Genomic DNA, 68510 nt, shown 5'->3' with positions numbered 1-68510 from the left:
TAAACTACACGCTGCCTTGACCGCAAGCTGGCTACGAGCGACTCAACATCTCGCAGAAGCCTTTCGATGAGCCGCGGCAACGAGAGAGTACGACGCGAAGCTGCGTGCATTGCACAGCACCTCAGAAGACGAACTCAGAGCAGTTCCTGACACGGTTGTTTCAGCATCCAGTTGACCTGCCTCGGACACGTCAGACCTTGCCTATGCGCAGGGTGCGCAGTGGAACGTGGTGCACGGCCACCGCGTGCAGAGAAGACAGAGCGAAAGGAGAGCCGAGTCCCGCGGAAGAGAAACAGCGAGAGCAGAGAATGACTTATTGAAGGTGGAAGGTAGCAGAAAAAGAGAGGAGCACGCGTTAGAAATGGTGATTTGTGTAGTGCGGTTGGAAGTGTTCTGCTCATGTGGCCTCTCACAAGGACGAATGTTATCGAACCGCGAGGACGACGCCTGCACGGCTTCTTCGAAACACAGAATGACACAAACACCAGTTGTTTCTCGTTCTCTACGAAGAAACCCGATGCGAGTACCTCCTACACCACACGATCTCTCGAAAAACAAAAACAACTCTCGGTACCTTCTCTTCGAATTAACCCGGCTCTGTAGCGCGCTTTGTCTCTGGTTCTCGGCGACGCTTTCCTCTCGAATAGAGGGCAACAAACGACAGAATAAAACGACTCTCTTCTGCATGCAGACACCATGTTGCCCACGCAGAGCCAGAAAAAGAACAGAAACATTGCTCTCTCTTCCTCTAGCTTTCTGACCCTTGCCATGTTCATACGCACACACAGGCAGCCGGAAAAGACGTGCACAACGGCGCCACACAAACGAAGCATACATAAGACACTACACAGGCGAGAACGAGAGCCACAGAGAAAACGATAATCGATCGAGAAACTGAGAAGTGTGACAAAAAGACATCTGCCGCGCACAATGCAGAGGAAACGAGCCAAAAAGGATATTTGTCCAGCGATGAAAGAAAAGACACTTTCTGCATTTCCACAATCACTGGCATCTCCTGACGCACGGCGAGGACGCTGTCGAGACAAGAAACGTATCAAGAAGACTGACACAGAGCAATGCAACTCAGGACGGGCTGAACAAGATGCAAATTCCTACGTATACACGCCCTCCCACAGGCACGACAGGGAACGAGGGACACAGAGACGCTCATGAGGAAAAGGCTTGCTTTTCCCGTCGAGACTCTTTCCTTCTTTCCCACGAAGGTGGACGCGACACTGGCGTTCTACACCTTCCTCAACCTGTTTCTTCTCTCGTTTTCATCACTCTCCGATTCAAAGATTGACGGGTGCACTGAGACAGAAAACCATACAGGCCTTTGCGTTACCTGCCTCATGCCAAAAGGCAAACACTGCAGGAATCAAAACGAGTCAAAGAAGCCTGAAACTGGACTTTGCCATTCGGTTGTTCTTCCTCCGGTCCTTCCAGGAACGGACCTTCTGCCATACGCCCACACACGCTCACTCTCGCCGAAGCGCACCGGACAGGGGGAAAGAAAAGGTAACACCCCCTGGAACTTCGAGACAGATGTGCACGTCGAGGCCGTATGAATGAAATCTCCACAACATCTATATATGTGCAGAAATAAATAGGAGGCGAGGAGCAGAAACGCGAGCGCGATGAACGACACTGACCAAGTGTCCAACGCAGAGCCGTACTCGGCAGCTTCTCGTCTTATTTCCCCGCTCTAGGAAATGGATACGCTGTAGTGTATATGAATCTCTAATTCGCTCTTGACAAAATAATCTGTGCGAGGCGGCTTCCACATGAACCACAACCCCGAACGCAGTGAGTCACTTGCACGAGATTTGCACTCGAAACTCAGAAAAAAAGGACTGCCCACAGATGTTGACTTCCACACGCTGATCCGGAGCCTTCCCGATGTCTTCTCTCGTTCGTGCCACGAAAAAACGAGTCCGTTCCTGGAAGGTCGTGCCTGTCTAGGTGAATGGACTGTCAGTGGAAAAGCAGTAGCATTCGCACGGGCACGTACTAGTCAAATATACCTGGTGTGCCAAGATGCGCATACACCTCAGAGGATGCTCCGCGACCCCGCTGCCAGAATCATAGATTGACCACCGAAGACCGGGAACCCCCCCCAAAGTACCCGTAAATATTCCAAGGTCCACACGCCGTGCGCAACAGTGTATTTTTGAACACAGACATACAACTCGAGATACTCAACATGCAGAGGAAACAAACGGACGCTTTCATCCTTGCCACCGCGCACGCCGCTCTCACCTTAAAACGTAAATACACAGGGACCGTGGGGAAGCGGGAACGCGATCTTCGCAGACACGGAGATGCCTCTGAGTGTACGCGGTTCAAAACTCGATCCACCGGCAGCACACCAACACACCCTCTTTCACCAGCCTCGCCACGAGACAGACCGTTCGTGAACGCATGCGTACATTGCTTTACGAAGACACAGCGCTCCAGAGTCCATTGTGCCCTGTGCACACTTTGCCCGAGACCGAGAGCCTCCGAGAGCGCACTGCGCGCTCCGCCGCTTCCTCGGCGCCGGCCAGACGGGAGATCAGGAAACGCACGAATCCAACCTTCACATCTGTCTACAGATTTTCGCTTGGATCGCGCCACAAGTGTCGAGAAGCACACGTCACAAGTGAGCGTGCAGCCTTCGGAGCACGGGTGTTTTCCACTCGTGGGAATCTCGAGGCCTGCCGCGCACACGGCGTGCGTCGACGCAACATGCACTTTCCCCGGGACGTATCGCCTGCGCATGCACACAGACGGAGACACACACCCGCCAAGCCTGAAGCGCGTCCCGAGCTGCGTTCGCCGCGACACAAACTGCCGCAAAAAGCGGTTGAAGCCGCGAACGAAAAAGACGAGAACGCGTCGCCGTCGCCAACCTGGAATGGGGAAAGGAGCTCCGCGTCGAGCAGCGCGCCGCATTCCACGTGGGTGCGTCCTCAGACGACCAAGTCAACTCTGAGCCTTACTGAAGAGACGCACCGCCACGGACGGTCTCGCCGGTCGGCACAGACTCCTGACGAGCGCAGTTCACATCAGAGTCTGCACCAACGGCAGACACGAGCGTCGCCCCCACCCAGCCATGACTTCTCTCACAAGCTTGCGTGCGAGTGCAGGCACACATGCCCCATGCGGCTGCGAAAGTCCTTCTCTTTGCACACATTCTCGGCCTTGTCCGGGAGACCAGTTGTCCTGCCATCGAAAGCGCGCCCCGAGTTGCGTCCGGCGCCTCGGCCGCCCGAGGGTCCCTTCCGTCCACCCTTTGCTGCTTCCTTGGAGATGCCGACCGCCGTGATTGCGCTCGAAGACGCCCCGTTGCCGTGTTTGGCCTGGACGTGGCGCTTCCCGTCGCAGCCAAAGTTCAGGGGCACGTCAGCCTCGACCTGGTTCGCTTGCCAGCTGACGCCTCTCTCAAAGCCGCCGCCTCCACGGGGCATGCCGCCCGCCCTCGGTGCATGCGCCGGGCCCTTTCCGTACGCGGGCGGCGGCCCAGCGTTTCCAGGCTGTCTCCGTTGAGGGGGGTACCCTTTGTGGGAGTTGTCGCTTCCCTGCCGCACGAACCCGCGCACGTTGACGTGCGCAGTTACGCCGTAGACGTCGTCCTCGCAACTCTCCTGGCCCCTGCCCGCCTTTCGCTTGGTCGTCCCGAATACCCCTTGCTTTTCACTTCTCTCGCCTCGCTCTCTGTCTGCAGGAGGCGGGGCAGTGCCGCGCTTCGAGCGCTTGCTGTTCGCAGCCCCGGCATTCCGGCCGTTCGGGAAGCCCCCGGGCACAGCCTCCTTCTGGCCCTCGCCGGGAAAAGGAGTGTGCACCAGCGACGCGAACTCGTCGCCGCGTTCCTTCGCCCCGGGAGCACACCCAACGGCTCCAACTGCGCGCTTGAGCAATCTGATGATGGCGTCCACGGTCGTCTTAGCCTCATCCGCGGGGGACAGGCTGCGCCCAAAGAGACCAAGGGCCTTCCCAGTCGGCTCGCTGAGGCACAAGTTCTTGAGCAACGGCAAGTTGCGGAGACTCGAATTCATCGCTTCTCTCTCGGCGAGGTCGCGTTGCTGCTGGAGGTGATTCGCCAACCGCAACAACAGAGCCGGCGGCAACTCCTGGTTCTCCTGGGTAGCCTGCAGCGCCAGCGTGGCCGCCAAAAACGGCGCCCGGTTGTGAGTGCATGCAGCGATCAACGCCGTGTACACGTAGCTGTCCATGGCGAAGTTGAAGCGGCGCGGAAGCTCCAGCGCCAGCTCGAGGGCCCGAGCGAGGTCGCCACACTTGCCTGGAAAAGAAGACACGATTCGGCGCACACCTGTTTAGATCGCCAAGTGGGGATGGACATCCTACACACGTTTGCATGCGCGTGTCTCAGCACCTCCCGCGATCTGCAATCGATACGGCACGTTTGCGCCCACTTCACTGAGAGAGCCTCTCTGGGGTTGTAATGAGCGGTGCGTCCCACCGTGTCAAAAGACATGAGCGAGAGTCCTGCGGTTGGACTTGGGGTAGACTGGGAGAACTTGCACAAAAAGCACAGATCATGGGAATATACATATAGATAAATAGATATATGCATTGACCATTTGACTGACTTACCATAGAGCTTCACGCATTGGCACAGGGTGTAGCTGCTCGGTTTGACGTTGTTTTGGAGCATGTGGAGAAGGAGTGACTCGACGAGGGTGACGTTTCGTCGGGTGGCGGCGCCCTGGATGAGGGTGTTGTACACGATCGCGTCGGGAGAGATCTTTGCGTCTTTTTGCATTTGCTCAAAGAGCCCGAGGGCGGCGTCGAGCGCGTGCTCCTTGGACGAACAGCAAAGGCCTTTGATGACTGTGCTGTAGGTGATCAGGTCCGGCTGCGCATGCGGGTGGGATTGCATGTCTTTGAAGAGTTCGAGGGCGTCGGCGAGCCGCCCCGACCTCACGCATAGGTGAAGGAGCGAATTGAACGAGATGGTGTTCAGTGCCTTCATGTAGCAGGTCTGGTCCTCGTCGGCCGGGGCGCGCACAGCCCCGCCCTTCTCGTTTCCCAGTCGCTTGTCGCCGCGCCTGCGACTCTCGCGCGCCTCCGCGACGCCACCGAGCCGACTCGGGGACGGGTTCCCCCTGGCCTTTGCGGCGCCGGGGACCGCGTCGCTCTCCTTCAGGCGGCGGTACGCGCCGAGGGCGACTTCCACACCGCGGTTCCGGAACCGGGCCAAGCCCTTGACCAAGATGGAGAAGAGGACGGCGTCGGCAGAGCCTGCCGCGACGCTCTTGTCGAAGAGGTCGACGGCCTCGGCCATCAGCCCGTTGCTCGCGAGACAGTCGATCATGCAGCCGAGCGTGTAGTTGGAAGCCTCCACGCCGCTGCGCTGCTGCTCCGTCCACAACTCCCAGACCCGTGCCACGTTCCCGAGTTTCCCGTACGCCTTGATGAGCGTGCCGTACGCGTGGGCGTTCGGCTGCAGGTCGGACTTCTCAAAGCGCGAGAGCAGCGCGCCAAGTCGGTCGAGGTCACCGAGTCGCGCGCACGCGTCGATGCAGGTGCTCAACAGGACGAGGTCTTCACACGCGTCAATCTGGTCCATCAACTCGAACGCGCGGCGCGTGTGCTGCTGGTTCTGGGCCGGCTGGAGAGACTTGATGATGGAGCTGATGGTGAACTTGTCCGGGCGGAGGTTCGCCTTCTTGATCCGGTCAATGTACTCCCACGCCTTGTCGGGGTCTCCGGCGCTGACAGCTGCGTTGACCAGGAGGTTGAACGTGACTTCGTCCGGCGATATCCTCGGCCTGTTCTTCAGCACGCCCTTCTCCGACTGGCTCTCGATTCCGAGACTCACGTACGCCGCCGACAGCTCGTCCTCCAGAGTGTTCTCTCGCCCCTCCATGCGCGCAAGCACCTGTTCCGCCGCGTGCAGTTCGCCGTTCCCAGTGAAACTCTTCACGAGGGTGTTGTACGTCACCAAGTCCGCACATCCCGTCGTCTCCATGAACGTGAACAGTTGACCTGTCGAGGCCACACACACACACGCACCGCAAACACAAAGAACTGCGTCGCGCGGTCTGCCTCTCCTGGTCTGGAACCCGACGGCGCCTCGTCGCCTCCCACGCCCCCTTCGCGTCAGGCGCCGCGCCGTACCTGTCATCACGCGGTCGTTGGCGGACACGCAGACCATGAGGACGTAGTTCAGCAGCTGCGTGTCCGCGGCCACGCGACCTTCCGCCTGGAGACGCTCGAGAACTCGAATCGCCCCGCGACTGTCCCTGGTTCGATGGCACTCGCGAACGAGGGCCATGTAGTGCTGCAGAGCCACGCGCTGCTTTGCGTTGTTGGCGGGCGCCGCAGAGACCGGCACGGGCGCCGTCTCCTCGTCCTGCTGGGCAGAGGGACAGGGCGATCGCGCTGGCGACACGGGAGGCGGCGGAGGCCGAGGCGGACTCGAAGAAGGCCGCTGCGAGGCGAGGCGGAGGTTGCCGTTCTCCGCTGGAGAAACGTGCATGGGCCCGAACGGCGGCGGACCTGCCGGCCGCGACTCGGGGAAGAAAGGGGCGCCGCGGACGAACACCGAGTCGGTCTCGCTGCACTCCTCTTCCGAGAGAGCCTTCTTACACTCTCGGGGTTCCTCGCGCACGCTCCGTCGCGGATTCGCCTCGACGCCGTCCAGGTCGAGGAGCGTCTCGACGCTGATGCCTGCGGGGCTTCGAGAGGGCTCGAACGCGCCGAGGGCAACTGCGGCCGCGAGCGAGGCCGCCGGCGACAACGCGAGCGACTCGGGAAGATTTCCAAATGGGAAGTTCGGGTCACTCGACGCCTCGGACTGCCAAGAAGGGAAGCCCCAGATGCCCGGAGAGCCGGCCGAACATCTGTCTCCCACCTGGCCCTCGAGGCGCGGCACTCGCTCGATCGGCTCCACACCGAACGCGAGACCAGGCTCTCGCGAGGCGGTCGAAGCGCCGGCGAAAGGAAAAGGCGACTCGGCGATCAGGGGGAAGGACGCGCGCGGGCCGGAAAAGCCCGGGGCGACCATCGAGGGGACAACTCCGTGAGTACACGGGGACTGAGAACGCAGGAGAGACGTGTCGGAGGAAACGGACGAGAAGGCACACACGCCGTCTGCGGTCGTGTTTCGGGTGTCTTCAGCCTTCCACGTGAGCAGCTTGTCGCCATCTTCGCCCTCTTGGTTCAGGAACTCGGCGTCCTCGGCCAAGGCAGCGAGCGGCAGGTGTAAACGGCCCACCAAACTGTGGATCTGCGGGCGGTCCTCGCCCGTCTCCAGTTTCTCCGGACACACTCCCGACGCGGCGTCGCTGCGCTCGTCTTCGCTCTCCAACAGGAAGGAGGTGGAGAGAGACGCGTGGCTGCGAAACGACTTCACATTCGCCGCGATCCCGCCCTCGTCGACGTCAACGCCAATGTGCATCGGCGTGGCCATCGCCTTAGCGGCAATCTCGTCCTCGTCGGTTTCATCTTCTTGTTCGCGCGGCGCCTCTCTCAGATCTTCCGCGATAAATGCCTGGCCGCGAGGGGGGAAATCCAGAGAAGTCGCGAGCGGACGGGACCGCTCGCAACCCACGGCACACGGCGGGGGCGAAGGCAGCGACAAGATTTCCTCCGAGACGGATACCGCATCGTCATCGTATAAAAGCGCCAAGGCGGGCGAGAGAGCTGCACGGTGGGAGCGCTGCAACCCATCTCCAAAGTCGGGCTCGTGTGCCGCCTCTCCTGACACATTTCCCGTCTGCTCGGAAATTTGCGGAGTCCCTGGTTGCTCTGTCTCGCCCGTCTGCTCCGCGACTTGCGCTTTCGAAACGTCTTCCGTTAGCAGTGCGGAAAAGGACACCGCCTTCTTCCCGCCGCCACGAGTGTTCGACGCACGCGACAGAGGAGACCCCCAGAAAGAAGACGCCAAGTCGCTGATGAGCTTCGTCTCACGCTCCTCCGCAACCGGCTCGTCCTCACGCTGCTCGGCTTCGTCTTCCATCTCTTTTCCCGACTCGCCTTTCGCCTCCGAGTCTTGTGACTGAGGGGACGGTCCAGAGACCAGAAGAGCGGCATCGACCTCGCGGCTGACAGAAGGCGACACAGAAATCGGAGACGAAGGAGCACAAGCGACTGGAGCCGCAAATTCGACAGAATCCGTCCGGTCAACGGACGCAGCGTCCGCCTCCAAAGTTTCCGCGTCCTCGTCTTCTGTTGGCGTCTCCGAGCGTTCGAAGATTGTCGGCAGGTGGTGTCCGGCTCCGCCTCCGTCCTCTTGTCCTTCCTCTTCCGACGAAACGAGCGCATGGCCCTGGGGGACTGCGAGTGTGTCAGCGTCAATCTCTGTTTTGCGGCAACTCTGTTCCACCGCACCGCCTTGTTCTTCCTCTTCCGGTTCGCCCAACGCGTTCGAACACCTTTCGACCTTCCCTGCGGCGCCGTCAGCCTCTTCTTGCTTTGAGAGAGAGCTAGATGCTTGGAAGTTGTCCACGCCATTCCCTTCTTTCAGCGTCGCCCTCGCCTCCGATTCTGCCTCGGCGCAAGCAGGCAAAGCGTCCGCGAGACTGCGGGTGGTGCATCCTTCCTCCGGGGCACACTGCGCGACCGAGACGTTTGAGGGAAGCGAGAGCGACAGGGCCCCGCCATTTTCTTCGCGTCTCTGTTTGCCGTCATTGCCGAGAATCGAAGTCGCTGCCGGCATCTGAAACAGCATGTCCTGCGGCATCAAGCGACTGAGGGAGTTGGCGAGAGTCTCGCCAGCCACGCCCTGTTTGCTCGGCTCTTGCGCTGTACCACACACATCGTCGCGCGCCGTGTCGCTCTCCAAACTTGCCTTTTTATCTTCCGGTTCTTTCGCTGGCTTGGCACGCACCACCGACGCACGCCTCGCTGATTCTCGCCCGGCAGATCCGCGACTCGCTGGCTTCGAGCCTTCCTCGTGCGACTTCAGGGCGACAAAGCCCTGGAGGCTGGCGAGGAAGAGAACAAGGAGACCGAAATCGATGTGGATGGGGGCTCTGTACTTGAGGCACGCCGGCAGGACGCAGGCGAAGATGAAGAGGACGAGGAAATTCGGAATAGACCATTGCAGCAGATACTGGACTCGTCGGGGGACCCGACTGTGAAACAAGTGACTCAAGCTGCGGGGACGGGCGCGGAGCGAGGGAGCGGACCCCCCCTTCGACGTCAGACAGTCGATCTCTCTGCACGCCCAAGAGGAGGAAAGTCGCAGGGCGGAGTCAACGGGACGCTCGCTGACGGGATCGGCTGACACCTGATTGCATGCGGAGGGAAACCCGCGACAGGAGCCTTCCTCCGCTGCGAGTGCAGACTCGCAGCTCGGCAGATCCGTTTCGGCGCCAAAAGCCGGTTTGTTCTCGCACCTGGAGGCGCGGATCTCGTTCTCGCGCCCTAGAATGACGCTGCGGCTCTCACTCCGCGTCGCTTCGGCCGGGCCGAGCGCCAAGTCAGCTCTTGACCGACACCTGCTCGAGACGACGTTTCGCCCGCTCTCGAACTGCATGGGGAGATCGTCCACCGCTTCAAAGGCCACACTCTGTTTGCGGGGGCTTGTGAGCGCCACCCTCGCACTCGGGCCTTCCACTGCACCGGGTTCGAAGGCGCCGTCGGAGTAGAACGACGACTTGGGGAAGTTCGGGAGGATGGGACAGATGTAGTACGGGATGAGGATGCCCGAGATGTGGAGGGAGGACCCGCCAAACACTGGCCAGAAGAAAGACTGGTCGCGGCCCCCGCTGGCGTTCAGAGTCTTCCCGTTCGAGTGGGGAGAGGACGCAGCCAAGGCACCGCTTTGGGACGCCTCGGCAGACCGTCTTCCCTGGTCACGGGTCAGGTACGCCGCCTTGTGCGACGGAGAAAGAGAAGTTTCCGGCGACGCCCGATCGCCGTGCAACGTCGCACTAGGCGAGCGATGGACAAGCATGGACCACAAATTCCCTCCGCAGCGCGCCATCCCCGGCATCTTGGTGAAGCGGGCAGTTGTGGTGTGTGTCACAGACGCAGCGGCCACGCCAATTCGCTACTCCAAACACGAGGTGTATAGACAGAACTCTCGCACGCCGGTGCGAGACGACAGAGTCTCATATATGCAGAAGAAAAAAGCGAGTGAAATCGCACGGAGCAAGCCGCTGGGCGCGGCATCGGAAAGGAAGAGACACGGGAACGCGGCCGGCGCCAGCAGGGCCGTGCGGGAGAAGCCAAAGAGTTGGACCTGGTCTTGGTAGGTATTTGGCAAAGCACAACGCCGCAGGGAGAGATTCGCCCTCGAGAGAGCCTCGTCGACAAACAGAGGGGAGAGGAGCGGGAGCCTTCAGAAGCACTGGAGGGGGGAGTCTGCGCACTCGGAGGAAACAAAGCTGTGTACAGACACTCTGCACGAGGTGTCTACACGCTGCACCCAATTCTGCGAGAGATTGCTGCTTTGGCTTTCTTGGGGAACGGTTTTCGTCCAGAGCTGGTGGCGACGATGAGACGACCTTGCTTTCCGTTCAGGCAGCATGCACAGATGGACACGACCAGAGAGGAGGCTGAGTCTGATTCCTGAAAATTTTTCCAGGACAGACCGTAAAACAGATTCGGAAGCGTGCGACAGGGGCGTGACCACAAAATCCCGTAGCATGGCGTGCGTGGCGCAGATACACCTGGTCCGCAAATGCGCTCTGTGGAACGTCTATCCGAGGGAATTCGAGGTGCCTCCGCAGCCGACACCGAAAACCCTACAGCGAGTGACGAGCACGACTGCACAAACACAGGGGACACGCCTCGTCGTCGGACGGTCGAAGGCAGGTGCTCCAGCGGCCGGGCGTAGCTGAGTTGAGGGGAACTCTTGTTTCACTCCTCGCTCCTCTCGGGGAGACCAGAAAGTCGACAAAAAAGCTGACGAAATGACGCAAGCACAAGCAATAGCCGGAGATGGAAAACCCCAGAACATGTTTGTCTCGAATCGCACAGCACAACGGCCTCGACGAAAGCCCACTGCACGAACTCCGTCGAAACGCTCTGTAGAGAAAAACTCTGGCCTTCCTGTTCTAAAGGGGTAGTCGTCACCAGGAAAAATCAGAACATCACGGGAAAAAAGACTGGTCCGTTGCTCCAGCGTAAAAAAAGGCCGAAACGCTCTGTAGAGAAAAACTCTGGCCTTCCTGTTCTACAGGGGTAGTCGTCACCAGGAAAAATCAGAACATCAAGGGAAAAAAGACTGGTCCGTTGCTCCGGCGTAAAAAAAGGTTCCCTGTTGTGCACACGCAGTGGGGGAACACAAAGAGCCGCACCCCAAAGTTCGATATGTGAGAGCAATAAGGGGTAGAGGGCTAGACGGGGGGAGGGGGGGGGGGGAAGAGTGGAGGGGGAGAAAACACGATGTCTACGCCCGGCGCCCACGTCACCGCCCCGCCACGAGTTGCTCTGTGCTCTTCCTGGCGCACACACGCCCTGCGTTCTTGTGCACCGCGTCCTTCGGAAAAATCAGCCGCACGGTTCTCTGGGTTTTGTGCACCCGGGGAAAGGATTTCGTATAAAATTACCAAGGCATCAACGCTGCCGCACAGAATCGTTCACGTCACGCGTACACACTAGGCCGTGTAGCGCGCTCGGGCACAACCCCCTGGAGGAGCAACGTCAGCAGCTTTTTAACTCCAGGGCGTCGAAGCACGTGCGGCACAATCCGCCCCCGTCCACTTTTGGGGCACACGTGTCGAGAGCACTGCGGCACATCCACTTTGGTTTCCGAGGAAAACACGAGTTCCTGCTGTACAGCCAGTGCTCGAGGAAGAAGCGTAGAGAAAGTGAAAGCACAGAACGGCACCCAGCGTTAGCCTCGAATTCTCTGACCGGGGGCCAGATTGCGTGTGGGGGACACACGGCAACGCAGCGGCTGGGGAACGGAGGCAGGAGGGCTCCGGAAAAGACACGGGCTGGACAACAAACCCGGAAGAGTGCTCTTGAAAAACGCCATGAACGGCCTTTTCCCAAAAAAGGGGCGACCTTCGCTCCTCAGTCTAGACCCATGCAGCACTACACGCGTGACACAATCGACACCAACGGGGAGGGCAAAACCGGAAGCGTGCACGATTCGCGGTCGCTCCCGCGGTGGACCATTGCCCACAATCAATTCCAACTTGAACCGAAGCGCCTCTCGAGTTTTCCGACAACGGTGCGGAGCTACTGAATAGCAGCCTCCGCTCTCGAGACCGCCGAAGGTGTTAAAAGCCGTCGAACCGGGATAACGGGTAAATGCAGGGACGCACCGTGAGCACGCACGACGGGAAAAAGGTCTCCGTACACAACAGTCCCGCGCATCGACAAGTTTTTGGTGACACGGAGACGTGTCGCTCCCCAGACAGACTGTATATGTGGGGCGCAGCTGCAACGTGTTCTGTAATAGATGCCTCGAAAAAGAGTCGACTGCGGCGCGGGATCGGGGAGGGGAGTTACAGTCGAGGAACAGGAGCGCGCAGGAACTAACTGCAGAGGCCATACTTGGCAGAAGGACAAGAAAAATGATATGGGGGAAAGCAGTGACATTGGTAACGCAGTCACCGACGCAAACGGTGCGGAGATCGGTTCTTGGGTCGCAGTCCCACCGCGACGGTAGTATACGGGGTGACGGTTTCGCTTTTGGGTTTTTCTGCGTCGCGTTTCAGAGAGCGGCGACAAATGCATTGTTCCGATACTGTGCGTCGCGCTCCCGTACCGGCCAAGGTAACCCGCCTCTACCGTGGGAACGAACGGAATTACAGGTACGTATCGCTTGGAAACAGCTGTTTCAACATGGATAGGTAACACATTAACGTGATTCTCGTACGAGCATTCAGACTGGTAATACCGTGACATGACTATCGTACCAGCGCTCAGCTAGTTGTTGAGAGACACTCACGCGCCTAAACCTACACTAGCGTCGAGGTCCGTCGGCAGATCTAGAGCAGAAGCCTTATCCTGGGCATGTACACCTCGCAGTTTTGAAGCGAGGGCCCCGCCCCGCCAAGGCAAGAGCTTCACAAATGGAAGGAAACGCATCGCCGACTGTACCGATCAGTTTTGTGTTGAACTCCGTTTTCCGCCTTACTCCTGTTTTTAAGACACTGCCCACGTAGCACCGAAAGTTGGATAGCCAAGACAGACGCGATACATACCAGGGCGGCCACACTCGATCGTTTTTAAACAGACCTTTTTTTCCGGCAGAAATCCTGGGAAAGGTTGAGAATCGTATTGCAGGATGGAAACGCATTCGCTTACCCTCAAAAAGTCCCAGTGTGGTAATGCGGCAACCCGTTGTGCCGCATCACGGTGTTTCTGAGTTCTGCGACTTGGAGTGCCGAGCTCGGTATCACAGTGGCGTGGCCTCGTTTACACGCGATTTCTCAGATATTTCTTCGATTCGCACACCTCGGGCCAGCCAGCGTCTGTCGTCATGTGCCCCAATCCTCCGGCACCGCGACTCGCCATTGACGTTTGCGTTCTCCAGTCGCTACACCACTCCTGTCTGAAGTATGCTGGCGCTGCCGGTGTCGCTTGCCCCGTGGCGGGAGTCGGTCTGTTGTATTCGTAGTCGGAGTTCTTCGTCTTGCTGCCGACACATAAAAACCTGGAAAGTTTAGCGTTGTTGAAGAATTGTGCGGCCTACGAAGGCGTCGCCTCGTTCTCGTACGCAACTTTTCGGAGACCTGCAGACGGACAACATGGAATCCCCGACCCCACACCGGTGGGATGCGGTGTTGACTTGGAGGCAACTCTCCAATGGAAGAAACGCAAGGAACAGAAAGACGAGGACATATGCAAGAAGGTGAAGGTATTGCGCTTATGAGGGGTGTGCTCCGGTAAACCCCCCCCCCCCCCCCAAGAACCAGCACGTCAGTATTCCTGCGCTGACAAGGCATTGTACAGGTTTCGTTGGTGTAAAAAACCCGGAAATTTCGTTTGCTCTGTCGACCCTCGCCAAAGCCTATCGGTCGGAAGGACCGAAGGCATTGTTCGGTAATGTCCTTCCGGTTTCATTCGTTCAACCAAGCTCAAAACCCAGGCACATGAGAGGGGATGAAGGATCTCTTGCACGATAATGCCAGCAGGTGTAGCCGTTCTGCTTTCTTTCGGAGGCGTTTTTGGCAAGGCGGCAGAACTCAAGCACGCGTAGGCACGAAGGCTAAGCTAGGGTAGCTGCCATGGCGTTCGCCCAATATAGTAAAGGGGAAAGCACACAGTGCGTTATCTCTTTGCTGACTTCACGTGCTGGCCATGTAAGGGTTAACCGGCGCCCTACTCGGATCTCTGTACCATATGTGCCTTCAAGGCCTCTTCTCACACGTTGCCACCTCGCTAGGCGCGTCTGACCGGCTTTTTGACTAGGCGATGCGCACCTGACCATGTGAACGCAGAGTTACCGCATCTTTCGCCTTCCGAGTCTATTCACGTTGCTTCGCTCTGGTCTTTAGGCAAAAGTGTTAAGGGTGCTTTCGATTCCCGCCCTGTCTATTCTCCAGCCCAAACACGCTCTGAAGCTTCCACGTGAGCGACTGCGTGCACGGGGTCAGCTGGACAGGACTCGGCGGTCTCGCATATCTCAAGCGTGACGGCTCTGCTGGTCTCAAGTCCGAGTCAACAGCCGGCAGGCGCACATGCAAAGCGCCTGAGACACTCCTCACAGCCAAAACGGAACTTACACATGCAGAGAGGAACGCCGATTCCCTTTTCTCCATTCTGTGTGTAGCCGTGGAACTGTTGTCCGATTGAGCGACAGAGCCAGCATGAGCGTCGTCCCAGTGACCAGTGCTCAGACTCCTATTTTAGCGGAGGGAGACGCGGCGTCTTCCTATGAGTGCTTTCCGCACAAAGATGCACAGACAACGGAAAAGAACCAGGTGTTCTGCTTCGCGTATTCTGAGCCTTTTCTGTGTAGTGTGTACGTATCAAGCACTCAGGTGCCGCACGAGGCATGTCGGGATCCTCGGGCGCGTAGCCGCTGCAGTTTTACCTGGAACGCTCCCCGCCTCTCGAACTAAAACGGAACCCCACTTTGTCTCCGCCTTTTTGTGACTCGCCTAATTTGTTGGGTCGGAGTAGAGGACCGCCGGACTGTGAGTGGAGAGGCCGAGAAGCGCGCATTTTCTCCATGAGAAAGGATTTTGGCGCATGCATTGTACACTGCTTTTTGTGCCGCAGGTCACACGCGCTGTCTCTAACAGACTGACTTCTCTAACAAATTTCACTTCTTCTGTAGACCTTTACCTTTTCTTCCTCCTGAGTAACGGAATTTCTGCATCCTCACTGTCTTGTGGAAACACTCTCAAAACCCCACTTTTTGCCGCCGCTGTTGCCCTTGCGCTTGACTGCCGCATGTACTCTCCGCTGTTGCTGACGGCAGGTCGCCGTCTCCTGCGGCAACCCAGAAAACTCCCTTTCTGTGTATTTTTCCTTGAGTTCCTCTCTTGGGCATTGCTCTTGCTTGTGGTGATGCCGTCTTTAAAAGGCGAACCGCGGATAAATAACTGCATGCGCGGGAGAAGAACCGCGGAGAGAAAGTGACAGCTCGTCGGCGTACTCCTCGCGTGTGCCGTCGGAGGAACTCGCGGGTCAAGCGGGAAACGCGTTCTGACCTACAGAGAGCGGTGACACATGAAAAATCAGACGAAACTCGACTTCCAACGATTAGGTCTTCCCCTTTGTACGCCTGCTTTGCTTGCTGGCACTTCCTGAAGGACTTTTTGTGTTAGACACATGTCTCGCCGCCGACGTTTGTGGTTTCTCGGTATCCCACCCGCGATGGGGCTCGTGTCTGTTGAGTTGCTCAACACAGTTGCTGAACAGTAAATTGGTGGTGTTTTCGCTTTTTTCGGGCCATCTCTTTTCTCGCCGCGTTTCCCCTGCAACTCCCTTACCCGGCCCCACTACCCGGCCCGTTCCTTTTTGAAGCGACGCATTCGCGTTCCAGTCCATGTCTTGACGCTTCCCAATCCCTCTTTGGGCCATCTTCTGGTTCCCTTTCTCTCTCCTTGGACGCATCCTTTTCTTTCAAACACCTCTACTCTCTCCGTCTGTCCCGTGATAGTCGTGATCCTCCTGGTCCGCGGTTTTCTGCGCTCCCGGTAGCGGCAAGATTTCCGCTCCGTTTCCTCTCGTGTCGCCCGGACTCGCTACACTTGCGAAGTTTAGCTTCGTTGTCGCCCGCCCACTGTCTCTCTTCATACAACTTCCGCTCTCTTTCTTCGGTCTGTCGCCTTCGTTTTTTCTCGTGCGTCTCCTCTCGTGAGCGATGGAGCCTAACCGGCAAGGAGAGGCTTCTGAGCCTCGTCGCTGTCACCTCGCTTGCCGAGCGTGGAGTGGTCTGAAGCAGGACAAGCTGTCGACTTGGATGGTAAGGGCGAAGTGCAGACACTCCGGCCGTCCTCCGTTTCTTCGCGTCTCGACCTCCTCTTCAAAACGGGAGCGTGGGGAGAACTGCACAGGAACTCCTTTGTCCCGTCCGCCTCTCTTGCGACTGCCACGCGATGCCTGTCGCGTTTTCCGGGTTCCTGCATTCTCGCGTTCCCTCTCTGCGGCAGCTAGCTTCACCTGGATTCTCACGTCTGTCCGTTGTTGCCGCGCTCGCTTCTTCGGTGTTCTTTGGGGCCGCTTCAGCGGACACGAATCGTCTACGCTTCTCTCTTCTCTGCTGTTCAGGCACAGGAAAATCTCCCCTTTCTTCGGCTCGACAAGAAACATCAAGCGGCTTGGGCCTTCATGTGAGCCAGGAGGCCCCAGGGGCTGTGGCCGATGTGCTTATCAGCACCACCACAGATATGATCCAGATGACACGAGAGAGAAAGGACGTCTGCACATTTTCTTTACATACATAAATATACATGCATGCCTGTCTAAATCTTCATATTTGTAAATACATATACTTGCGTGGACGGACATGCACCTGCAACAGTGTATATATATATATATGTATATATATATATATATATTTCTCTTTCTACATATATATTTATATAAATGCGTACGTGCCAAATTTTCTTCGTTTTCCTGGAAATTGAATCCGTCTTTTTCGGATTGTTAGTCTTCTTTCCCTGTTCCTCTGAGTCGTGTCGCGTTCCCGTCCTCGGTTGGTTCGTGTGCCTGCGCAGCGACTTCTCTTCCAAAGAGCAGGAAGACGCCTTTACGGCCCAGCTGGCGAATGTTTTCTTCAAAGGCGAGAGAATCCACGTCCACCCTGCGCACCCGCGTCCTTTCTCTTCGCCGTCGCTCCTCGGCGCCGCACTGTCTCCGGGAGGCCCGCCCCACACGTCTCCGCTCCCCACCCCGGTCGCAGGCGCCCCGTCTGTCTCCGATTCGCCTACGTCTCCCGCCTCCTCGCGGTGCCGCGAGGCGGAGAAGAGAAGAGGCCACGACATCGCCGACGAGGGCAGGAAGAAGACGAAGAGGAGACGAAGAGGACAAGCGTTTGCCGGTTCAGACGCGGAGGCGCGCGGGCCTCCGCAGTCGAGCACTCCCGCGCCTGTCGCCGAGAGTGGAGACGCCCGTCCCTCGGGCTCTGAGCCGCACGCGTGCGGGTGGAGACCAGGAAGCCTCAAGCCGCCTCTGCCCTCGTTGTTCGAAATTCAAAAGAAGCGCAACGCCACCAAACACTCGCCAGGCCCCCTCTACGGCGGAGGAGCTGACGACGACGGCGCAGACGGCACGGACGGTGTCGTCCACCGCACTGCGCCTCTCATGAGGTAATGCAACGCGAAAGGGGGAGACAGGAGACAGAGTGAGAGAGACAGGACGAGACAGAACGAGAGGTGTTGGAGACGGAGAGACGCGGGGACGCGGAGATTGAGAGAATGAGGTCTGAGGCGAGTTGCTCGGGAGATTGGTGTTTATTTCTCACGCCGTTTCTAGACTGTCAGGCGACTGTGTTTTTACCTGTGAGCAGATTTTGTTATCCAGATCAACTAGAGATGAAACGCACGTACCTTCGGGTAAGCAAGACGGAGTAGCTGGTACGCTCTTTGCCGTTTCCCGTCCTTGTCCTCGTCGACATTTGCTCTACCTTTCTTCCTTCTTTGCTGGCGTTCTCCCTTTGTCGCGGCTGTCTCTTCTCCGGTGCGTTCCTCCCCCGCGTATGCCTTTGCGTCGTGTCCTTTCCGTTTTCTGTCCGCGCTCGAGTCCTCTCCTGGCGCGACTTTTGCGTCGAGTCCCGTCCTGTGCTTTGCTTTTACACTTTTCCTCTCGGCTGTCTCTGTCTCCACGTCTGCCTCCGGGTGCCCGGGTTCGCGTTTGCTTGTCTCCGCGGCAACTGGCCTAACATGTCGCAGAAGACTAAGGTGCGTTCCAACCTTTCACTCTCGACGCGCACCCCTTTTTCTCGTGCAGACGAGCGTGCGTCAACTGACCAAAGCTGTCTATACAGCAGCCTTGCAGATGGGATTGCCGGGGCTTTCGGCACAGGCCAGCGGCGGCGCGGCGTCGGCCGCTCTCGACGCCGAGGAAGACGAGGCGCTTCGTGAGGAACAGAGCCGGGAAGCGCCGAAAGACGAGGACGAAACTCAAACGCATGCGGCGGCGACGGCTCAGCTGGATGCACAGACTCGCAAAGACGCGAAAGGAGCCGCGGGGTCCGACGAAGGCGGGCAAGCAGAAGCGAAGGAAGAACCGTTACCTTGGTTTCATCCTCAGGTGGCTAGACGCTGGAACGGCTGCGAGGTGAGGGGTTTCTCATTCTCTCAGGAGGAAGACATCCGCTGAATGGACGTTTCTCAGCGAATATTCTTCACTCCACGTGGCCGATTGCCTTCTTCCTGCCTTCGGCTGCCGCGATCTCTCGTGTGCCTTTTCGACTTTCTCCCGTTCTTCGCCTCCCGCTCTGCGTGAAAGAGAGTCTCCTTTTTCGAGTTCGCCCTTTCGCGAACCCGTGGGCGTTGTCCCTGGTCCGACGTCTGCGCCGCGTTTCTGTCGCTGACGTCGTCTCTCTGCCTCCACTCTCTCTATCCTCTTTGCTCGCTGTCTCTCAGGTGTTGCCGACAGTCCCTTCTCCGCCTTCAGGTCGTCTGGGGTATCGCAACAAGTGCGAGTTTACGATTGGATACACACACGAGGTGGCCGATTCGTACGATGAGAAGATGCACCAGTACATTCGTCTCCTTCACGAGAAACAGAACTTGACGTCTCTCGTTCCGCAGTTGCAGCTGCTGGACGTCGACGGCGACGAGCCGTGGTGCACTGTTTTGCAGCACGAGCCCCGGCACTGCCTCGTGGCTGTGGCCTCTCGAGCTCGCCCGCAGGGGGGCGGCCCGCGAGCTCCTTTTTTGAGCGCTGCTCGCGGAACGGCGGGTGCGCGAACGCGCGAACCCGACACGAGTGAAGGCCCCCACGGGGCGGACGAGGGCACGCGCGGAGAAGCGAGACCGGGAGGCGCCGGAGACCGCCGGAGCGCGACCGCGGTCGTGGAGCCCAACGCGAGGGCGTTGGAGACCGAGAGAGAGGCGAAAGGTCGGGGCGGAGAAGAGAGCGAAACGCCAGAGGTGGCTCCAGAAGGGAACAAGGGCGAAGAAGCGAAAAGGCAGGTGGGACGACTGCTTGTTAGTAAAGAAGAACACGAAAACTATCTGGAACATCGCGCACGCGTCTGCGTCGGCTTCGTTAAGCGTGTCCAGGACCAGCAGCCTCTCGTGGCGCCTGCCTCTGGAAGTCTCCTGGTCAGCCACGCCATGCAGGAGATATGCGTGGAGCTCCAGGTAGGATGAAGGAGGCCCGAGAGTGTCGCGCCAAGAAGGTAGCGGGCGATAGAGGGACAACTGAACAAAGAAAGGGAAAACAAGGGAGCGCCGATGGGGGATACACTGGGTTGAGTCGTCTTCAACACCGAGGCAACACCGCCACGCGAGGACGAAACACGTGTTTGCATTCAGAAGCCTCCCAGTCACCTGTGCGGCGGCAGTCTCTCCGCTCTCGTACCGGCTGCTTCGACAGACAGTTAGACGAAGACGGTCGGTTTTCCTTCGTTTCTCACATCCGCAGTTGACCCTTCCTGTCGGGATGTCTCGCGGGGCGCCCCGTCGCTCTGTGTTCACGTGCGTTGCCTGGGATTCTGGTCCTTCGCTCGGGCGGCTCTTGGCTCAGTGGGATTTCTTTTGCGTTGTCCTCTGCCGCTTGCAGGCGATCATCCACCGCTCCCCGTTCCCTGTGTACAACCGCCGGACGCAGAAAGGTGAGGCGCCTCCGCGAGGTGAACAGAGAAGAGAGACAAGGACGACAGAAAAAAAACAAGAGAGGAACAGAGCTGCGGAGCGGAACGCAGGCGGACCATTCCCCAAGCCACAGGAAGGACGACAGGGAAAAGGGGCGACACCAGCAGACTCGGGCGCCGGCATCGGCAGAGAAAGAGCGCTTCTGAAGTATATCCAAACGCTGGAGTGATACCTGTAATTAGTTGGAGGAGAGAGGTTACAGCACCGAAAAAACCAAAGAAGAATGCAGATTCAGAGCTCACCGGTGACAGACAAGGTGCGCCCACAAACCCTAACCTCGCTGGGGAGGAGAAACGAGGGATTCTCGCACAGGTCGCGGAAAGCGAGAAGCGCGAGACAGTAGAACAAGAAGGAAATGGGAAGATCGGAGTAAGGGAACGGCGAGGCACGCGAAGCACGACAAGACGCGAATCAGAAAACGGCGGCAGGAAACGGAGGAAGAAAACGGACGCGAAGACCTGTCGAGGCAAAAGCCAGACGGCTCTCTTTCTTCGCGAAAAAGGGACTGTCTTCTCTCTTCGGATCGATGTCGTTTCAGCGTTTAGGTCTCCACGTGTCGAAGGCCGTTGTGTTTTCTCCCTCTGTGGGTCGAAGTGAAGCGCTTGCCTGCTGGCCTCGCTCTCAGTTACTACTTTGAGCGTCGACGACGCATTCTTTAGTTTTGCTGTCCCTCCCCTCAGGTGTATGGCGCCTCCTCATGGTTCGGTCTTCTGAGGCGTACCGAGAACTTCTTGTCCTCGTCCAAATTAAATCGTTTTCTTCGCCGAACAACAAGCACCTGCGCTGCGGGCCGGCCTGTGCGCGAGACGAGCCCAAGGGCGACACGCCGGGTCAAGGACGAGGCGACTCTGTGGACGAGAGGAGAGGTTCCTCGCTCTTCTCGGATCCCTCGAGGGGCGAATCACTGAAGAAGGAAACGAACGGACTCCCAGATTCCAGCGGTGACGCAGCAGAAAGAGTCGAGACTAAGGAGAATGGCGAGCGGGGCGAGAAAGCTACAGAGAGCAAGGGCCGAGAAACAGAGGAGGATTCCTGCTGTCGGCGCGCATGCATAAAGGCTCTCATCGATGGCCTAGCCAACAAACAATTCGACGGGTATACTGTCCGGTCGATCTTCCTTGAAGAGGTAACTTCTCGGACGGGAGAAGTGGACAAATACAATGCCCAGCACTGCGCATTTATATATATCTATATATAGATTGGCCGGCACTTACGCTACGTGTCGTAAGCACCCTAGAACTTGGATCCGGTATATCTGTATATCGACCTATGCATCTATGTGTGCCTTGTTCACCCGAGCGAACGTGTCACGAAGAGGGTCGCATGCGCGCGTGAGAAGTTATCGTTGTGTGGATCCAGCGCTGTTGTTCTGTATGTACATGCAGATCGACGTCTCTCTCTCTTTCCTGTGTTATGTGGACAGGCGTCTTTGCACATGCAAAAACCTGCCACGTGCATGTCTGTTCTTTTCCGTACAGAGTGATGCTGCCTCAGACTGCATCGATCCTTCCCATCCCACCGAGAAGGTAAGGCGGCTGGGCGTGTATCCGGACCTGTGCGTGTATCGCTCTAGACGTATTTATATTCATGCATGCATACAGGTGAAGCAGCAGTGGATCCTTCTGAGCGAAGGGGAGTCGTTTTGTTGCCTTTCCTGCGACTTTCGGTGAGGGTTTCTCGGTGAACCTGTTCCGCCGAACTCGCTCTATTCCTCCATCTCAAACGTCCTTCGTTCATCGATTCTCGCGCACGTCGCTGACGAGAACACAGAGGCGGCGCTTCCGATTCTGTGTCGTGGGAGGCACACAACTCTGCGTTTCGTGGCTCGAGACCCATATCTGTTCCTCTGTCCTCCGTGTCTCTGGTGATGTGTGTATCCGTGTGTCCATGGTGCATTTCCGTGTTTGCATGCGTTGGAAATGAGGACGAATCTGCATAGAGGCTTCCCTATTTGGAAGGAAGCACGGGAGCGTGAACTTCGCGTAGATAACGGTTTTTCGAAGCAGAACGAAGGCAGGTGGTGGCGGACAGAGATGCACTCTGACGATCGTTCTCTCGTCTCGCTGTCTCCGTGCCGCTCGCTCGCCAGATTTGGGGCGCCGACTTCATCACGCAAAAAGTTGCTGACCTGGATTTTCGCGTGGGACCGCACAGCTTCTTTCAGGTGAGCCTTGACAGAGGGAAGCGAAAACAGTCCCAAATCGACTGAGAGACACGAACACACAGTATGTCGTGACCCGTGTCGAGTAGGGTCTGTGTATCAATCGCTGTGTCCCACTCCTCTGTTTACGCCTGCTGGTCCACGCGAAGGTGTGCATGCACACAAACATCCGCAGTTTCTTTCGTCCGCAGGTGCCGGGACGACAGTAGGAAAACCGCACCCTGTTTCATCTCTCACCAGCAGGCAGTGCATATGCCATCTCTTTCTCCTACGTGTATCTGTTCATGCAGATGTGGCAAACGTGTGACAGTATCCACACGCATGGATATTCATGAGTTTCCACAAAGGTGCGCGTTTACATGCCTGCCTGAACGCGCGTTTTTTGCGCGGGTTTTCTCAGACAAACTCGGTGACGTGCGCCCTACTGTATCAGACAGCGCTGAACTGTTTGATGCCTCTGCCGCCGCACACGCCCCTCGTCGATGTCTGCTCGGGAACCGGTACGATCGCTCTCTGCGCGGCTTCGGCGCTAAAGCGGGAGACAGCAGCGAAGGGTGAGGCGAAGGGCGATCTAAAGCAAAGCTCTGGAGCCCCAGAGGAAGCGAAGGACGCCTCGGAAACTCGCGGAGCGGCCGTGCCTCGAGTTGTCGGAGTGGAGATGGTTGAGGAGGCAGTGCGGAATGCGGAACAGAACGCAGAGCGAAACCAGCTAGCCCAAGACGTCGACTTCGTATGCGGTAGGCAAGACCTCGTCTCTCTGGTCATCGTCGTGGCTTCCTACATCTCTGTCTTCGTCTCCGTCTCTGTCTCCGTCCCTGACTGTCTCCTCTTTCGTGGTTCTCTGCTGCGTCTTCTGCCGTAGAGAGCATCTAGCGTCTGAAGGTCATAAATCGTCACCTGCCAAGTTAAGATGCGCGATTGACTCGGAGATGCTCGAGACTGTTCGTGTTTGCCGCGCCTCTCCGTTCTTCCGGCCGCGGGGTTCGGAAAAAACGACGGCTAAACATGGTGGATTTCCATATTCTACGAAAATACTGAGGCTAAAAAACACATCGGTTATGCTCTTTAGGCGTAAGATAGGGATGTCACCACTCGCAGGAAGAGGAGAAAACTACTCTCCGGGGTCTTCTCGCGTTCTTGACTCCTCGCCTCCGTCTTCGTCTCTGCATGCGCTTTCAGGCAAGGCCGAAGACGTCCTCCCGCGACTCCTCCAAGAGCGCTACCGCGGATGCACGGACTTGGCTGCAATTGTCGATCCTCCCCGTGCGGGCCTGCGTAAGAAAAAAACCGAGCAACGGTAGATCCGTCTTCTTCATTCTTTCCACAGCATGTGCTCTGACCCGGCGTCGCAGGATATATATATATATATATATATATATTTATGCGAGGTTGTAGGTGAGCGTGCACAGTATAGATGCGAAGCATATGTATATTACTGTATGTTAAAGGTTGTATATATATATATATATATATATATATATATATATAAGGATACAGGCGTTGAATGGTGTATGGGGCTACGCCCTCTTTTAAAGCAGCCGTGTTGTGGGGGACGCATGCGTGGCTGAGCAAATGACGTTCATACATACGTAGACATGCATGCAAAAAAAAATATGGCGATTGGAACGAACCATGCAGACTTATGGTCGAAGGGGGGGGGGGCGCTGCGAGCTTTTCTCGGGCTCTGGAAGTTCGCGGTCGTTATGGGCAGATGAAACACGACGAAGCTAGGAACGCGCGATGCCGTCGAAAGCGACATTTCCATCGCCAGAAAACGAATGCCTCACAGAGCAGCAGGGGAAGAACACGTCTTTATGCGTCGTTACCATCCACGCGTGTGCGTCGATAATGCATTCGCGCACGGGTGGTTAGTGTCTCCTCTCAAGTTGCAGCGTCTCCTTCGCCGTTTAGAATGTGGCCTACCTGCGCGTGTGGGGTGTGCAACATGCTTACAGATTCTCGCGTCCTGGAAGCCATCCTCGATTTCCAACCCATCAGTAGGTCTTGTTTTCTTTGCCACTCGTTCGCTGCACAAATTTCCGGAAATGCATGCCAGAACACTTATAGATATGCATGTGCATGCATGCGCGCATCCCTCCGCATTATTCTTTCCGCCGTACGTTTTTCCCCGCATCACTCCTCTCCGTTGGCCCAGACTTGCGCCTCTCCTCCGCTCTTTTTTGTGTGTCGCGCTTCTCTTTGTCTCACGCAGTTGTCTTTTGCTGGACCTGTGTCGGTTGCTGTCGCTTTTCCTGCTGGTCGGGAGACTTGATTCTGTCTTCCTCGCCTTCTCGCGCCTCATTCGGAGCTCGCCTCCATTCTTGCCGAGATCAAATGCCTTGTCTGAACTTCTCTCGTCTTCGGAGACGCCCGCGACTCGTCTCTTTTTTCGTATCGGACATTTTTTTTCCATCTCCGCGTTTCAGAGCGCCTCGTGTACATCTCCTGCAACCCCGCCTCGATGGTGGCCAACTGCGTCAAGTAGGTTTTTTCATCCCCGCCGCTTCAGCAGAAAGGAGCCGTGTGTTTTTCGAGAGTGGCGCTGCGCGTCTTCGTGCCTCACGTTTTTTCTGGACCGGAGAGCGCTCAGAGCCTCGCCTTTGCCGAGAAAGCACGGAAAAACGCATAGCCGTGTGGAGTCGAAGGCATGGAGGCTGCCGAGACAACGACGTGTATCTCCCGCATGCAGCGCCTGTTCTTCGATAGAAATAGGCCTCCGCGAGCAAATGGATACGACGTGTCACGGGTTGACTCTCTCCAGAACTGCTTTCGATATCCAGGTGTATGGAGGGAGGAGGCCGCGTGGGCCTTTTTGCTTTGGAGTGTGTTTTCGTGTGTCGCGTTCCGCGCGATCGCCCGATTTGCACGTCCCTCACGGGGACAGCTTTTTCTTTTGTCTGTGTCAAGAACGGACAACACACACGGGGGGGTCAGGTTGTGTAGCGGCGCATCCGATTGTTGGCGTGGCAAAAGCGTCTCCGGGTCCACCGAGGCGTTTCGCCCGGGACGCTCACCTTTTGGAGAAAGCGTGACGCGTCAGCTTCGCGGGCAGTGTTGGTCTGTTGCTCCCTTTTCCAGTCGAGGCCGCTCCAGCGAGAGACACGAGGGCTGTCTGCGGAGCGTGCATGCACAGCGGAGAACCGGATCCGTTCTGTGTGTGTTTGCGCGGCTCTTCGCAGGCTCTGCACGCCCTCGCCGTCTAACCGAGATCCCTTCGTCCCCGTTCAGGCTGTTCCGGTGGACATGTTTCCTCACACGCTCCACTGCGAGGCAGTGTTGCTGTTGTCTCGTCAGTCGGACTTGGAGAACTGCAAGCGCGCAGTGGCGCAGAAAGCGAGGGATTTGTCGGCGCCTGAAGAAGCGGCGGGGGCGGATCGCGGACGTCCAGAGAGACAGGGAGACCAGGCAGCCGAGAGAGAACCCGCGAGGAGCAGCGGGGCGAGCGGGGAGAGCGGGGCGAGGACGCGGCGGCGCTCGCGAACTGGCGCAGAGAGAGAAGCGCTTTTCCAGCTTGCGTCGGAAGGTCCGCGCGAGGCAGAAGGCGAGACAGGCGCGCGAGGACAGCGAGGAAGACGCGCGCGAGGCGGAGGCCGAGGCCGGCTGCAGGCGAAGGCAAGTTCCCCGGAAAAGGACACCCCGGGAAGGAGTGAGCGAGGTCTGGGCGCAGAGGGGACATCTCTGGCAGCGATTTCTTCGGAGGCGAGCAACCCTCTCATGCAGAGCTAGACACCCCTCTCTGGACGGGAGACAGGTTCGCAGGGGGAGGCCGAAAGGCGTCGCCGATTCCGAGAACGGAGGAGAAAGTCAGGCAGGAAGGTCGGGGAGACGAGGCGCGAGGGAGGGGGGCGGGCGTAGACATGCGTCTCGTGAGCGGTGCTTGTTGGCTGAGACGTTTTTGAGGTCTGGTCGAATGCAGCTTCGAACGCAAGGTGATCGGTACGGTTTGAAAGAAAAAGCGGGAGACAAAGTTGGAGGTACTCTCCCGGTTGACAGCGCGGCGTGGACGTGTCGGGTGGAAGCCCCGTTCGCGAGGCCTTTTCTTTTCCTTCTGTGCGAGTGTTTGGATGCACAGCGCTCTTTCGTTTTAGTGAGTGTCCGGGGTCCATGAAGCAACGCGTGTTGAACAGAAACAGCCAAACACACACCGCGAACAGCCGCAACAGCCAAGGGCTGCTCCTGCGCGTGTGCCGTGCACTTCGTTCGCCATCGAGCAAAGAGCAGGGAGTTTCTGTTGCTGGTTTCGGAAATGCGTGTGGATGCCTTCATGTTTAGATCTCCGGGGTTTAGTCGGTTCGCTTTCCACTCCGCGCGCGGTCGATGCTCTCACCAGCAGCGAAACTGGAGAAACCACAGCGCGTGAACGCTAAAAACTCTTTCGTTTCCACGCAGAGAGGCCACCATTCGTGTTTTGAGTTGTCCCTGCTCACTGCGGAGTGGAGGCCGGGTCCAGGACTCGAGGCGCTCGGACGCAGACCCCGCTGACGATTGGGGAGATGAGGCAAACGCGAAAATGACAAGCGCACGGTCTCAGCCCCGAGTAAGAGGCTTCTTTTTGAATCCCTCCCAAAACAGGCAGTCGTCTGCCGAATTTTGAAAAGGCGATGAAACCGAGGCGCGAGTCTGCGGCTGCTTCCCGGTCTCTCCGGCCACCGGTGAAAAGAAAAACGCCTCCGTTCTCCTGCCTCCAGAAGCAAACACAAAGGTGCTGTTTTTATCGTTCAGCCAGGAGAGGGTGGCCTTCTTCCATCGAAGGTTTCACTTTTGGAGGGCGTTCGAAGAGATTCGGCAGATCGAGGGAAACAGAGTGTCCCTCTCGCGGCTGTATTGGACGCGACCGCGTCTTGAAAGGCCCGGACTTTGCGAGAAAAGTGAACGCTGTTTCTCGACGGCGGTGAGAGGAACCTGAGAGAGAAACAACTGATTGTATTTATGAAACGTGATTCGTTCTCAAACCCTCTGTCCGGTTCAAGATTCTCTGCGAGATGCACTGGAAAACACGGAGCTGGCGGCGGGGCCCTCGTCAGTGCAGCCGTGCAGACTCCGAAGCGTGACTCCCAAAGAGACTCCTCTCCATCTGAAAAATTCTCGTCTTTGGGCGAAGGCGTCCCTTTTCTCTGGCAAAAAAAGTCGCAAGGACCAAGCAGCCCTCGAGTGCGGCACACAGTCCTCGGGGTGTTTGCGAGCGCCGTTTTGCATCCCTTCTCTGTTTCTCAACCCCACAAAGATTTCAGAACATGCCTTGGTCTCGCACCTCGTCTACACACCACCGGCCCGATTGGGAGTCGGCCGTTTTGCTTCTTCGGCTTCGCCGTACTCTCTGCTGCGAGATTCCCGCGCGCTCAAAGCTCCGCATTCGGCCTGCATGCACGGGAGCGAGTTCTATTTTTTTGTCGTGCCTTTCAGCCACAAGACATAGTAGGTACAGGTCTAAATGGTGTCCATCAGCGTTGCAAGAACCAGACGCATGATACACCCCAACACTGTGCTTTGTCTCGAACCGAGTCACCTCTCGGACGGCCGACGGTATAGCCTACGGCTAGATTGCTGGTTTTGCGTTTGGCATCGAAAACTGCTTCGTTTACTCTCTCGTGTTTTTGCCGCATTTCCTTCTTTCTCGTTCCAATCCTGCCTGCACGGTCTTGTTTTTTGTTCTGCTCACTTTTTAAAGGCGCGTAAACGGCCGCGAAAAAGCGACGCTCCTTTTCTCGAGACAGCGCATGCACCAGAGCAAAAACGGGTATGTTTGCGGCGGACTGACGGATTTCGCGCCGCTTTCGCACTCTCTGATGTATACAACCTTTTCTTCGTCGCTCCAATCTCGGTCTTGCTGCCCAGCGCACAGATCCTCTCTTCTCCTTTTCGTCTTTTCGCTTGTTTCGCCGCACTCAGACGAGCCGCGCGGTCTGTGCTCGGGGGTTTGACCTTCCGCGGGTCTGGCGAGCGGCGTCTCGCTCCCTCACCGCTCTGTCCTCCCAGAAAGCTCTCGACAGTCTCTCGATAGTCCCTTTCCGCCACAAGAAAACTTCACAGGATCTGGCCCTCTTTGTCTTTCAGGGCCCTACGGCGTCGGCTCGGACTCCTCAGTTGTCCAGGGGCCTCCAGAGGACTCTCCTGCGCGCTTGCCTTGTCGAAAGGAAAAAGATGGATGTGCCGCTCTCTGCGTCGCCGATATACCTTCCTCGTCCGCATGGCAAGCAATAAACCCACAAGCAATAAACATATCTCGCCTCTCGAGGTTCCTTGAAACGGAGGGGGAACGACTTTTTCAGGGTCAGCGCGGACACACAATCCCGACGCATGTCTGTCGCGGGCGTTGCGCTCGCCGGGCCGATTTTCTCCCTCTCTGCACTTTGCTCCTCCGCCTGGGTGTACAGCGGAGCGGTCCTGTCAGGCCTTCTTAAAAAAATCGAATTTCGAATGTCTGTCACGCGAAGCACACGCACTGAAGAGCTCGCACACAGACTGGCGTAGGTTTACCGTCCTCAGCCCGTCCCCCCGGGGGATTGCGTCCGTTTTCGTCCTCGGCACGAGTTCCTTCCCTCGTCCTCTCGGTCTACACAGCGTCTTCACAATGGTGATGCGCCCACAAGGTACGCAACGCGACGCTTCACACAGCGCCTTTTCGGCTCCAGGCGCTCCCGGGTTTTCCACAAAGGCGACTGATGTGCGCGACAGGGAACGCGATCCGTGTGTGAAACGAAGAAAAGAAGAGAAAAAAAGAGATGCAGCCCTCCCGGCCACCCCGTGGCGGGCCCGTTCCTTCGTGCCGCCTCTTTATCCGGTGTCTGATTCGATCGCCGGTTCAACGATCTTCTTCGCCGCGAACCTGGGAAACCTCTCACGCCCTCGTTCTTCCTCAGCGGACCTCACGCAAGTCAATTTGATATCTCGCACGCCAGCCACGCCGACGACTTACTTGCAGATCTCTCTCTTCCTATGGCTGTACACACATGATGCTTATACATGCAGAAATCCAGAGCTGCCGCCGTGTGTCGATGCGTGTGTTTACCCTCGCATCCATATCTGTATACACCTGCATCTATATTTTTAAACAGATATCTATCTGTCTATATCTATATCTATATATATCGATGTACTGGTTTGTTCCCATCTGTTGATGTAAGCCCGCTGAAGTTGTCCTCGAGCACCGTTTTTTCAGGTCAGATAAGCAGCGTGGCTGATCCCCACTCTCTGGAGGCCGGTCGCCCTTTCGCTGGAGCAACTCTGGATGAACCTGTTCGCGACACACTTGTGAGTCTCCTGAATCTTAAAAGCCGGCAGCGGTACTCAGAGGTAGAGAGGCGGTGTCGCCTGTCGAGAACACCCCTGCCGTAGACGCTTTTTTTCCGTGGTTCTCCGCGTCCTTTTGCCTCTTGAGTTTCACTTTTAGCTTCCGCGCGGGACTTCTCGCGGAAAAAGTGGGAGACCATTCCCAGAAGAGAAGCCGTTTCCGGGTTTCCCCTCGCACTAGGCCGTGCTTCGAGTCCACTCTCTTGTGTCCGCCGCCGGCGACCCTCTCACGCTGAGGCACCCGCAAGCATCTTCGATTTCTGCGCCGCAAAGGACACAGCGTGCAGATCCAATCCGGCGTTTTTTGCGGTTCCTCTCGACTCGTCAAATCGAGAGAAGGTGTGCGCGGCCGCAGCTCGGGAGTCGTGGAGACAGCTTGGGGGGGTCCGGTTTCTGCGTCTCTCCACGGTCTGTCCCTCTGAGCCGAAATGTGTGTCCTGGGACTGCAGGCGCGCGATTTGCGGAACATCGGCAACAAACTCCTTTACGTTCTGAAACCTTCTCGTGGAAGCGGCGACGGCGGGACCTCGCACTCGGTGCTCAAACAGTGTACGTCCACCTGCATGCGCATTCCGTTCCACGTTTTCCTGTGCGTTCTCTCCTTTTGGCCTCTCTTTCGACTTTCTCTGGCGCGTCAAAGTTCGCGCGGACCTCGTCGCCTCTAGAACTCGCAGGGTCCGGAAACGCCGAATGCAGAGATCGATTGTCGAGGTGCTGGAGATCGCGACGAGCGTTACCTTGTGCAGAACGAGGCCTTGAAAAACGCCAAGGCGCGCGCGCGAGTGGCGACGGAATGGGGATTCCACGTTTCATCCGAGGCTTTCTTGTCCGTGTGCATGCAGGGGATCTGTGGGGACCGCTCATTCTCTGTCTCTTCCTCTCCGTGTAAGTCAGATTTCTTGAAAAGCGGAAAAGCGCGCGTCTCGCTCCCTAGCTGAAGCCTTCTTCTTTTTTTAACGCGAGACACTCACACACACGAAAAACCCAGTTGCGATTGTCGTCAAACGTAGACTTGCTCCGACGAAAAACAAAACACGCAAAGCTTTCCGTCACCTTCCCTCGTCTCCCCGCTCTAGCTGAAGGTGCCGAAGCCGCCGTTTTGTTTGCTCCTAAACGCTCGACTCATGTGACCCCTCAGGGGCGCATTGTACATCCGTGGATCCTCGAGCGTGGACAGGGCAACTCCCGCGGCCTGCTGTTTGCGGCAGGCAGTGGAATCGGATCTTTCCCCCGGGGCAGTGCTCAGATGGTGCAGCGGCGCGTCCATCCGCCTTCTCCCCAATCGCCTCGATGTCCCGCTCTCCGTCTCTGCTTCACAGAACTCTGTACATCCAGGCGTCTTGGTCGCCTGTTCTCGCGGTTTCGAGCGCCGCGTCTTCTCTGCTTTCCCCTGAGGCGCAACGCGCACAAACGCGTGACCGGCAGCGCGTGGCCTTCGCTCTGGTCTACGTCTTTGTCTCGCTGGGGGCGAGTGTCGTGACGGTGAACGCCAAACTTCTCGGCAGCAAAATGTACGAAACGCGAAACGCAGTTACCGACTCGAGAGGAAGTGTCCAGTCTGTGTGGCTGCGGAGCGCCCTGAGGGGCTCTCCCCAGCCGTCTCTGGAGAGGCAGAGAACCTCGACAGGAAGGGAGTCAGTAAAAACTGCAATCATAAAGAACTTGTCTGTACCTCATAAAATGTATATCTCATAAAACTGGACTCGTATTCAGTATCCTAGGTACGCTCGTGTCTCTGCTTATTCGATTTGAGTTACACAGTTCTGGATCGGGGATCGATTGTACAGAGACCGGTTTTGTCCCGTCGGCTTCAGGCGCCGCATTGTCGCCGAGCTTGTGCCCAGACGGTGCCGGAAATGGAGTCTGCTCCTGCATGCATCAAAGAAACGGCTTCGTGCCTCCGGAATTGACTGTTGTCTCCCGACCTCTCTCCGCTGAGGCGCATGCATCTGCAAGCAGCGGCTTTCCCTTTGCTCGGCATCAGAGAAGGCCAAAACACGCGCGAAGCAGTGCCCGTTCTCTGACTTGCACTGAGAACGCGCACACGCGTTTCAGGCTCGTGTCTGTTCTGCGGGACGAAGAATTCGCACTGAAGAAGGCGACTTCCTTCTTCTGTGGAGAACTGTCTTTGCTGTTTTCGTTTTGCTTCCTTGAATGCTTCGCAGTTCCTTCTTCCAGAGCGTCTGCGTGCTGGGGTACTGCCTGTTTCCGCTGGACATCGCCGCCTTTCTGAATCTCTTCGTGTCGCGCTCCTTCACCTTTCTGAAGCTCCTCATCGCCTTCCTCGCTCTTCGCTGGTCGGCAGGAGGTCCGTTCTGCAAAGCGCGAGGCGCGGCGCAAACTCACGCGCTATGGCCTCGCCCCGCGAGAGAGACCAGCCCGTGCCGAGAGCCTCTCTTGTTTTCCACGATTTAACCGGTTTTGAAATCCAGAGGAAACGGCTGTCTCTCTGAGACTGGATTCGTTCGAAGCGTTTTTGCGGGAGGCTTCACAGCGGCCGAACGAACGCGAAACTCTCACCGCTGATGCCGCGATGCTCCAAACACACACGTGCGCATGCGTGAAGGGTTTCCGTATCGAGATTTATGGAACGCGTCAAACGTTTATATGCGCTCTCCAGGTGTTCATTGCGTTAGCGCTACCTGCGTCTTCACCGTGGAAAGGGACGAAGAGACGGGGCGGAAGTCCATGGCACAACCCGAGGAGATGGGTCTGTGTCACAGCCTCCGTCATTCTCGTTGGCTTCTACCTAGACCTCTGTTTTATCACTTTATATACATGCATATATATACATATATATACATATATATACATATACATATAGACACATACACATATATACATATATATATATATATATATGCAGAGCTATGCGTTTTCGTGTGTGTCGAGGTTTCTCCGCCTTCCCCCTCTCCAGGGCCATAGACGCGTGCATGTGGGTTTTTCTGCAGCGTCTGTCGCCTTTATGTCGGAGTTGATCCCCGAAGAGAAGCGAGCGCTCGGTGTATACCCTGTTTGGCTCTTTTACGCCGGCATGGCCTGGATCATCTGCTCGGTGTAGGACAGGAGGCGCGTCGCGAACTCCCGATGCGCTGGCTCTCTAGGACAGGACAGCGCGAACCGCAGGAGGGCCGAGGTCACACCCTCCCTCCGGCAGAGGAGAGAATGCGGAGGCAGGGTGGGAGAGAGAAGCCCACAAGACAAATTGGCGATAGTGGGGATATTAGAGGGTATCTAAAATGTGTAGACGGCGACATGTGCGTGTAGATTGAGGTGCACACAGCGGGGGGGATGTGATAGGGGGGTCACCATTTCTGAGAAGAGGGACGACGTGTGGAAAGCGGCGGAAACCCGACGAATCTTCGCATTGGGGTCTGTTTCTCGTCGCGTCTGTGGTCCTCGTCCCGTCTGGGGGGTTGTTTGGGCCAGTCTCCCGTGGATTCCAGGCAGCGCTGCAGTTCACATGATCATTTCCGCAAGTTTCCATAGGCTCGCCTCACCCCAAGGGAAACATGAAATCTCCTGGAACCGAGCGGGGCGGGTGTCTAGACACGCCGCGTCGCTTGGATGGACAGCAAAATTTTCACCTTTTCGTTGACGCGATGCGCACGTGCGCGCGCGCGAAGTCTAACCGAACGGAGAGAGTTCTTTAAAAGAGGGAACAAACAGAACCTGACAGCGGAGAGCGTACGAGAACTAAATCGCAGTTGAGCAGACGGCGGAGCGAACGAGAAGTTCATGCAGCGTTGCACCCTTCTCATTTCGCACGCGAGCTCGCGAAGTCAGTCGCGTCAGCCAGGGGGCGACGACTACGACTCAAAACAGATCTAGAAAGCAAACCACCAAGTGAACAAGCCCACCCCACGAAGGCAGAGGCCTTCGTTTCACCGCGGCGCAGCATCAAGAAAGACGGCGGCGCCAACCGCGATGCATCCCGTTTTTTGGAAGAGGAAAAGTGCGAAAAAGATAGAGGCGAGCGGACGCGGGTTTTTCAGATTAGAGTTTGAGTGAGACGAGCAGAGAGACCGTGCGGTCACGTGCTGAGCAGCCAGCACGTGACACACAAGAGGAGGAGAGCACGCCCGTGCTCATGTCCCATTTGTCGATCTCTCAAATGGAGAGACGCTCTATGCAATCTTCCAAATCTTTGTGTTGATCGCTTCGCGCATGTTTCCGAACTCATTCCGCCGAGCGTAAAGTCTGAGCAGAGAGACAGAGAGGGAAACAGGAGAGCGCTCTCAGAACACGGCAGTCCGCCTCTTTTCGTGTCGAGAGCCGTGCGCTCACAGGGAGAAGTTCACGCGCAACCCTACACACCCGAGAGACGGTTCGCCTCAACAGCACTCCTGAAATGGCATCTAAATAAACATCCGACACTCGCACGCCCCCGCCGCGCTAACTTGTCGCCACGTTTCCTCTCTTACCCTTCGACTTTCTTCAGATTGGACAGTTGGAAGGCGCTGCGAACGGCAAACACACACACAGTGCTCGCCCGTGAGAAACTTCTTGCACCGAGAGCTCGCCAGACACGCCTCCGCTCTTCGCCCCTCCACGCTGCGCCACTCTCCTCGTTCACCTCAGCGTGCCTCGTTTGCGTGTTCGCGCTGTCTCGCGCACGCAGCGCTGGCCATGCCGAACGCCCCCGAATCCCCCGGCATCCGCTTTTCGACGAAGATGTTCCGTTCACCTGCTTTAGCCCACCTCCGATTCAGAGGATTCCTTCCGAAAGAACGGGCTGCCCGAACAAAGCGCACTGCGCGCCTACGCACTCTCCAGCTTCTCGCGCGCCTGGCTCAGTCGCTTTTTTCTCACCACAAATGCTGCTTGATGTCGTCGAAGTGACCGCCACCTTTCCACAACTCTTGCACGACGTCCTCGACGCACAACATGCCGTACGCTCCCAGATGCTCTTCGACTTTCGCATTGTCTGTTAGCGGCGTGGACTCCTTCTCGTTGATTCGCAGGCAGCCTCTGAGCGGACAAAACAGCGACCCAGACGCCAGCGTGGTCCAGGAAGGACACGAAAAAGAGGCGGGTACGACAGCCAGCGCAGCGGTAGGAGCGCCGACCGCGCGCGCTCGCGTTGCTGAGCGGAGAGGGACGAGAACAATCGCGCGCCCTACAAAGCAGCTGTCTGTTTCGCATGCTGCACTCTGCATTCACAGGAAGCTCACACCCCTCTCGCGATTCCTGTCACCCAGACAGACGGTTCCTACCTCGTGAGGAACAACTTGCGAAGGGTTGCATACGTTGGGTAGCCGTAGAAGACGAAGGGGTCGAGAAGCCGCAGCTGTTGCAGCGTCGCCTCGTCGTTCCGCAGAACAGTGCCCCAAAACGGTTTTCTGAGGCCGAGTCTCTGAAGCCCAAACGAAAGCAGGAAAAACCGCGTGTGACGCAGAACCGTACACCTAGGAGAGGCACACGAGAATGCATACCCAAGCTGTACCGCATGCCGACAGGAAAAAAAGAACTTCTCATAGAGATATATGTAAGGCACACCGCGTTTTCACTGTTTCTGCACATGCCTGGTGCATACACCTTCGATCCCTCAGACCAGCGCAAGCTCTGACCGCACGGAGGATAATCTCCTGGCGTAAATGCATCCATACACAATACAAGTACCCTCCAATCAAAAGCCATCGCCACGACACACGCATCATGCAACCGCACCCTATCAATAACTGATTGCAGGATTATATATCTATATATATGACTATATAAATATACGACTGTGCATCTCCATCCAGGGGTATATGAAGCGTTCAGATCCCTTCCAAATTAAGTGCGGGCGGTTACCTTGAGACCGGCCTGGACCTCCGGACTGCCTCCTTCTCTTCCGTTTCTCACGGCCAGAATGAGCGGGCGACGTTCTTGCTCCCGCGGCTTCTTCGCAGGTGTCTTCTTTGCGAAAACGACTCTGGTCACAGAGAACCAAAACGCAAGAGAGTTCGTCTCTGACGGCTCCTCAAACGCATCTTTCAGTTTGAGTCGTGACTGGGCAAAACCGTGGCGCGTGCAAAGGGGAAACCTCCCTTGAGAAAAAGAAACCATTCGACCTACACCTGTGTCGATGAGAGAGAGTTCCTCGCTTCGTCTCCCCGTCGTGCTCGCCTTGGTGGTATGCACGCGTTTTGTGTTTGTCTTTCTCCCCTCCACTCCTCTCCATCTTGCGTGAGTCCAGTCCCCCGTTCTCTCTGTCTTTCCTTCTGCCTCCCCTGTCTCCTGCATGCTCCCCCTCTCGGCCTTCCTTCTTCCTCCCGCACTCCTCTCCTATCCCTTCCAGTCCCTTTTTGTCTCGTTCCGTCTCTTTCTCGTCTTCTCCTTTCGGAGACCGACTACGGGAGGGCGACTGCGCATGGCTGAGAGAAGAACGAAACCCTTCGCCGTCAGAGAAATGGGGACACACCGTTTATTGTCGACAGATCGGAGGCGAGCGCGCTTCACGAAGTACTGTGCCGACTTGATGACCTGCTGATGGCAGTCGCGGTCTTCCCTCTGAAATCAAGGAGACAGAAAACGAATACGACGGGGAAGTGGGGGGGGGAGGGGGGGGAGACGAGGGGAAAAGGGTAGAAAGGGACCCGTGCAAGTCGGTAGCTGGCTTTCACGGACAGCAGGAAAGCGACACAGCACACCATGAAAGAACACGAGTCACGTTGAAGTGCTGATTCCGCTCAGAACGCCACATTCAACGAACGGGTTCTGAAAAAGCGCGGCTTCCACCAGGTGATGCGCCACGGAAACCAGGAAAGAGGCAGCGAGCGTAAAAGCTGTGCAATGCCCTCCCGGTATTTCGAGCCCACAAACGCCTCGGTGGAACGGAATCCTTCGTATCGCGCCTCTCTCTCCCGCGTGAGCCTCGGACGATTTCTCCGCCGCGGTGTCATGATGCACTCTGGAGTGGCCCGAAGTTGATTCCACGGCGCAGCAGACGTCCACGCATTTTCTTACCCGCTTCAGGCCCCGGATCTTCTTTGCTCGCTCGGCCTTTTCCTCGAGATTCTGTTCACGTCGGCGCAAGACGGTCTTGGCAACTTTGAGTGCTTCCCCAGGATTCCTGGGGCGCAACTCAACCTTAGCGCCTCCCTCCTGTTGGAGAGTCGACGTGTCCACGCTTGGCTTTTCACGCTTCGGCATCCTGCGGCTCGAAGATGATTTTTTTGACAGCTTGCGCCTGCGCCGCGGAGTTGTCTTTACAGAGAAGGCACTCCAAACAGCAGTCGGAGAGGAGCGCGGAGTGCCGACTGTCTGGTAAATGCGCAGTCGATCTCAGACTCAAAAAGAGCGCAGGTTTTGAATGTGGGAACGGGCGGGTTTACAGCGTTTTTCCACGACCGCAAAGGCGCGCACGTGCGGGCTGTATGGGCGTGGGACGAAAAGGAGACGGCACACTCAATCCTTCATATGCCCCGCAAAACAAAGGCCCAGAGAAGTTGACTCGCTTTCCCCTACGATCTGTCGCTATGGAAAAGGTGATCTAGAGAAAAAATCCGAGTCGCAATTTGACGATTTGCCGGCAGGAGAATTTGAGGCTCCGAAAAAAAAGAGCTTTGACTGGGGTCGCCATGCACGTGCATGCATCGACACAGCAGGCCGTAGTCCCCCGTAGCTGTCGCCCGCGATTTTCGAAAAACGCTGAGTCGGAAAAACCTGCAGCAAGTTTCAGCACGGAGAGAGAAGCCGGCACTGTGAGTGTTTGCTAGACAGATAGGGTCACGGAATTCAAACATGAGACACCGCGCTGGATGTCGTTAGAAAGATACGCTCGTAGGCAACACCGGCAAAACCTCCACGGGGGTTTCGATGCCAGACTTTCCGGAAGATCCACGCGCCGCGCGGCAACCGTATTCTGTTTATAGAGGTAGGAAGCCCTAACACCTCGGCGTGGGGACGCCTCAGTTCAAAGCAGTAGAGCAGGTGGTAACTGCAGAGTGGAGCCGTGTCGAGATTTCTTTTCCAGAGAAAACGATCCTCTACTGCGGTAAAACGGAACCCACAGACAGGCGCGACAGGCGCTTGCCCGACCTACCGATCCATTAACATGGTCCACATCGAGGTGATGACACCGGCTCTGCGAATCTCTTTGTCAGCATGGCTTTAGGCGGGCGATGCATGAAAGGAATACTCCTTTCTTACCGATCGTCCCAGACACAGAGAAATGATCTCTTTTCCCTGCACTCGTTTCACTGCTTTCGACGCCGTCGACGCCAAGACCCAAGACAGCAGTGGATCAGACTCGTTCCTCGTGCCAAGCTGGACGTTTCATTAGTGGACACCACAAAAAACACGCCTGAGGCGTGTTCGGCCGCGCAAACCCGTTCGTGGTCTTTTGCACCAGAATCCACCTCCGTGTGCTGTGGACGTGGACGAGTGACCCGTAAACAAACGACTTTCAGAGCTACACTCTGTTGTGCTCATGACCAGCGGCGCGGCCATCATCGAAGAGCCCAACGGGACGGACCGTTAGCCTCATCGGCAAGGTAAACGGTTTTTTTCGAGAGCCGCCACTTGTGAAGTGCCCAACGTGGACGGGTACGCTTCGGGTTCAAGCCGTTCACGATGGTACGGATCGCCTCTGTCAAAGAAGGCACTTCGTCGAAGAGGGAAAGACTGGAACTGTGAGGAGCAGGCGATAGAAGGCATGCGAAATCACACTCTGCAAGACGCGCCGAGTAAAGAGCTGTGCTGTCCGTCGGGCGCTTAATGGATCATAACGTTGCCGCAAAGCCCCGCAACCCCTCTCAAAGCACTATTCCATTTGTTGTTCACTCAAAATGTAAACCCTGCTTGGCTATCGTCGCAGCGCCGTGACGGAGGCAGTCCAGAAGCAATTTTCCCGTTTCTCTCCATTCTGCGGCGCCAGCGAATCGTGGAGTGAAGAGTGTAGCATGGTGGTCGGGCTAGTGTATCGTAGCTGCTCGTATCTCACGCTTTGTAGAGAGCAGTGTAGAACCTTCTTCTCTCGTTTCTTTCCAACAGGCCTAAAGTACATGTATGTTGTGTTTGTCAAGTCTCTCAACTGATGGTTGCACCATAAAACTGGCCAGCTATACCGTAAAGTGGCAGTTCATGCGTTGCGGAACCGAACGCATTACACATACGGTCAGGGGTACACAGGTGATGTCGGAAATCAGCCGGTGTGAAAGTCTGTTGGCTCGTCATGCCATCCGCTACTTCAGTACACACCTGTTCATCTCAAGAAATCACCGAGTCGCCTTGGTCCGCCCCAACTCTCCAAAGAGATACGCAGGCCAAGAGACACGCATCTCCGACTGGACAATCTGCGCAAGTGAAAGTCTTCAGCGTCTGTTTGATGCTGGCACAGAGTGTCCGACATCGTCACGATGTACCTAGTGTTTGTTGGTAGCGAAGAAATCTTATCGTTAAGATACACCAAGAGGTGATCGAGGCAGGTTCTGCAAACCTCAGATGGTGGTGTTCCCACCCACGCTATCAGGATGTTTATTCGCGCCACCCAGTTCAACGTTCTCTTTGCTTGCAACTTAATGTTGCTTCCAGACTATTCGTGGAAGTAATACTCCGAACTTCAGGTTGCCAGGTGTTCCCGCGTCGCTCCCACAAAAATGAAATAGGTGGCAACTACCTGCAGGCAGCAAAAGCAGGGGCGAACAATCATATGATACCCATACGGTACCCATTTTCACAGTTGTGTCGTTGCATGTTTTTCGCTGTGCATAACCTGCGGCTAGTTTCGACACGGCCGACAAGAACGGAGTACAGTCGTGAGAGAAAGTAGGTAGCGAAAACCGGCGAGCCCGAGCTGGTCACACCTTAGAGGCCAAAAACGATTCTTGAGTCTTCGTGGAATAGCCTCCGTTTTAAATCACTAGAGCGATGGCACCAGAGATGGGCAGGGACCTAGAGTCAAATCGACGCTGTGGCGAACAGAGAGCACAAGCGTTGACAGATCGAAGGGACTGTTAGTTTTCATGATCTCCCTAAAGTGCGTTTGTTCTTGAGTTCCCAGAACGGTCACATCACCCCTCTCCGATCTGCTTTTTCTGCCTGTGCAGCAAGGTACAAGTCTATATGAATAAGGACGAACAAGATCAGGAGTGAAGTTCCTTACCAGTTCCCTGTATACACACCCGCACCGTGGAAAAGACGGTTGCACGCGTTCCGGGACCCACACGCCTGGAGACTGAATTTGAAGAGTGACTTCTATCTACGCACGAGGATTGGAACAACAACAGCACCTCATGAGTGACTGCTATCCGCGTTCTTGTGGAATACGAATGTTTTCTCACTTCACCAGGTCGGAACAAGCCCACAGATTAAACATACCAAACGAGGGTGCGTAGGGAGTACCTTCTTTTCGTTCTCAGTTCTCCGGTCCTCACAGAACAGCCGCCGTCTCTCGTTGCTCGGAAAGGGGTTGGCGCATCGGGGTTTTGCTTGAAAACGGTGTGAACTCTCGAGTTGGATTCCCCCTGGTATGACAGTTGCATCTAGCGATAAGTCTGGCTGAGGCGCACGGAGAAACCGTTTCTGCGTCTGCGACAGCACCGCTTGCAAGAGCGGGTGTGTCTTAAACGACTATCGAGCGGTACATATCAGAGCACGAAGGAACAGGTCTCTCTTCCCATGACGAAGGTTGCCAAATTGGTGAAGACGCCATAAGGAAAGGGTTGCCTCCTGACTTTTTGCCCCACTGAACCTCGCCTTTAAACTTTGGCTTCTGGTTGCCTCCCTTCTTGTGGCGAGTGCCTCAACAGTATTCGACCTCTCCGAAATGCTACCGTCTTCCAACCTTGGTCACTCGAGACTCCGCTCCGCAGTCAGCAGGAGCACGGTGACGGAGCACAACAGTCTCTGTCTGAATGTGCAAGGAGCGAGGCGGCCGAGCACTTCCGTAAGCCCCTCCGTCTCCCGTGCGACTCGAGGCACCAGCGCGACTCTCCCGCGTTTCCAGTGCCAAGCTTTCTTTCAAGGTTCGGCTCTTCCACAGCAGCAGTCCAGTACAGACACTGGACGCAGAGGTACCCTTACTGGAGACGGAATAAGATGCCCAGCGGCAAGTGGACCCGCAGCCTTTGCCCCGTCAGCGGCGCCGACCGACGCACGGCCTCCGACGATGGCCGGAGTGGGGTACGTGGGGATTCCAAGAATGAAGCAGAACGGTAAGGACTGACAGGCCAGATTATGGTTGGGCTCACCGTGACACTCCGCGGAGTGACGGAATGGACGAATCGAAGAGAGAGGGCGACGAAAGCAAAAAGGGCATCGGCAAGGCAGGAGGGTTAAAGGAAGCTGAAGCGAGTGATTCACACGGAGTCGTAGAAGCGAGAGGAAAAGGAAAAAAAAAAATCACCTTCGGCGCCACATGGTAAAGAAACCCAGAAGGAAGGAGTGGACCCGTCTCTCACCTTCTTCTCGTATTCGTTCTCCTGACGAAGTTTCGTTTCTTTTCTTTCTAACCCTTTCAACTGCTCTTCCGCAGTGTCCCTTCTCGCCTGCACATCCTCCGAGCGGCCAGTCACTGGTCATCGAGGTGGCCTTGCCTGTCCAGAGATTTTGGAGCCGAGCGGCTTGGGAGTCCCTGGAACCGGTCGAACAGCGTCTCTCAGGCAGGTAGCGGATCCGACCTATTTCTTCATCCTGTTGAAGGAGAAGCATCGCGACCTGAGACGCGAGATCGGTAAGTTTCAGGCTCAGATGGAGGTGCTCGGTCGTGAAGCAGAGCAACTTCCAGCGATGAGGAGGAGAAAGTCAGAGCTTGAGAAGGAAGTCGAAGAATTACAAGAGGAGATTGTCACCATAAATTCAGCTGTCACTCACGGAAGGGAAAACCTTCGCCCTGAAGCCCTTGCTACCACTGCAAAGGAGATGAAAGAGAAGAATGAGGAAAAGGTACGGGTAGGGGGCGTCAACTTCTCATTCATGTCAGCGCCATGCTCTTGTCGGTACCTGTCCTCACGGGCTGGTGACGACGAAGGAAGCGGTCCAGTTTTTTTGAACTCCTCAAGTTTGCCCCTTTCTGTACCTCCCGTGAATGGGCTCTCTTGGTTTTCGCTCTGCAGCGCGCGCTTCTAGATGAACTCTTCGTCTCCAACTGGAGTCGAGCTGAGCAGCTGTCCTCACTACAGGCTGAGCTGCACGTCCTGACGGATGCAAGCGAGGAGAAGCTTCTTTGTCTCTCTCCTGAAGCCAGACGTACCTACGAAGGACTCCGAGAGAAACTCGAACAGCATCAGGGAGGTATGTCTCAAAGTTGCGTCTGTTTTTGTTGGCAACACACTCCGTGGAAGCGTGGCCACAAGCCGTGGCACACGCTGACTTGCCCCTCCCGTGGTGTTCCTCGTTGCCGATTCTAGAATCGTGATTCTTTGTGCGTCACTCCCCTCATTCCCGACTTGGTTCGTCCTTTTGTTTCTCTGCTGCCTGCGGGTTCCCCCCATTTCCCGCAAAAAACAGACATCAAGAAAGTCCGGCAGAAAATAGAATCTGTAAGTGAGCAACTATCTGTTGCAGAGGAGAAAGTTCAGAGTGATCCGGCGCGGGTTCGGCTTCTTCAGTTGCGAGAGACGCGAGAGCAGCTCCGTAGACGCCAGCAAGAAAATCTTCGGAGTATGCGGACCGGTCAGAGGCAGACGTTCCCTGAGAAACGTGCAACCCTTCTGCAAGAGATCGAGAAAGTGACGGGAGAAATCGCGGAATTGCAGGAGAAGCAACAAAGAGCCAGCAACCTAACCAGAAGCCAACAGGAGAGAGAGGCAGAGATCAGAGTGGCCCTATCGAGTAGCCCGGCGGGAAAAGACGGAGAAGAACAGCAGGCAAGGAGAAACGAGACTAGAGGGACCACGGAGGAAAGGACGGGGAGAATCTGTGACTGTTCCGCCTCACCCCACAACATTCTTCAGGCGCTGCGGTCGCGCGAGACTCTCCTTTCGAGAGTGGCAGGACGATGTAGAGGCCGCACCAATTCGTTTCTTCAACTTGGTCCAGGAAGTTAAGCTTCTACCGGCACAGATAGAGAAAAAGAAAACAGAGGCTGACAAAGACCTGGAACACCGATTGCTAGCGGCGTAGAAACTCTAATCTGCCACCAGTAGTTCCCTTTCTCTTGTTTACGCAGCACCATTGGTACCATATCTTCCACATTTTTCCCCGATGATTTGAAAGCGCTACTAAGCGTCCAACTCTTCTGGACTGTGTTCGCATGTCACGACGCTCTGCTTGTCCTTCCTTCCGGGCGACCGAGTTTTCCCGCTCAATATCGTTTCTGTGACCGGTCTCTTGTGGGGGGCTTCGTCTCGATATTATTCCTGTTGTAGAAGCTGCGCCTGCTGGCCGCAAAAGATGCAGAGCTCTCAGCTTTCATTGAGCGGTACAGTGAAGGGAGAGAGAAGCGCGCTGTAGCTGAAGCCGCCGAGGAAGCTGAACTCTCAGAGGCCGAAAAGCTGAGTGAACTGCTGGAGGAGCAGCTGCGAGCTGTCCCCACGCCTGAACAAGCCGAGACCTTTACAAGCGCACTGAAGGAGAGAAAAACTGCTCTGCAGAAGGCTGAACAGGATCTTCTGGAGGCGAAAAGGCAACTGGAGGAGAAACAGAAAGAACTCCAGAGAGAGGGGAAACTGGGACAAATAAGCGAAGGTAAGGAACGCGGTGTAAACCCTGCGACACGTACCCGGGTTCCTCGTAGCTTCGTACGCAATAGACTACGTAAAACATGATGTCTCGGGACACGAGAACCTTGGGCAGCCTAACGCACCACAAGAGTTCTTCCCGATTCTTCTTTGGATAGGGCCTTCATGGGAGGCTCTCAGGATTCTCTGAGGCAAAAATAAAGAATCCACGAGCGGTGGCGGTCCCTGGGCTCGACAGGCTGACCCGTATAACGCAGTTGCGTGTGTGGTATATACGCACTCAGAACAGTGGCGGTGACGAACTAAAAGAACCACACGAAGAGGCGTGTTCTACCGGGAGGGCGCAGGGCCTGGGCTGGGAGCTATTTCAGAATTTAGAAACTTAGGGATACGTGTTCGGTTTTGCAGATGAACTTCGTGTGCTGAGCAAGCATCTAGAGGACATGAGAGAGGAGATTGAGAGAAAGTTGGACAAGACAGATGAGCTTCGTCTCCTGATTGAAGAGGAACGCAATCAGCTTGCTCAGTCCGAACAGGTTCGTCCGTTTGCGATAGCCTACCACCTCTTGCGGGTTTCGAAGCTCTAGTAGTGAATGGCAGGCAATGAGCACACCAGCAAGCAATCTAGGACTAGTTCATCCGCTCGCGCCAGTGTTAACGAAAGTATCCCTGCTGATCAGACATGTAGCAAACGACTGGCGCTTCGAGACTTCCCTCATCCTTATGCGCATGTACGCACTTTTTCCCATCGACGCACTTTGTAATCGGCCAGTCTGTTCTGCCTTTGTTTCCCACCGCTGCCCTACAGCGTCTTCGGAGTAACCTCGAAGATGTCCAGGCTGAGGCAGAGGCTGCGACTAAGCAGAAGAATGCGATTATGAAACGCCTTCAGGCGAACACCGTTCATCAACGTCTCGAACAGCTGGAAGCGGAGCTCGAGTGTCACCGTCGGGATGTGGAAGCGGTGCGAAAGGCTGTTGATATGCAGAAGCAGCTTGACCCGAATGCTCTAACTGTGGCTTGCATGAGCGTTGTTGAAAAAATTCATGAGAAACTGAGAGCACGGACACTGAAGAGCCACTGGCGACACCACGAACGGACAGCACACAGTGTTGGTGGCACGTTCCCGAAGTTGTCGCGAACCCCCGCACCGGTACGAAATGGGAACAGAGGGGGTGTAACAGCAGTCGATGTTGCTTGAACTTCTGCAGCAGAAGCCGTCCGTATGGTTTTTGAACTTTCCCACGGTTCGAAGCATGAAAAAGTACCCCCGCAGAGGCTTGTTCTGCTAATGCCTCACAGACCGTCAACATGTGTGCGTGCTGGTAAACAAAGACACTCAAGATCTAAACCAGTAGTCCCCCTTGCGAACTCGTGCCAGAACGAGCCACTACTCTTTCCGTGATGAAGCGTCCGATTTCAAATCAAAAAACTCGTGCTACCATCTATGTACTCACAGTCGCCTTGCTCATTTCTCACCAAACAACTTATGAGGCAACGGAAGCAGGTCGTACGGTAGCAGCGGATTTCGTAAACAGCTGCGAGTTCCTGCATCTGAGAAAAAAGCGCCGGTCACAGAAACGGTGCCTTACTTTCGAAACGCGCTTCGATGTTGCAGTGTCGCAGGCCGTTTCCATGGGCAACGTGCTGGTGATACTTATGCGGCTGCGTCTAGTGACTCTTCGACTCTTTGACTGTGGTGTCAAGCCGAAGGTCGGCAGAGACCGAAGTCATTGAACTTCCCTCGAGGATGCTTTCGAGGTCGAGGTTAACGTTCTTTTCGCATCTACGTAACGCCAACTAGAGACGACTCGCCCAGAAGAACGTATTCGGCGGAGGCACTTACGTCGAAGCCAGTGGTGCACTGCAACTTCTATACCCCATCCGGTTTCCGGCACTAACCCTCTCTCGAGTATCTACATTATATACACATAAAGCCACATTCCTGCTAAATGGAAAAGACACTTCTCACTGGGTAACAACCTTCCGCCATAGACGGCGACAACGCACTCCTCTAACACTTCATTTTCCCAGCAGGAATTGCCGTCTTCTACATTGCCTTCTTGCGGGCCGCGAGTTTCTGCTTGAGCTCCGCCATGACGTCATCGCTGTTTCGCTTCACGCGGTTCCTCTCTTCATTTTCTTTCTGTCTCTGCTTCAAAAGCTGCGCTTTTGTTGCTGAATCCATGTTTCTGAGTTCCCGCTGCCGTGTCTCAAAATCCATCTGCTGGTCGTCAGTGCGATCTTCATCACGCTCGGCGTACCGACGAAGTCCTCTCTCTTCTGCTGTCTTTTTCAGCTCTTCAATGACCGCATCTGTCTTTTTTTTCAATTCCTCATCTTCTTGTTGTTCCTTAAGCACCTGCTTGCGGTACTTGCGTTTTGCTTCCTCGATCTCTTCTGGAGTCTGACTTCCCAGTTCCTGGCGGCGCCTTCTGTACTCGGCCTCCTGATCGTAATCGTTAGAAAACCTGTGCTGTTCCACTAAAGCCTGGACAGTTTCCTTTTGGTCTAGTCTTCGGAGCGCCACAGCCTCCGCAGGAGCGCTGAGGTCAAATGCCGCTTCGAGCACAACGGCGCCAAGCAGCAGACCATAACCCAACAACCGTCTAAACGGCCCGGGCTTGTTCATCGTAGACAAAGCCATTTTGCACACAAAATACAAAAGCCGAGACGTCCGCCCCGCCAAACGTCGAGATACGTTATCCGGCGATGCGGATTCAGAACGGCCTACTGGAATAGAGACTAGCGAAAACGGGTACGCGGAGGGGCGTCGTTTTCGGCACAAGAACACCTGACAAAACATAAAACAAAAAGGATATATGTGTTTTAGCCCAGTTGCTACCATTTGGAAGCCGTCGACCGCACAGTCCGCTTTGAGACGCAGCGACGCGGATGATGTGTGAGGTCTCGAAGGGCGGTACATTGATGAACGCGGCTCGTCGATGTTCCCCTCCGTGGTGAACCAACTGCTCGCCGAATACGTCTCTGTCGCTTTTCTGTCTCATGGGGGGCACGGCGTCGTATTTGTGTCATCCACGTACCAGGACTACGCCTGCAAGTGGTGTGGAACGCCTGAGAAACCTGAAAAGATGTCGGGGGTAGAGGGTTCTATTGACCCACACTATGTAGAAGAAAGAGGAAGAATCGTTTGCATGGACAATCTTACGTTCCTGTGCTTCAAGAAGAGGAAGATGCTCTCTTATTGCTCGTAAAAAGCTGGATACCCAGAAATAAATACTGGCCCACTCGACACAGGAGGCTGTGTTCTGCTGCCGCTGGTTGGTGTTGTCTTGAGGCCACGAATTCGTATAGAATGTGTCGGCGTCTGAATTATTTATCTCTGTCTGAACTTGCATCGACAGTGGAAAATACGCGGCATGACCCGACTGTGCTATGGTCCGTTGTTATTGAGGTGGGACTCGAGAATGTGCAGTGGGTAATGCATGTACCACCCTGGATTCACCGGTAGTTGACACTGTCAGAGGTTATCTACTAGTTGCGGTGCTGAATGTCAACAAAAAGTATGGAGTTCCGTGTACGGTTGTCGTCGTTTTGAGTTGAGAACCGGGTAAGATCCATTTTGTGTCAAGGGAACAAGAAACTGAGCCGCGTTTCTTTTCCTCAAAGCGGCCGGAGGATGTGAAGGTAGTAGTTACGTCCAGTGCCCCATCGAGCGAACACCGTATGGTAGTACATCCAGGTATAAGGAGGCGAGAAGAATCGGAGCTGGCTGTCAGCAGTCGAGGGTTTTCGGTGGGAATCCCCACTCAAAAGTAACATGGCTTCACGCCGCTTAACTCGTTTGTGCGTAGAAAGGTCTGATGTATTCGACGCAGTCTGACCGCAAAAGACAGGCCTGTGCGGTTTGCTCTAGTTCAGTAGGCGCTGGAGCGTTCTAGTTTATTCGTTTTGCTGAGTTCGACAGCACTGCTCGTGGCGACCCCGTCACTTACAACGAGTGAATATTGCAGTTCGGTCGTTGTCCCTTTCGTCCCAGGACCCCAGCGAGCTATTTAACCCCCTGCCTTTGTGTCATTGCTTGCCAATCGAGTCAGACAAAGGCAAGATTCACCGAACGGGTGGGTTTCCAATTCGCTGACACACAACTACCTACGCATGGGTGCACTAGTGTAAGAAATGCGTGTGCAAAACGCTCTTTATTAGGGCTGTTGTGAGGCTTTTGCCTGTGTGCGACGGAGCGTAGAAGCGAAGTGAACTGAAAAAGAAAAGACGTGCACGTGGCCGAGTAAAACTTGCCCCGCTGAACTGCTGCTTCAGAATCTCCAAAAGGAAAAGGCTCGTTGTCACGTCTCTTTCAGGTTCCGCAGTGGACACGCTAAAAAACTAGATACAGCGTCCGATGGACGAAAATGTTGGACCTGAGAAGACACGGCAACTAACTGCACGTATCCCGAGCTTGCTTGCGGATATTTCCCTTCTGTCAACTCGGATACCACTGTACTTCTTTTACTTCCTTCTGTGTCGTGCTCTCTTTTTTTTTTCTAGCTTGCGTCGTTACCACGATTCCTTCCTCTCTCTGCTGCGTGGCTGGGACTTCTTCGCTTGCCTGCTCCTTCACTAGTACGTGTGGGCTCCGCACAGCGCGAGGTAGGAAAGACAGCAGAGCGGCGGAACGCGAAAGAGCTCCTCGCAGAAACGACCGGCAGAGCCAATATAGAGTGAAATGACACAGCGAGAGAAAGCAGAAAAAAAGGACAGCAGATCGAACGTGAACTTGTGGAGTGTTAGGAATCAGTGCTTTCCCTTCTGGCAAGCTTTTCCACGCGCTCTCCCCTGGATATGCTCCTCTTTCTGTTTCACTTCAGAGAGGTGAAAAGGAAAACGGCAAGGTGACACACAAAGAATTCGGCACGAAGACACAGACAGAATGGGCGCAGCCTTTTCCTGAGACAGAGAGCGTAGCGGTTAAGAAGAGCGGAAAACAGAGAGCGACGAAGAACCAGGACGAGACCACGCTGCAACAAGAAGTTTGAACCCCGGCGGAACGACTGAAGCACAAAAGGAAACGGAGAATACCTTCCTTGTTTCTGAACTCCGTCTAGTCTCCTCGCAACCCCGACATTGCGCATGCAAGAGGAAAAACGAGGCCTTTTGTCAGCCACACGAAAATACGTTCGCTCCCGATTTTTGCCCACAAGGAACCTCCTCGATCCCCTGGCATCACCATCACTTCCACCAGCGTCGGAGAGGAAAATGTGTAGAAACGGGACCAAAGACGAGGTCGAAAACCGTTAAATGCAACGACACACAGGAGCACAATACACAAACAGGACGAGCGGAGCATGTGGCGCAAACGCTTTTCTTCGCTTCTCTCTTTTCTCACTCCTCTACCCTCAAAAAGACATTCTCGCGTCACTGCGCGAAAGAACTGAAAAAAAGAGAACGACAGAGAAGCCAGGGAGTATGGCATACGAGCGAGGCGAAACAAGAAATAGCGAGGAAGGAAACTGACGCAAGAGGGAAAGAGCAGAGGTCACCCGCACAAGCGGCCGTAGCGCATTATTCCAGGAAAAAGAAGAAAACAGCTTATGAACCTGTTCCGGAGAGGAACGACGAAAGCATCACCTGCGCACCTGCAACGCCAAGGAGGTTCCTGAGACACACACACACAGACGACACATACCCACTGAAAAACATATCCAACACAGGGGAAAAACAAAAACGACACAAATTCCTTTTCCACAAATTAACACACATGTCGAACACGGCGGCAAACGCGCCTACCATATATATATATATATATATATATATATATATATATATATATATCTGTGTATGTGCATGCGGAGAGGCCATCGGCAGGATTTACTCTGTTAGCATAAACCCGTCCGAGAGAAAAAGCAGGCCTTTGAAGTCCCTCCCAAGTCACCTTACATGACTGCCACAGTGATCGCCTTCGCTCTCGATTCGTCAGCCCGGGCTTCCCGGACGACGGCTTGAATGAGAGGCAGCAGCACATCCGTCGCTTTCTTTTCCTCTCCTTCGTTGTCACCTTGCCTTGTCGTCTCACGAACGGCCAATACGAGGGCGGAGACGGCGAGCGTCAGAAACGGAATAACTGCTGTTCGCCTAAACACAAACCACAATTTCCACACATCGTACCTATAACATAGAAAATACACGCATGCAGGCGCATATGTGTAGACATGTATATATATATATATATATATATATTGATACCCCCCCAAATAAACTAGAGACACTAGAGCGCTGAGGGTGGACAAACGCAGGGACGGGGATTCTTGCTGGAGGTCGACTCTATCAACACACCCAGACGGAGCATCCTGTATCCAGGAGAAAAGAAATGCCGAGACGTGCAAAGACACGATGTGCAGATGAAAAAAGGAAGAGAAGGGAGAGCAAAACGTTTCGTTTACACAACACGTGTTTTCCGCGTGAGAGGAGGGCCTTACTCCTGGTACGGCGTCAACGACGACGGCGGCGGTAGCAGCGACAGCACAAGCGCGAGAAGACAGCAGCCGCTCTGCAAAGAAAAGGTCACACGAGAGACAGATGAGAAAAGCGGGATACAAGAAACATACGCATTATGAAGGCAAGACGAATAAAGAAGTGGACACGGAGAAGCGCAACAAGAAAGAGGGGTCACGCGGCTAGCGGCCCTTGGAATGCAAACGTGCAGAAAGGGACGAAATCAAACGACGCGAGACGAAACGCGGCACAGAACTCACCCTGTAATGGAGGAGATCCGCAGCTTCTTCCATGGTCCAGCCCCAAGCCATCTGCTCGCAGACTCCGACCAGAAATGCAGCACTTATCGCTGGGGCTTGTGAATGCCCGTTTGTGTTTGACACGTGGAGAAGCCGCGAAATGAGCTGTATGTACACGCCACATGCAGGGCTTGCGCTGTCGTCGTTCATGTCGTCTTCGTGGCTTTTCTTGAGGAGAACCGAGACGAGTCGGTATTGCTCGACGCGCCTGCCTCCGCGCTGCGTTTCGTCATTCTGCAGCAGAAGCAACTCCTCCAGAAGTGCCGCGGACGGGAAGCTGTTCTCTGTCTTTCGTTCGTCCTCTTTCTTGCCTTTTGAGTTATCTACCCCTTCACGTGTACGTACGCCACTGGCCGAGCTCGCTTGCATGTTCGCATTCGAATTCTCTTGCCCGGTGCTTCCCGTGTGTTCGCAGTTTCCTTCGCGTTCGAAAAGGAGCACACGGTCAACGGCAGAACACAGAGACCTCAGAATGCTCGGCGAGCCCAGAAGAATTTGAAGTAGGGCGCCCGCTGGCACATCTGGGAGAAGACGCAACGTACGCGCGAGGAGATGCCTCCCCTTGGGCAGTTCATAGACACCCGAGAGCATCCAGCGTGAGCACTGCCGACCTCCCTCAGTTTCCTCCTCCAACAGACTTCGCACTTCCTCCAGTTGCGCATGCAGTTCCGGCTGGCGGCTCTCGGCGAGCTGCAGCTGCTGGAGCTGTACGTAGCGGCGGTGGTACGTCGACACGTCTGCGGAAGTGGCGGGCACGTGAGCGTCGAGAAGAAAGGGCAGAAAGTAGAGTGCCGCTACAGCCGAAGACGGCGGACTGGAGTCGGCCGCAGCCAAGTTGTGACGCAAAGTTATCAATTCGAAAAGCTGGAGCATCAGATGATGTTGTTGGTCTTGGAGACGCGATCGCGCAGCGACGTGGCTAGCTGGACACTCCTGAAATGCAGCGAAATCCCACAAGACAGGCAACTTGACGCCGCCTCGGAGAGCTGAAAAACCTGGAAACTGGGAGGTATGCCTCCAGTACGAGGAAAACAATACCCACCACACACAACAGAGTTCCCCCAGAGCGTCTTCGCTCGCCCCCTCTCGCCCGTCTCCGTCTCTGAGCGCCGTGTTCTCCCTTGGCATGTTCCGCTTCCGGATTTGTCTCTCACCAGAATTTCGGTGTGTAGAGACGTAGCCTCGAGAAGCAGGTCGTACGCGTCCTCGACGACTCGCCGCGCAAGCACACCATCCGCAAAGACAGAAACGCGGTCGCCTTTTTCAGACGCGGGCGCGCTGCTGGGCGTGGCTGAGGCAGCTGATGCGTCCTTCTGGGAAGCTGCGGATGGTCCAAAGACCAGCTGAAGAGGCGGAGAAGGACAGGAAAGCAGACTCTGCGATTTTTCCTTCACGCGCAATGCTAGGAAAAACACAACCTCCGTACGTACTTCGGATACACTCGCATCGACGTGCACGAGGAACGATCCCTCGACACGGGCGGGCCCTTCAGCGCTGCAATCCGACCTAAATCACCCTCACCATATATATACAGAGAAACGCACATGGTCGGTTTCCCGGAAAAGCTTGCGTTCCTCAAAGGAAAAAACGAAATACGACTACTCGTTCACCGAATACACACATATATGTGTACATATGTATATGTGGGTAGCCGCGTTTGTGAAAATTTCTGTCTCCAAATGTGAAGAAACGTTCGCTGCTTCTTATCTCATGGCGCTGTCTGGCCTAACGTGTGTGGTAAGCTATCCGTCCCAAGTGTCTCCTGTGAGTCCTTACAGCTCGCACGCGTTTGGCCGACGCCTCCCGAGCGTCGTCGCCCTCGAACTCGTGATCAGTGTGGCTTTCTGCTCCCTCACGCGCTGGACTCTCGTCCCGAACTGCAGTCAGCGACGGGGACTGGGTGAGGTGCGAGAGGGAGTGCTGCCCGCCTGCAGGGGCGAGATGGATGCAGTTGCGCGGCTGTCTAACTGTCGAGTAGGTCTGTTTCCCGAATTTCTTCTGGAGGCGTCTCTGTTCTTTCTCTGCCTGCGAGAGCTCGCCGCGGTCCTCGCCGCGCTGGTCTTCGTCTCCCTCCCGAGCTGCGCTTGCGTCTTCGGCCGCGAACGTCAGCGTCTCCGCTTTCTCGTCGTCCACGCCCGCGCGTCGCCGGCCTTCGGGGCCGAGGCCTTGCGACCCCGAGAAGCCCAGCAGGGACGGAGCAAGGTAGCGCTGGAGGAGCTCGGTGGCGCCGGCGAAGCCCAGGCTCCCCAGGAGCAGATGGTGCATGCGGCAGCTCGAGACCGCCATCCCAATCCCTTCTTGGGCGTGTTTGAACTGCGGCGGGAGAGCGGCTGGCGGCCGCGGCCAGTCCCCGTGGCCGTCGTCGTCTGCGTCCTTCAGGCTTTCTTTGCTCGCGCCGCCCCAGGCCTCGCGGTGTTGCTTGAGGAGCTCGTACTCCTGCTGCTGTCGCGCAGACACGCGGCAGATCTCTTTCTGGAGTCCGAGAGCGGACGAGGGCAACTCAGGCAGCAGGCCTGCGCCGAACCCAGCCTCCCTTTCCGTCAAAGAGCCTCCTCGAGTCAAGGCCTGACTTTCCGTGGCCGCGTGGGGCGCCGCCGCGGACGCGGGAGCGGCGTTGTGGCGCATGAGGAAGCGGAAGTTCCACCGCCCGGAGCACCGCTGCAGTTGCGGCAGCTTGGCCATCTGTGCCAGGTGCATGCGGAGGATGTGGTCCAGGTCGAACGAGGTCATCAGGCACTCGTGGCCGCGCCCGGCCGAAACGAGGCGGGAAGCGGCGCCTGCAGGCGGCGCAGACCCAGAAGGGCCTCGATCAGTGCTCACGGACGCGGACCGGCCCGCAGCCGGGAGACGAAAAGGCGGCAAGTCCGGCAGGCGCTGTCGAACGGCCATGTCGCGGTGCGCCTTGGTCAGCGGGAAAAGGGAGAAGGAACGCAACGCCGACACAATGTTCTTCTCTTCGCGGCCCTCCGCTGGCACTGGAGCCGCTTCGCCCCGCCGCCGGTTTTTCCCCCGGTCGACGCCTCCAGAGACGACGCGCGACGCCGACGATCCCGGCATCGGCGACAGCGACCGTCCCTGGCAGCCCTGTGGGAACGGAGTTCGCCCGAAGCCGGAGCCCAGACGCCCGGAAGAAGGCCTCGACGCGGAAGGGACCGCCAGGTTGGTTCCGCCTCCTGGGGCGCACCCTTGGCGCCGCCCGGGGCCCTGTGCGTCGGAAGGCCTTCTCCCGCGTGTCTCGCCGCTCTGGTCGAGAGGAACGGCGTCGAGCTCTCGCTCTTGCGCCTGTCCCTGAGCGAGGAAAGGACGGCCCTCGACAGGCCGCGCATGAGGCGCCAGGTGCGGCGGAGCGACGTGTCCACTTTTGTCAAAGAACGGCGAGAGCGGGAGACGTCCGCTCGCTTCTTCCGGGGCGCGCGACGCGTGGCCGGAATCCTTTGTGGGCGTCGAGACACCTGGGTTCGCCCTCGGTTTCACGTTCATCAACTCCAGGACGTCCGCCTCCGTCATCACCACGACTGGCCGCGTCGGCGTGGACCCCACCCCTGCAAAGTGCGCCTGCCGATGGAGTCCCTGGGTAGCTGCCGCCTGCGGCCCGAGCCTCAGGTCGTCGAGCGCTTCGTTTCGAGTCACTCGCACCTCGTCGAAACCTGCGTGCGGTAGATCCGCGCTGGGGGACGGGAAGCCAGAGGGAGACAGGGCGCGTGCTCCCGAGAGGCCGACGGGGCCGAGGCGAGGAAACGCGGCGCCGGCATTCGCGGGCCCGGCAGCGCCTTGCTGCGCACGCGCCGCGGCTACAGCCGCCTCTGCCGCCGAGAGAGCAGCCAATGCAGCGGCAGTCACGTTGGCGTCCTTCAACAAGTCTTGAACCATGCGTTCGTCTTCTTCACTCGGGGCCTGCGCGAGGCAACCTGGGAAACCCGTGCGTGGGCTTTCGTTCACTGCCGACAAACTGAGGGCTCCTCCCGCCATGTCTTCTCTGTGAGCAGGGAGAGGCGAAGACGCCTGCGGCCCAGGTCGGAACGGGCTTTTTCCGGCGGGCACGTAGGTCTCAGATTCCACGACGCGTCTCTGACTTGACATGCCTTCCTGGCCTTCGCGCCCCTCGTCTCCCCGCCTAAAGGGCGCCGCGACGTCCGCTTTGGGGCCGTACGCAAAGGGGATTCCAACTGCGGAGTGCGCATGCGGCTCGGCCCTCTCTCTGCTTGCGAGGCCTGAGTCAAAGTTCGAGGCGTGGCCCTGCGCATGCGACTGTTGCTGCCTCTTCAGGTGAATCAGCTTGTCGAGGTGCTCCGTCACCGTCGAGCGGCGAGACGTCTGCGTGTGGGGCGCAGAGGACGAAGCGGGCCCGTGCGCCCCGCGCTGGTGCTGAAGCAGCAGCTGTTTCTCGAGCTCGCTGGCCGACAGCGGTTGCGAAGTCGGCCGCGGGAGATTCTGGGGAAGCTTCGCGAGCGAGGCGGACACACTCCCCTCGCCAAGACGCAGAGGGAGTCCCGCGAACGGATTCGGGCCTTGGTCGAGGGCCCGCCGGAAGGCATCGTCTCTCTCTCGCTTTCGCTCGTTCAGATGAGCCGGGTACGCGTGAGAAGGACGCGCGGCATCGGGAGGCGGTGAACTGCCTTCGGTGAAAAAGGCCGGAAGCGGCGCCCCGAAGAAGCCCTGTCCGCGGTCGTCCCGCGCCGCACCCTTCCCAGGGCCAGAAGGCCCGAACTCCCTGTCTGCCGCTTGGTGAGAAGGGAACGGCGAGCCGAAGGCACCCACATTTCTGTTCGGAGAAGCTGCGGGCGCGGGATTCCCAAAGTCGCCGTGCGCCTGCGCCTCCCACGGCAAGTCATGGCGCTTCTCCGCGTGCACACGGGGATCGCGAACAGTCGCATGCAGCGCCTCGAACGCCCCCAACGCCCTAGCGTCGGGCTTCCAATCGTCCCCTGCAGAGGAACAGACCTCACAGACGTTCACAGGCGATCATGGCCGAGGAGGCAGTGGGGACACGCCCGAGAGTATGGCCCCGTAGGATGGCGACTAGAACGGCGAAAGGAGAGAGTGCGGGAAAGAGGGAAACGGGAGAGCTGGAGCGAAGTGAGGAGCCTCCACAGAAAATGGGCAATGCAGCAAAGGGATGGTAAAAGCACGACGGGGTACAAATCCCGTCTTTCCAGGGAACCGGTTTGGCAGGCGCTAGACATTGTATGTCTTTCGATTGACCAGGAGAAGCAGAGTACACACACTGGCAACGAACCGACGGTAAGCCAAAAAGAAAGTCGACACACAGTTACACACATTCGTGGCGCAACTGCGTACACCCCGTCCATGAACAGGAGGAAGCAAGGATCGAGCACGATGCCGTATATGGATGCCAGTAGAAGAAAGTAAGCGCAAATGCTTCTGCGAACAGGCTCGCCTATGTAGATTCGGAACACCGTGCCATAGTGAAAACTGTTAATGGCCGTGCTAAGTCAGCACGGCCATTAACAGAAGGAAACGGGTTGTATGTACAGAGCGGGACCAACATGCGTGTGCTGTAGGCAGAAGCACTACATTTGGCGCATCAGTACCACAGGTGCCTCTTCTGCAGACGAAGAAAAGGTGCTCTTCCACTGGGAACAGCGAACCTCCTTAGGGCCGCAAGAGACGGATATCCCTTGTGGACACAGACTGGGATTCCATGCCTCCTTCTCCTTTCCCACTTTCTCGTTCTTCTGAGATATGAAACGCCTCGATTGCTTACCGACAACTCCTCCATCGTCGCCGAAAGTATCATCGTTGTGGGCGTCCGCCTCGGCGTCGTCCGGCTCGAGGGGGTGTAACTCAAAATCATCCATGTTGGCGTTGACAGATTCTCTACACGGTCACACCCACGGCTTTTGCTTCATCCTTTTCTCTACCCTAGGATTTCTTCGACGAGCACCTCCACCGTGGACTGGAAGGCGAGGAATACGTTAGGTCCCGAGGTGGCTCGTTTAAGCCTCAAACCACGAGCAAGAGTGTGCGAGTAAGAGCGTGGAGAACGGAGAGCCGCGCAAATTACCGTAAAGCGGAACATAGCATCAAAAAACCACGAAGACGAGGCGGTTTCAAGAACACCCCACGTCTAACTTGTCAAAGGAATTCGGGACACTACTGGCTCTTTCGGATCGGATCATTTCGAGCGAGCAGTAAAACACCGGAACCACAGCAGCCACCAAAACGAGGCGAGGAGTGAAAACGGGGTTGAAACGCAATTGCGCTTTGGACAGCGACACCAAAAAAGTGCCTTTTCGGCGGGCAAGAAACGTCCAGTGGCCGCCAGCCTTCTCAGAGTGTTTATGGAGAGGCGCCGCTTTACTGTGTTGGAAGCGTTTTGCGAGTTCACCCGTGGAAGCTGAAGCGACGTACGGGAAATTACTTTTGGAAACACTCTGAGATATCCTTGTCACGAAAAAGGAAAGCAAGACGGCACGGCAGTCAGAAAATAGGAACGAAGAGCGGCGCGTTCACAGCTGCAAACACGACGTGACATCACGAGCGAGGACAGCATGCACTGGGTTCACACCTGAACGAAACTCGACGCAAGAAGGAGCACACGAAGCGGCCACACGGCAAAAACAACGCAAATACAGCTTGTCGGTCGATTTGTGCGACCTACGGAGAGGGATTGTAGAAGTACGGGGTACCAAACGGAGAAAGAAACAACGGACGACACACCGAAGCAGCGTGGTCAGGGACAGCCTGCCGTCGGGGTAGTGCCCCACAGAAAAAAGAACGAGAAAGAAAAACGATGACGTGAACCAAGAGACGCAACATGAGGCAAGACATCCGCGGAAATCAGAAGGCAAAAACCAAGGCAGTTGCTGCCATGTTAGCAGGCGACCGAATTCTCTAAATCGGATTTAGGAGATGCCAAATAAGGCGGGTGCTTGGGACACGCAGAAAAGAAGAGGAACCCTGCACGAACCCGTTTTTTCGCCACCTGAAAGTCCGAGAACGCAGGCTGTGTCGCCGTCGGGGCAAAGAAGAACCAAGTCTGAGCAGAGGACGTGCAAGATAAAACGAGCTTGTTCCCTGGATTGTGCAGCGAGGAGGCAATCAACACATAACGACGATGCTTCTACACACGGGAAAAGCCGATGGAACGCTCGCCTCGTCGAAAAAGCCTTGCTTATATGTGAACAGCCCGGCCCGCAGCTGCACAGCAGGCGCCGGGCTGGTTCGTACTCGCGTGCCGAGGCGCCTAACGCCGTCCGACAACGCAAAAACAGGACATTCTGCTCTTCTCACGGACTTTTCCTTTGACTCCTGCTCCAGGAGATCCAAAATGAAACCCTTCCACGCCTCGAATTGCTTCCTGCCGTTGCACACACCCAGAAAGGCTCGCACAGACAGGAGCAGCCTCGCGTCAACGCTCTGCCCGTCGCAAGTACCAGCCGTCTAAATCCTGTAAAGAGAGGCCCCTGTGGTGAAGCGTTTCTGCGGGGCTTTTTGTTGCCTGTCATTTCTTGCGGCATTGGCGGGCTTGAGGGAGTTTCACGCTTGAGAAGGGACTCCGGACGACGTAGCATCGGCGGCAGCCTGTGCAGCGAACCCCGACTCTTGGGTTTTGCGTGGCGGAAAAAGAGCCTCGTAAAAGCCGCTGTTACGTGGCGTGGAACGGCACCAGATCAACTGGAGAACCGCTGCATCGGGGGCAGTTCAACCTTACGCACAACATCTGGCGTTGGAGAAACACACTTTCCGTCTGTTTTTAGCGGAATGCCGATCTTGGTGCAAGTCTCCAGCTGAAGTGTCCGGCAGAGGCTTACCTTACGGGAGGGGACTCGTCACGAGCACGAGAGAGTCCGTGCCTCACTAGGAGAGTATAAACGGACTCGACACACGTGGGGATTTGCTACATAGCTCCAACAAGGAGAAAGTACGTGCCTTTGTAGCCGCGGTGTCGAGTGCCCTGAATGGCTGCAGTCACCCTCGTAGAAAATAGCAGCGGTTCACGGCCGCCGTTGACTCAGCAAAAGGGTTCGGACGGTGGCTCAGTCGCCCTGTTCTCAGCTTCACTTTGTCGGTTACGAGATATGCTTTGATGCTTCATGGAAGCGATGTAGATGGCCATGTTCTAAAAGCCAGAGCCATAGGAGCAAGCATGCATTTACCGTCACAGTGACAGGCGAGTCCGCTTGCTCCCCAACTTTGCAAAGGCAGGATATTTGATTAGCCAAACGCCAAGATTACACGTTGACGGTGAGCGATCGATCAGACAGGCATCACTTGCAAGAAAGCAAGGCATGGTAACTTTGACGGCTCCAGAAAGCAACACGAAAGAGGTCTGCCTTCGCGACTCACGTCGTCGGCTCCCAGTAAAAACGGACTTGCAGGAGCGGACTTCGTGACTTATGTTCTCGGCCCGTGTCTTGAAATCGTCGACGAAGAATTCTTCTATGCCTGGAGCAAGCGGCGTTGCTTGCTCGCGCCTTCAATCCAAGTCATGATTCTCCATTTCCTATGTTTTTGGGTATGCCTAGAATGTCACATTGGGCGGAAGAACCAGTTTGACCCTGGAGAACAATTCTCGAAAACTCAATGCGGTGCACGGTGACACCTAAGGTCAGGACGCTATCCCGTATTGCACTTAACTTCTTAAAAGCCATACAAAACAGTCCGCTTCTTACCCTAACAAGAGGCTGCGTTTCACAGTGCTTGCTTGATTGGTCTCTCGGCAGGTGCGATATTCTGTGGCTGCATGGAACGTGGCGATCCTGAAGACGGCAACCGCTGGCATCTCTCTACAGAAAAAGAAAATAGGTGAGGCTCGCCCCTCAGAGCCTCATGTATGGCTGAGGAAGGGCGACGAGACGTGCAATTTGCCAGCTACTGCTTGAGATCACCAGCGTAGCTGCGCGCAAAAAGGATTCATTCCTCATGCGAGCAGTAAATGATCAGCACGGAGAGGATTCGAGCGCATGAAACAAAGCGTCGCACATTGCCCGTCCACAGGAAGCAGACCTCGACCGGGGTTCTAACTGAGTAGTTTCGGTTTTTGGATCTGCGAAAAGCGAGCTCGTGAACCCAAGTGGTGATTTATTCTGTGCAGCTCCTTCGGAGAAAACGTGTTTGAGAGGTTTGTCATCTCAGTTTTTCGCGCGTTCATCTCACGCGTCCTGCACAGGCACCCTATTAGCAGACGCGGTTCTTTCGCTTCCGTCTTCTTCCACATTTCTTTCGGACAAAAAAATCTGCTTTCCAGGTGCGCCCTGGGATTTCGCAACCTTGGTAGAAAACACACATGCACGTAAACGCCGAGTACCTCAGCACTTCCCCGTTCCGCTGTAGCCCTCCTTGCTCTCTTCACAGCACAGCAACATTATACCTCGTTTATGCACATATGCAACAATGTAGGAAAAACATCAAGTACATAATCGTACACGAAAATACCAGTGCGATTGTAGAGAGAAAATCAGCGCCACTTCGCCTTTTGGGTGTAAAAAGGCGGGAGCGGGTGCCTGACGCGCAAGATGCACACCGGAACGTAGTTCAGGGAGCAGGCAAATTTCCCGAAACAACTGAGAGACAAAACAGCAAGCGATGTTTCTGTTGAAAGAGATAAATGCAGATACGGAAGGAAGGCGCCGCAAACCTGCCTGAATCGCCTGACCTTCGATGTCCTTGCGCGTACCGCGACGGAAAATTTCAGAGCAGACGGCATCGACACTCGGGAAAAACTCTTTGAAAACCCATAAAAAACACAACTCTCCATATGCATCCACGTACACCCTCTGACGTGTAGCGACATCAACACAACAATGCAGGTGTGCGTATAGACCACAAACAAATCCGCCTGGGATTCCCCTTGTGGAGTACGGGTGAAACAAAAAAATTGGATCTTTGGCTGGGCTTGTTCTCTTTAATCGCGTCGCCTTTCTCTGCACATCACATAACGGCCTCGAACCAGAAGCTATCCCGCAAGGGTTTGCTGGAGAGCGTGAACTCGCGCAGGAAATCAAATATGCTCTCCATTTCGCTGTCGCCCTCGAACGCGGAAGTGACGTAGGCGAAAAGAAGTAGGAACAAGCGCGGGTGGACTTGATGGATCTGTTCGAGACACACGCTGTCGAAGTTCTGCAGAAGAATGCGTCTCGCTCTCTGGTCTTCGAATGTCGATGCGCTGGTTCTCCGGAAACGTGCCATCCGCGGCCCTCTTTTTGACGGGCTCTCCCACGTCGTGGCAGCCGTGCCGGTGGGGTGGATATACACCTCAACGAGATCCGCGACTGCAGAAGAGGTGAGCACCTTCAGACCGATCACGAGACTCCACGTCCGCAGGCTGAAGAAAGTAAAAATGGGACAAACACCGGAGAAGGCCGGAGATATCAGTACACAATCGACGGGGCACCGGCAAGTAAAGCAAGTTCCCAGCGCGGTAGGAACCCTGGCGAGAGAAAACCCGAAGCGATGCAGACTGTCTTTTCCCTCGTCTAAGCATGTGCTCAGTTGACCGCAGACAGCCGGCTCGACGCTAGCTCCTCTTCTGCAAACCTTTCTCGCCTGCCTGTCCGCTTTCTCCTCTCGGCGACTTCTGTTTCTCCTCACGGTTCATTCAGTTGGTGCGTCAAAGGACTTACGTCTTGATGAACCGCAGGAGCCCCTCAAGATCATTTGAAAAAGGCGACAGCGGCGTCAAATTGCACTCTGCTGCTCTCCACGCTCCAGCCCTCCCCGCCATCGGGGTGTCCACAGCTTCAAGAAGGTCTCTGTGAACCTTTTCTCGCCACCCTTCCGCCAGTTTCTCGACACACGCTCGCCACTCTTTCTGGTGCTTCGGGTTCGTGCTTCGCCGCGCCATCCCTTCTTCTGAAACGGAGGCGGCACAGAGCGATGAAGCTGGCGCCGCGAGAAAGTGCGAGGCGCCGCGGGGCGTTGCGCAAACATGGGAGAGAACAAACTGCAATTTGTCCAGAAAGTCCAGCTTCTGTGCAGTCGACCAGAAGAAAGGATGGTGCCGAACAGCATCTGACAGAAGAAGGAAAGAAGCCGGAAAGGCAACTTTGTCTTCCTGTTCCACTTTGTCCGTGTCTTCTGCCAAGCCGGCCAACTCGCGTTTCTCTCGATGCAGGTGGGCATACGATGAGGGCGTCCCGCCACTGCTCAACAGAAGAAACAGATGTTGCAGGAGGGGCGGGAAGCCGGAGACAGTGTCGTACACACCATGCAGGTCTACTCCCGTGCCGCTGTCCCCTTGGGTTTTCTCGCTCGCGTCCATCGCGGCTGCGTCTTCCCGTACGCCCATTCGCCTCCCGCCGGCAGCTCCACCGGAACAGACGAATAAAACGAGGCGAGCTGCGGCGTGTGGGAACAGCTGAGGGCATTGTCCCAGCAGCTTTCCAGGGGAGACCGGCACAAACGCTGGCAGCAGCGAAGAACCCAACACATCGACGCAAGTTGAAACGGCGGTCGCCTTCTCGTGCGGATCTCTGCGTTCCAGCGAAGTCTCGCGGGTTGCCACCCAGATGTCGGTGGGCGAAATCACGAGGCGGGGAGTCCTGGAGACACACCACTCGATCCGCCTTTCTCGGCCTTTCTCATCCCCTTCCTTTTGCGCCTTCTCGATTCCTTTGCCGTTGCTGTCCCCGGCGCTCCCAGTCTCCTCAGCAAACACCTTTCTGGTTCTCTCGCGCAGAGCCACGTGCACATGCAGGTCTTGTACTTGAGAGAGCCCCACAAGAAGCTCGCGCAGAAGCGCCGGGAGGTGCGCCGGCGTCACGAGGCCCCTCGGCACCGTGCCGTATCGCGGACTTCCAGGTGTAGGGACGCCCCCGCACAGGCGCGGGGAAGTTACCGCGGCATCCTCCTCGCTCCCTTCGAGCAGCGCTGCGTCGTGGGACGAGGCCGCGGAGGGGGAGATCGCACTCGCGTCTTGGCCGAAAGGGAAGAACGAACTGCAGATGCTCTCTTCAAACTCATGCGGCGCTCGCAACTCCGGGAGGCCGTCCGATGGATCGTCTGTGCGACGGGAGGCGCTGCCACTGGAAGCCGGCAGAAACTTCAGAGGAGAAACGCCGAGGCATGAGTTCTGGTTCTCCCGCGAGGAAGACATTGACGCTTGAAACGAACTCGACCGTCTTTGCGACGTGGGCTGCGAGGCAGTCTGCCGTCCCGTCCCGGTCTCGCAAGGTGCGAGGGATGGCCAAGAGAGCGGGCCCCGTGGAACAAAGGAGCGGCAGAAGCACCTGCCTCCTGCCCGTGTGAACTGCGGCCCCACCAAAAACTGGTCGAGACAAGAACGGTGAAAGACGTGAGGACAGTCTAGCTCTCTTTCCGGGTCTTCTGGGGTGTACCCACATCTAACGAAGCAACACACTTCTGTTCGTCCGGCTGCCGTCGCCACGATTTGGTCTGTCGTCTCCCGGTTGCTGCCAAGATCTTCGGGTTGCCTCTCAATCGCCTCGCCACACAGTGCGCACCACAGATCCGCGATTTCGCCTTCCTCGGAGTTTGCCTTCTTCCGACTGTCTCGAGGGCTTTCTACCCGCCTTTCGCTCGCCTCTCTCTTCGTGGCTGCGACCAGTTCGGACACATCGAGCCGCATTGGACGAACTCCGCACTCTTCTTCCTTGAAGAGAGAGTTCCCAAGCGGAGAGAAACGCGATAGATCTAAACGTAGCGCACCGGAGCAGCCGCTCACCAGCTGCGCCAAAGTGAGACATCGCGTTTCTGGCGAGGCAGAGAGAGAAGACGCAACACCGAAAGACGAATTCGCCTCTACCCGTTGAGCCGCTGCTGCAGCTGGAGACTCGCGTAGACAGACCGCGAGGGTGGACCCAGCCGCGAGGGGCTGTCGGCGTGTCTTGACGCCTTCCTCGCCCTCAGCTCGCTTCTTCGCCTCCGCGCTCTCCGCGCCCGGAGATGACCAGGAGCCCGCGGGAAGGACAAACACCGAGTCTGCGGAGCACGCCGACAGGCGGCTGAACATGCGCGCGCCGTCGAGGCGAGCATCCGCGCGCACAGAGACCAACAGCAGCAAGCGCTGAACGTGACCGAGCGAAGGCACCAGAGACCGCGAGAGCAACCTGAGAGACGAAGCCGCGGGCGATGCCGATGCTACTGAGGAAAACAGATTTGCACACGGAGAAGTGCGGCAAAAACATTCTGAACAGCGTCGATGAGAGGAGGGCCAGAAAACGCCCGGCCAAAAAAAGGTCTGCACGGGAACAGCCGTGCCGCGCATTTGAGTGACAAACTCAGAGGTCACACTGGAAAACAGAGACGTGACATGCGTGCCGCACGCGCCTTTATATTTGCCGGGGAATCTCTACAGTGGCGTTCTTGTGGAGACCACGATTTTCCTGTGCCTGGATCTGCATGCACATCTATATATATATATATATATATATTTATATAGGAGACGCAGTTTGGGAGACGGGGATTCGCCTCGTGTGTGTGGAACGCGGCGTATGTACAGAGAAGTTCCCAGTTGAGATTCGTGGGATGTTCCGGTAACGTTCCAGGTTGCTTGCGGGCGTTCTGTACCTGAGTCCTTGGCGAAGTGTCGAAGGTTGGTCGCGACATCTCTAGGGGCTCGAAGACGCTCGCAGCTTGTCTCCTGGCCAGTTTGTTCTTCGCTCGATGGCGCCCAGCAGAAAACCAACCGACCGTCACGGTCTTCTTTCTCGGCGTCCGCAGCTTCTTTTCTCAGGGCCTCGGCGAGGACGCACATTTCCCTCACGAGTAGTTCACCGAAAAGTTCTCCTGCCTCGATCCCCTTTTGGCTTCGCCACTGACTGTCCGAGTCTCTTCCCTCGTGCACTTGAGCCCAGCGTTTCGCTGTTAGCGATCCGTCCTCGACGCTCTGCTCGCGTTGCACCGTCGCCTTCTTCCCACTTCGCGGCTTCGCGGCTGTCCCCGTCGCCGCGGCTTTCCGTCCCTCCTTCTCGCCGCCACACTCTGGCCCATCTTCGCCGGCCCGCGCGTCCGACAGAGCAGCCGACGAGGCCGCCGTCTCCGTGGTCATCGCCGTCTCTCCAGACACGCTGCGATCGTCGCCGGAAGTGGGCGCGAGGATCTCGCGAGCGGGGCGTCTCACCTGCAGACTCGACGCGCCCCAGAACACAGACGCGCCCGAGGCCCCGGCAACCGTCGAGGAGGCAGGCGGCGTCGAGAGCAGTAGAGGCAGTGTGAGCGGGCTCGACTGAGAGGAGGAGCGGTCGTGACAGTGGGGACGGAGCGAGGGGGAGAGAGAAAGAAACTCGGAAACGGAGGGAAGCGAAGAGACCGACGACGCGGGAGACGCCGAGGTAACCGTCCCTGCAGCTGTCGCCGCGGTGAGGTCTTCGCCTACGCTGCGGCTGGGCGACGGGGTGCGAGGAGCGAAACAGGGTTTCCCACTCTCTGGAAGAAAGTCGGGGCATGACGACGAGCGGTCGAGAGACGCCCGCGAGGAAGTGATGTCGGGCGAGGAAGGCAGGGCCCGCAGCGACGGCGCGCACGGCGACAGACGAGACGGTGCCAGCGAGCCGAAGAGACACGACCAAAGCGGCAGTGAAGCAGACGGAAGCAGAGAGCCCGTCCTAAAGTCATACGCGTCTCTGACCTCGCCTTCGGGGATGCCTTCGCTTTGCAGGAGGGCGCGTGGGGACGGCGAAACAACCAAGTGAACGGCAACTGTCGGCCAACAAGAAAAAGACAGACGCTTAGGCGCCGCCTCTTCTTCGCTGGTCCGGTGCTCGGACCCAACAGGTCCGACAGGCTGCCGAGTTCCTGGCGCACGGTCCCCCGGCAAAGGAGCGGCGGACAGCAGGGACCGCGCGGCAGGGTCTGACTGCTCCGCTCTCATGGGTTTCGGTGCGAGACCACCAAGAGTGAGCTTCTCTTCGCGGCATGTTCGCCAAAAGTCGGCAGGAGCGCTGTGGAGGCCGACGACGGCGAGCGTCTCCTTCTCCCAGTGTCTCGCGTCGACTGGCTGCTGCCTCTGGAGGCGAAGAAGCCCGAAGAGAGAGCAAGGATTCTTGCGAGACGGCAGTGTGTTTTCTACGTCCTTTGTCTGTGCCTGCGTCGGAGCCTGGGCGTCAGCGTCCTTTGGCCTCTCGTCAAAAACGCGCCGTCCGTGAACAACCAGCAAGCGGTGGCCTTTCTCAGTCTCCTTCGACAACGCCCCTTCGAGAATTTGCTCAGTGAGTTCTTCCTCGCGAAGGTGAGAGACGTGGTAGCGAGCTGTCACCTTGAGGGTTGCAAGAGCCTGGAGCACGGGAGACTCCGGAGAGGCATCCTCGGGCTTTCCCTTCTCTTCTCGGCTCGGGTCGGTCACATACAGAATCACGTTGTGCCATGCCAGGAGACCGAGAAGGGATTTGAGGCACGCGAGCTGCGCGTTTCGGTCTTTCACGGACACTGCAAGAACTGCCGTTCTGTCAACCTTGCTCCTCGCCTGTCGCCTCCCCTCCACGTCCCTAGCTGGAATGTGCTTTGCCTCACCCTGCCACCGGTCTCCGTCTGCATCGACCGCCTTCCCGTCGACAGGATCTTCTTCAGCCACTTGCGCGTGTCCACTGCGTTTCATTTTCCACAGCGCGCTCATCGCTTCCTCGAGGAAAGACAGCTTTTTGTGGAACAGATTCCTCTCTTCGCCTTCTTCAGCTTTTCGCGAGGCAGAGAGAGCGACAGACGACGAAGACACCGAAAAATCCCTCTTGCGCTCGTCTTCTTCTTCGTCGAATGCCCCCCACAAAGCCACGGCGGCAGTCTCAACTGCCGTCACTGCAGCGGTTGGGATTCGGGCCAGGTCTTCTTCTTTCTCTTCTTCGAGGGCGTCGTTCGAAAACGAGGATGGCGCCGGCGACGCGCTTCTTCCTGCCAAGACGGTCGCTGGCGGATTCACGTCGGCGTCGCTCGCGAACGCGCTCGCCAGCCCAGACGAGGCCTCACCAGAGCCGCAAGACGCCTCGCCCTCCTCCGGGCTCTCGGTTGCGCCCCGCCGGCCCTTGAGCACGGCGGGCCGAAGCAGCCCCGGCGGAGCCGAGGAGGCGAGGGGGGCCCACGCGGACGGCGCTCCTGTCTCCTCCTCCATGGACCTCCACTCAACACCCCACAAGCTGGCCACAGCGGAGGGACAACTGGGCTCTTCGCGCGGGGCACGCCGCCCGCGGTTTCCGGTGGAATCGCGCTGGGAGTCTTCGGGATGTACGCCGGCCGGCGACACGACGGAAAACGAGGAGGCAACGAAGGTATCTCCAGACTTTCTGCTCTCAAAGGAATACGACCCTGGCAACGAAGTCGACGGCAGATTCGTTGCGGTGCCGTTCTCTTCGTCGGTTCCCCACAAGTTGCCTTTCCTCCTGGGCGGCGAAGAATGGAGAATCGAGATCGCGAGGTTGTGGGGCGACGGCCTCTCGGCCACGCGCGCTTGGCCCGGCGCTTCTGCGCCGTCAGGGACGAGCAAGCCCGGAGGCGAGGAAGAAAGAGAAGACGAAAACGACAGCGAGGCGAACTGCTGCGCGTCGTTCGGCTCGGTCGCCAAAGGTTTTGGACGACCCGTGGAAGGGCCCCACAAACTTCCGTTGTCGAAGAGACGCATGAAGCGGCGGCCACGCGCGGAGGCCGCACTGTTTCTTTCGAGCGGTCTCGATCCACCGTCTTGTTCGCCCCCGTCCCCTCTCGACGCAAGTGTCTCTAACGACGGTGAAGACCAGAGATCTCCTTGAGAAGCCGTGGGGCCTCCCTTGCCGTGCCGTCTGCAGCCTTCCGTGCTGACGCTCCACGCCTCCGCCTCGTCTCTGTCTCTCTCCTCGAGTTCCTCTGAACTCCGGGCCGTTCGGAGAGCCGCTGCGGGACGACCAGACTCGCCCGAGGACACCGGCGGATGCCCTCCAGATGACACAAAAGGCGGAGACGAAGACGACAGAGGCGCCACGGCAAGAGGCAGGAGCAACGCACTCGTGTCCAGGCCTTCGCCTGCGAGTCTCTCTCGCGCGAAGGCGTCCGAAGGGCCGTTCGCTGCCGCGACGCGTGCTCGCAAGTCCGCCTGGCCACCCCTTCTCGAACCCGCGCCCGAGAAAAACAACGCCCCTTCGTCCTTCGCTCTCTCTTCCGGCGCTGCGTCCGATAAGCCAGACGGCAGGCTGTCCCCGGGGAAGGCGGCCGGAAAGAAGGACGAACCGAGAGAGAACGTGTCTCTCGGGCCTTCGATCGCTCCCGGCCTGCCGCCCTCCTCTCCGCTGTGGGGTGTGAACAGCACTGAGGGTGCATAGTCTGTGCCAGAGTTGCTGTCGTCCTCGGCCGAGTGGTGCCCCGAGAAGCCCGGTCGGTTGCTTAGAGACGCACAGAGGCCCATGAAGTCGTGAGTGTGTGGAGCGAAAAGCGAAGACACTTCGGCGTTTTCAGCAGAGAAGGTATGCCCCTGAAGCTCCTCGCCGCCGTTGTGCTCTCCTGCATGTGCAGGCGCGAAGTTCTCTGCCTCGCTCTCTCGAGACGACCCGTTCAGCAGCATCGCAGCAACCTGGAGGAGCAGATGCTCTTGCGTCTTCTCGCGGTTCGCGGAGGCAAGACGGCCGCCAGCGGGTTGGAACGATGGCGGAAAACACGACGCCGGCTCGCTCCAGCTTTGGAGATTTTCTCTCCTGTCCCCTTGAGAAGAGCCGCTGCCGTCTCTGTAGGAGGCCCCCGCGCCGGACAGGAACTCGTGGACGGACCCTCGAGACAACCGTCGGGCTGGAGCCTTCTGCCTGCTCTCGTCTCTGGCTTCGACGGCCAGGGTTGCAGACCAGGAAGGGGCGATGCGTCGTCGCTCGTCCTTCCGAGGCAGCGCATGCAGGCCTTCGTCGCTCACCTCAACGGCGTCGCACATGCTCTCAGCGTTTGCATGACACGCCTCGAGCGGCGAAGCCGCCCCAAACTGGACGAGCTCCGACCCCTGCGCTCCCGCAGGGTACGAAGGGAACGGGGGAGGAGCATAGGCTGCGTACGACGCCGAGTACGAGGAGGACGACGACCGCCTGCGGCAGGAGGCAGGCTTCGACGAAGGCGCGAGGCAAGCGTTTGCCCCACTGGCCTTGGAGAGAGCGGGGAGAGCCTTCGGCGACGATCCAGGCGGCGGCCCGGCGCTGACTCCGCCCACGGAGAAAGGAAAGGCGGAAGACTGCACGACGGCGCCAAGCCCACTGTGGCGGTGGGACCCTCGACAGACGTGTTGAGTTTCAGACGAACCAGTTCGGCTACCCGCCGTCAGCATCGCGTTAGCACCCTCGGAGCCGCCGAGGCCTGCAGCCGCTCCCGCGCGCCGCGACGCCGCAGTCAGCCGGCTGAGAACGCATCAAAAACAAAGCGGAGAAAAAGGAGTAGCGATGCTTGGAAACCCAGCACTCTGATCACGCCGCTCCAGACGCCCGAGGAGAGACAGAGATACACCGCGACAAGAGAAACCACCAGCGAGGAACCGCCAACAGAAGTGGTTACGGGGACGGGCGGAAGCGGACATACTTTCGCCCCTTGTCGCTTGCAAGTAGAACGTGTGTTTTGAGGAGGTCGTCCACACGCCTCTGCGGGGAGTCTGAGGGTC

The 68510-nt window shown here is 56.9% G+C and overlaps 8 protein-coding genes across 8 annotated transcripts in view; 3 read left to right on the top strand and 5 right to left on the bottom strand.

Moving 5' to 3' along the window:
* Window positions 1–3104: 3104 nt before the first annotated feature.
* NCLIV_066300 (putative PPR repeat-containing protein) lies at window positions 3105–9946 on the bottom strand (the record flags this gene model as incomplete). The annotated part of the gene is made up of 3 exons (XM_003886181.1): window positions 3105–4282; window positions 4597–5991; window positions 6124–9946. The coding sequence occupies 3 exons, from the start codon at window positions 9944–9946 to the stop codon at window positions 3105–3107; spliced, it is 6396 nt and encodes a 2131-aa protein (XP_003886230.1).
* Window positions 9947–16228: 6282 nt separating this feature from the next.
* On the top strand, window positions 16229–26076 carry NCLIV_066290 (hypothetical protein; the record flags this gene model as incomplete). The annotated part of the gene is made up of 15 exons (XM_003886180.1): window positions 16229–16330; window positions 16636–16697; window positions 17085–17675; window positions 17876–17921; window positions 18316–18645; window positions 18954–19676; window positions 20098–20149; window positions 20870–21315; window positions 21668–21715; window positions 22279–22353; window positions 22751–23087; window positions 23530–23625; window positions 24306–24347; window positions 24777–24831; window positions 25530–26076. The coding sequence occupies 15 exons, from the start codon at window positions 16229–16231 to the stop codon at window positions 26074–26076; spliced, it is 3552 nt and encodes a 1183-aa protein (XP_003886229.1).
* A 2851-nt stretch (window positions 26077–28927) lies between these two features.
* NCLIV_066280 (DEHA2F02992p, related) lies at window positions 28928–32701 on the top strand (the record flags this gene model as incomplete). Its single annotated transcript, XM_003886179.1, has 8 exons — window positions 28928–28940; window positions 29226–29324; window positions 29510–29601; window positions 30090–30189; window positions 30483–30525; window positions 30960–31151; window positions 31806–31948; window positions 32592–32701. The coding sequence occupies 8 exons, from the start codon at window positions 28928–28930 to the stop codon at window positions 32699–32701; spliced, it is 792 nt and encodes a 263-aa protein (XP_003886228.1).
* A 1066-nt stretch (window positions 32702–33767) lies between these two features.
* On the bottom strand, window positions 33768–36777 carry NCLIV_066270 (putative ribosomal protein L7; the record flags this gene model as incomplete). Its single annotated transcript, XM_003886178.1, has 7 exons — window positions 33768–33840; window positions 34065–34100; window positions 34453–34611; window positions 34857–34996; window positions 35437–35557; window positions 36047–36135; window positions 36592–36777. The coding sequence occupies 7 exons, from the start codon at window positions 36775–36777 to the stop codon at window positions 33768–33770; spliced, it is 804 nt and encodes a 267-aa protein (XP_003886227.1).
* A 3958-nt stretch (window positions 36778–40735) lies between these two features.
* NCLIV_066260 (putative intraflagellar transport protein component IFT74/72) lies at window positions 40736–44448 on the top strand (the record flags this gene model as incomplete). Its single annotated transcript, XM_003886177.1, has 5 exons — window positions 40736–40781; window positions 41171–41511; window positions 42936–43254; window positions 43656–43783; window positions 44056–44448. The coding sequence occupies 5 exons, from the start codon at window positions 40736–40738 to the stop codon at window positions 44446–44448; spliced, it is 1227 nt and encodes a 408-aa protein (XP_003886226.1).
* An 849-nt stretch (window positions 44449–45297) lies between these two features.
* On the bottom strand, window positions 45298–45894 carry NCLIV_066250 (uncharacterized protein; the record flags this gene model as incomplete). The annotated part of the gene is made up of 1 exon (XM_003886176.1): window positions 45298–45894. The coding sequence occupies one exon, from the start codon at window positions 45892–45894 to the stop codon at window positions 45298–45300; it is 597 nt and encodes a 198-aa protein (XP_003886225.1).
* Window positions 45895–48797: 2903 nt separating this feature from the next.
* Window positions 48798–55818, bottom strand: NCLIV_066240 (conserved hypothetical protein; the record flags this gene model as incomplete). The annotated part of the gene is made up of 7 exons (XM_003886175.1): window positions 48798–48864; window positions 49146–49340; window positions 49685–49755; window positions 49961–50932; window positions 51154–51342; window positions 51776–54924; window positions 55725–55818. 7 exons carry the CDS (start codon window positions 55816–55818, stop codon window positions 48798–48800), a joined length of 4737 nt encoding a protein of 1578 aa, XP_003886224.1.
* A 4075-nt stretch (window positions 55819–59893) lies between these two features.
* The window catches only part of NCLIV_066230 (putative zinc finger (CCCH type) protein), a gene marked incomplete at both ends in the record, with an annotated part of 12857 nt that continues 4240 nt past the window's right edge, over window positions 59894–68510 (bottom strand). The window contains 3 exons of the mRNA XM_003886174.1: window positions 59894–60287; window positions 60586–63064; window positions 63491–68253. Of these exons, the coding sequence (XP_003886223.1) occupies window positions 59894–60287; window positions 60586–63064; window positions 63491–68253 (7636 nt within the window). The remainder of the gene's footprint in view (window positions 60288–60585; window positions 63065–63490; window positions 68254–68510) is intronic.

The sequence above is a fragment of the Neospora caninum genome, chromosome XII, assembly GCF_000208865.1.
Source record: "Neospora caninum Liverpool complete genome, chromosome XII".
NCBI classification, from domain to species: Eukaryota; Apicomplexa; class Conoidasida; order Eucoccidiorida; family Sarcocystidae; genus Neospora; species Neospora caninum.
Note: the sequence above shows the minus strand (reverse complement) of the source record. Positions and strands in the feature narration are given on the sequence as shown.